General features: G+C 36.1%; 9 protein-coding genes and 2 long non-coding RNA genes across 15 annotated transcripts; 2 read left to right on the top strand and 9 right to left on the bottom strand.

Moving 5' to 3' along the window:
• Positions 1-6,683: 6,683 nt before the first annotated feature.
• LOC125205218 (epi-neemfruitin B 7-O-acetyltransferse L7AT-like) lies at positions 6,684-8,155 on the bottom strand. Its single transcript, XM_048104045.2, has one exon. It carries the CDS (start codon positions 8,122-8,124, stop codon positions 6,826-6,828), a length of 1,299 nt encoding a protein of 432 aa, XP_047960002.2. The 5' UTR covers positions 8,125-8,155; the 3' UTR covers positions 6,684-6,825.
• Positions 8,156-10,976: 2,821 nt separating this feature from the next.
• Positions 10,977-13,728, bottom strand: LOC148923017 (uncharacterized). Its single transcript, XR_016132555.1, has 3 exons — positions 13,348-13,728; positions 13,208-13,280; positions 10,977-11,577 (listed from the first exon to the last, which is right to left on the bottom strand). It is a non-coding gene; the product is annotated as an uncharacterized LOC148923017 (long non-coding RNA).
• LOC148923018 (uncharacterized) lies at positions 12,614-13,533 on the top strand. The gene is made up of 2 exons (XR_016132556.1): positions 12,614-12,949; positions 13,052-13,533. It is a non-coding gene; the product is annotated as an uncharacterized LOC148923018 (long non-coding RNA).
• Positions 13,729-19,001: 5,273 nt separating the features above from the next.
• LOC148923019 (putative phospholipid-transporting ATPase 4) lies at positions 19,002-25,320 on the bottom strand. Of its 3 annotated transcripts, none has more exons than XM_089061075.1 (11): positions 25,065-25,320; positions 22,057-24,063; positions 21,872-21,982; positions 21,447-21,723; positions 21,270-21,358; positions 21,058-21,145; positions 20,766-20,975; positions 20,506-20,631; positions 20,263-20,361; positions 19,977-20,168; positions 19,002-19,893 (listed from the first exon to the last, which is right to left on the bottom strand). In XM_089061075.1, exons 2-11 carry the CDS (start codon positions 23,859-23,861, stop codon positions 19,228-19,230), a joined length of 3,663 nt encoding a protein of 1,220 aa, XP_088917201.1. In that variant the 5' UTR covers positions 23,862-24,063; positions 25,065-25,320; the 3' UTR covers positions 19,002-19,227. The 3 variants fall into 3 exon arrangements, with proteins under 3 accessions (XP_088917201.1, XP_088917202.1, XP_088917203.1); XM_089061076.1 differs by having other exon boundaries at positions 25,011-25,320; XM_089061077.1 differs by having other exon boundaries at positions 19,587-19,893; positions 19,972-20,168.
• Positions 25,321-29,385: 4,065 nt separating this feature from the next.
• LOC148923020 (uncharacterized) lies at positions 29,386-32,118 on the bottom strand. Its single transcript, XM_089060417.1, has 3 exons — positions 31,781-32,118; positions 30,275-30,374; positions 29,386-29,764 (listed from the first exon to the last, which is right to left on the bottom strand). The coding sequence occupies exons 1-3, from the start codon at positions 32,061-32,063 to the stop codon at positions 29,692-29,694; spliced, it is 456 nt and encodes a 151-aa protein (XP_088916543.1). The 5' UTR covers positions 32,064-32,118; the 3' UTR covers positions 29,386-29,691.
• A 1,219-nt stretch (positions 32,119-33,337) lies between these two features.
• Positions 33,338-35,613, bottom strand: GLYR2 (glyoxylate reductase 2). Its single transcript, XM_089060464.1, has 12 exons — positions 35,330-35,613; positions 35,178-35,262; positions 34,972-35,037; positions 34,799-34,874; positions 34,675-34,730; positions 34,512-34,596; positions 34,357-34,417; positions 34,224-34,276; positions 34,077-34,147; positions 33,916-33,988; positions 33,664-33,768; positions 33,338-33,585 (listed from the first exon to the last, which is right to left on the bottom strand). The coding sequence occupies exons 1-12, from the start codon at positions 35,529-35,531 to the stop codon at positions 33,421-33,423; spliced, it is 1,098 nt and encodes a 365-aa protein (XP_088916590.1). The 5' UTR covers positions 35,532-35,613; the 3' UTR covers positions 33,338-33,420.
• A 1,592-nt stretch (positions 35,614-37,205) lies between these two features.
• Positions 37,206-39,895, bottom strand: LOC148923022 (uncharacterized). 3 transcript variants are annotated; one of them, XM_089059999.1, is made up of 7 exons: positions 39,752-39,895; positions 39,485-39,650; positions 39,340-39,380; positions 38,525-38,688; positions 38,343-38,451; positions 38,080-38,249; positions 37,206-38,001 (listed from the first exon to the last, which is right to left on the bottom strand). In XM_089059999.1, the coding sequence occupies exons 2-7, from the start codon at positions 39,637-39,639 to the stop codon at positions 37,480-37,482; spliced, it is 1,161 nt and encodes a 386-aa protein (XP_088916125.1). In that variant the 5' UTR covers positions 39,640-39,650; positions 39,752-39,895; the 3' UTR covers positions 37,206-37,479. The 3 variants fall into 3 exon arrangements, with proteins under 3 accessions (XP_088916125.1, XP_088916123.1, XP_088916124.1); XM_089059997.1 differs by having other exon boundaries at positions 39,485-39,654; XM_089059998.1 differs by having other exon boundaries at positions 39,485-39,680.
• A 1,702-nt stretch (positions 39,896-41,597) lies between these two features.
• On the top strand, positions 41,598-44,064 carry LOC148923023 (F-box protein SKIP23-like). The gene is made up of 2 exons (XM_089060202.1): positions 41,598-42,829; positions 43,683-44,064. Exon 1 carries the CDS (start codon positions 41,659-41,661, stop codon positions 42,823-42,825), a length of 1,167 nt encoding a protein of 388 aa, XP_088916328.1. The 5' UTR covers positions 41,598-41,658; the 3' UTR covers positions 42,826-42,829; positions 43,683-44,064.
• Positions 44,065-46,479: 2,415 nt separating this feature from the next.
• Positions 46,480-47,365, bottom strand: LOC148923024 (SEC14 cytosolic factor family protein / phosphoglyceride transfer family protein). Its single transcript, XM_089060253.1, has 2 exons — positions 47,185-47,365; positions 46,480-47,100 (listed from the first exon to the last, which is right to left on the bottom strand). Exons 1-2 carry the CDS (start codon positions 47,330-47,332, stop codon positions 46,628-46,630), a joined length of 621 nt encoding a protein of 206 aa, XP_088916379.1. The 5' UTR covers positions 47,333-47,365; the 3' UTR covers positions 46,480-46,627.
• Positions 47,366-62,677: 15,312 nt separating this feature from the next.
• On the bottom strand, positions 62,678-63,750 carry LOC125205211 (uncharacterized). The gene has a single exon (XM_048104033.2). The coding sequence runs from the start codon at positions 63,748-63,750 to the stop codon at positions 62,686-62,688; it is 1,065 nt and encodes a 354-aa protein (XP_047959990.1). The 3' UTR covers positions 62,678-62,685.
• Positions 63,751-66,001: 2,251 nt separating this feature from the next.
• Positions 66,002-66,511, bottom strand: LOC148923025 (uncharacterized). The gene has a single exon (XM_089060893.1). It carries the CDS (start codon positions 66,509-66,511, stop codon positions 66,002-66,004), a length of 510 nt encoding a protein of 169 aa, XP_088917019.1.
• Between the last annotated feature and the right edge of the window lie 4,135 nt (positions 66,512-70,646).

The following is a 70,646-nucleotide window of genomic DNA, read 5'->3' on the forward strand; positions in this document are numbered from 1 at the left end:
GTAGAAGTGATTGTGTACAGATTGTTTTCCATGATACCACGACAAATATAAGAACCATCTTTCTTAATAACGCAATTGTCATTAAAAGAAATCGAATATCCATCAAAAGACAATTTAGAAACTGAAATTAAATTTCTTCTAGGGTAGACTTCCTTCGCGAATTGACTTTTCTTCCCTTGTTTATGATCATCCCAGCTATCCTTCTTATCCATCTCGAGCCTTTTCTCTGGCATGCATCTTGGTCAGTATTGCACCCTTCTAGCGCTCTTTTCACATGCGTCGTCCAAACCGTCCCCTACTGACTTGGACCCCTTTATCCTGCACACTTAAGCAACTATTTTGCGGATAATACATGCAATTCACGACATACTGACCAGTAACCAAGGCTTAGAATACGACTTATCAGCGCCCTAAATGCACAAAATTTTAACCCAAAACCAATGCATGACACGGGCCTTATCAATACATTGGGCAACATCTCCCCTATAATCAACACATGCCCAGAATCCAACAATAAGAATCCAACAATAAGCAATATCAGTTCCAGAACATATTAACAGTCATCATTCCTTGATCCCTAATCCCTAAACATATTAACATTCATCATTTCTTGATTCCGTGGAATTTACCAGATTCATAATCACATATCATTTGTAAACTAATATGATAGAATACAAAATAGAATGCATATCACCAATTATTTCACACCCCAACAGTTGGATCTTCACCCATGACGTCAAATATTCAAACTATGTCAATAGAAGTGAATAACAATATGAATCTTCACTTATTTCATGAATATAGTCAGCAAATATTCAAGTTTTCAATACTTTATCATAACTTAACAAAACCGTGTAGCAAAATCCATTTTCATGCACAAGATATTAACCTATCATATTATAAAAGATATTTCATGTAAACTCATATGATGAGACACGTATTGTCACATATATCGTCATGCATAATAGATTGACACCATCGCAAATTTTCACGCATAGTCCTTTTATGTGCTTAGTGACATACTAGTGTACGCGGACATAATCAGAATCAGATGCAAATGCGGATTTCGTCCTCGAGAGGACTCCGCACAGACCACCAATTTAGGGTGCACATAATCAGACCACCCATGAGGGTGCATTTCAGACAGACGATCCTCGCTTCGGTTATCCAGAAGATGAGTGACCACAGATAATGCAGTGTTAGTGCCCCATGGTATGCCAATTATACTCACATAATGAGGCACTCTTTATTAGCACTAAATAATCCTGCAAGTATATTTGGTATATATATTATTACTAAAGGTCAGGACCGGATATCGAACACATGGAAAACAATCACAAATTGTCTACCTTCTACTAAACTTCTTTTACTATTTGGAAAAACAAAAGATTTTGGATTTTTGAAAATAAAAACTCGTGAAAGCTAAAGTAAACAACTTTTGCAAATATATCACAGAGGTAAAAACATATGAGATAAGGGAATTTCAGGGATGTACTTTCACAGTTATGGTTATACAAATTTCAACTGCAACATCTTAGCACAACTCATACTTTACTAGAACGAATCACATAAATATTGTCCATGCGACACAAATGTAGATTACATGCACTAGGGGTGTCAATCCTAGATTTGTAACTCCTAAAAGCTCCTAAGACTCTCAAGATGTCATCACTCTTAATTAATAGTGTTATTTTAAGGGAATCTAATTATAGTATCAACTAAGATCTTCTAACTTGCCAACCTCCTCTCACGATTATGTAGCAAGTCAATAGATCATCACAAAATGTAGCTAAGTCCAATTAGAATATAAAAATTTACATGTTCACTTATAGTATAATAATTTAAATTCATAAAATGAGACAATGCTTTCCTCCAATACATATAAGTACCGAAAAAATAAGATGATGGAAGTAGATATTTAGTCTCCAACTAATTCTTGAAAATAAAAGAATGATCCGAAAACCAAAAAGTATATTGATATGTCCAATTAATAAATTGCCATTTGTCACTTCTGTTCACCATATATTAACATAATTAGTGAGAAACACCTATAAATAGATGGAAATAGAATTCAATATAAATGTTATGAGTTAGATTTAGTTCCCTGTTTATTTAGCTCCATATTTCGAATTTGTTTCGAACGTTAGATTTTATTCCATATTTTTTCAGCTCCATATATCGAATACAAACAAATATTATGAGACTAAAAGATCCCGGTATATTTTGAAGAATTTAGGAGTAAAGCTCCTAGGGTGTGTTATTGCTAACTACTCCAACTAAATAATATGCATTAGATCATTAAATCAAGACATAAAATTATTTAGCTACGGATATCAATATAGTGTAAAAAAATATCAATTAAGGGTATTAATGTCAATTAACAAAAAGTTAGATATAACTAAATTTTTAAAAATATCCCAAAACTTTAAATGAGTATAACTATTTCAATTGAAATTATTTTTTTACACAACATACAACAAATTAAAGATAATTTAAGGATTCTAACGAGACCTCACTTGCATATGTTCCGATGTCAAAATTTAATTATTTTTTTTTGAATTTTCGTATTTTTCCCGTATCAGCTTAATGTAAATATAGGTATAAAAATATGTCAATATACTATATATACAATGTCAATACAAAATTGTGTTGACATATTCAAGGAATCACATTGATATTTTTTTATATACTATATTGACATTTTGATAAAACCTCTAATTTTGGCAGTTTTCTAATATTTTAAATTTAAATAATAATAAAATGAAATTACACATGACAATTTATAGATCACTAGATCTCTACATATCTTGTAGTTTTAAATTAGTTGTAGTTATCAATTAAAGGCTGAGTTAGCATGATCACTCCCCATAATTCCTATATGTATAAATTGCTATACCAATATATCTATAAATTGTCATAATCTTCGTAGCATGGCCAGTTTTCTTTTGTGTTTTATCAGAACTATTCAAAGTACTTATGTTAAAGGTAAATTTGATAAAACAATTTCTTATTTGTTTTTACGTGATTACTATGTGACCCATTGTCTTGATAAATTATGATTAATTATGTGATAAAAAAAACTCATGAAGTTAAATATGAGAATATGGTGAATGATTTGATAATGTGTTATGCCCTATTTGGTCAATTGAGGTAGTATATTCTACATTAAAGTCTTAATTCCTGAATTAAGTCTACGTGATTGCATATAGAATCTTATTTGCTAAATAGTGATAAATATGTGAATTTTGGATATGCTAAATAGTGATAAATATGTGAATTTTGGATATGCGATGGTATTCAAAGAATTGTAATTTATCTGTTTGATATGATATGGAGTAAAAGAAGTTGTTGATCTGTATGTTAGAGATTACTGGATATACGTATTGAGATGAAAATAAGTATACTTGACCATGTTTATGCCCCGTGCTTGAGTATGTTATGTGATACACTCTGATTTTGCACTGTTTTAAGGCCATTATTTGGTCCGTTTTGAGTGTCAAAGTTACATTACATGTCCATTATTTGCATATTTTATCTATTTTGGTATTTTGACGAGTTTTGTGAGAAATGTGCAAAACAGAGCTTGTGCAAAACAAAGCCTAAAATATAGCTAAAAGTCGAATTTGGAAATATGGAGCAATCCAGGAGTCTAGCATTCGCTGCAACACAGCCAGCGACCGCTGGCCGCCGACAACCACTGAACAGGTAGCGGTCCGCTTCAGAAAAGTTGAGCTGAAAAGAGGAACATGCCCAGTGACTACTCCCGGAGATCCAGAAGCTACGGGATGATTGCCAGCGACCGTTGAAACAAAGTCCAACAACCGCTAGTAAAGAGACAGAAGCTACCGATCACTCGCCAGTGACCGCTGAACAAAGTACAACAGCCCACTGGAAAAACGCGACGCACAGAATTGACCTACTTTCTCTCCAAAGATTTACCATATTGTGTTGCATATTTGCCATAGTTATGGGACATGAAAACATGGCTACAAATACCCCTCAAGCTTCATCAAAGAGATCTTCTTTTTTCTCCATATTCCAGAGAATAATATTTGAGAGTTTGACATTGTTCATCAAGTTCAAGGGTTTTGAAGAAAGATTCAATAGAAGATCAAGGCTACAAGGATTCAACCTTTGGGTTTTATTACATTAGTTATTACGTTTTCTTTGTTTTCGATAAAAACTATGTCTTTAGATTATTCAATCATGTGTAACTAAATTCATAGAACTCCAAGGATGTCTTAGTAATGACTTTGGTTATACAATTCCTTTTTATTTAATATCCATTTTGTTCATTACTTCGCTTCTATTCTAAGTGTTGGATAATTGTTTCACGTTTGAATGACACATTCTGTGATGATCTATTGACTTGCTACATAATCGTGAGAGGAGGTTGGCGAGTTAGAAGAGCTTAGTTGATACTACAATTAGCTTCCTTTAAAATGACACTATTAATTGAGAGTGATGACATCTTGAGAGTCTTAGGAGTTTTTAGGAGTTACAAATCTAGGATTGACACCCCCTAGTGTATGTAATCTACGTTTGTGCCGCATGGACAATATATATGTGATTCACTCTAGTGAAGTATGAACTGTGCTAAGATGTTGTAGTTGGAATTTGTATAATCATAAGTGAACAGATGTTGGAATTTGTATAACGATGGACAATATTTATGTGATTCGTTCTAGTTAAGTGTGAACTGTGCTAAGATATTGTAATTGGAGTTTGTATATGGTGAACAGATGTGACAAATGGCAATTTATTAATTTCACACATATTAATATGCTTTTTAGTTTCCGGATCATTCTTTTATTTTCTAAATTTAGTTGGAGACTAAATATCTAACTTCCATCAGCATATTTTTTCGGTACTTATATGTATTGGAGGAAAGCATTGTCTCATTTTAAGGACTAAAATTATTGAACATGTAAATTTTTATATTCTAATTGGGTTTAGAGTCGCTTGGGGAGAGAATTACCATCGAGTAGAGCTTGAGTCCATTTCTTCAGTTGATATGATTAGAAAGGGAGTTAATGCGCAACATACTCTGAGACACTTAATCCATGTGATACATCAGATGATGCAATTAGACTAGGAGTGTAACATCGAATACATACCAAGAGAAAAGAATCAGGTAGCTGACTGGTTTGCTAAAGATGGTCTTAGTTTACATGCAAATTTTCTTTTATTTCAATTTTCACCTAGAGAGGTAGTTAAAGATGTTATTGGTATTTCCACTAACTCATTCCACTCACATTTCATTTAAAACTAATATATATAAGTAAGATTCATATTCTATTAACTTTTTTCTACCCACTTTTCTTAACATTTTTTAAAGACCGTATCGCTAAGAAATGGAATTCCTAATTGCGGACAAAGAGAGTATTACCTGATAAGAATCAAAGTTAGCAACAAAGTCTTATATGATTTTTTAAAGATAATTATACGACAGTAAATATATAATTTATTATTAAATAGACTACTGCCATCCACTATTTATGACCATCACATTTAATATTATTAAAGTATATAATAAATTATTATGAGTCTAATTTCAGTGTTTGATGAAATTATTTTAATAAGAATGGAACTTTTAAAGCATCATCAAAATATATAAATAGTTTTATATCAAATAAATATTTAGAAGGAAAACATTAGGTATTTTAAAATAAATAAAATAAGTATAAATAAGAGTGAATGGCAAAAATAGACTCTTGACTGCCCCCGACAAATTTTATTACCATGAATAGACTTTGGACACAAGGGGTACGAGATCCTTTTGCAATTTTTAACATGTTTGCAAATTTTAAAGTTTTTACCAAAAGGGTATCTTTGTCTATTGCCTATATTCACTAATATGCACCATTTAGGCGTAAGCGAAATGATTTTCAATCATTCAATGGGTATCATTTTTTAATTTCAATTTCCGTAAATTTTCTATTTTTACTCTTAATTCTTTCTAATTACATCATTTTTCTTGTTATTCTTTCTTTTTATTTGGTTTTACGGTTGTAAATTATTGAATAAAAAATACTTCTTTTGTCCCACTCAAGATGTACACATTCTTGAGTGGCACGAGATTTTAAGAGGAGATATTAGGTGACATAAGTATAGAGAAAAACTAGTTGAATATTAAAAAGAGGGGAAGAAGAAAAATATTTATTTTTTAAATATAAAAGATGAACGTTTTGAGTGGGACAGTGTGGAGCATTAAATTAATAGCCACTAATATATTGAACTTATAGAATTTTTTACTTTTTCGTGCAAACTTCAAGAATAGATAATTGATAAACTTTTAGATTTTTTACTCCTATAATGTTTCTCATACGAGTTTTCTGGCCATTGATAAACTCTTAGTGTTGTTTTTTTGCTACATGAATCTAAATTGATATTGACGTGACATATATAATCTCAAGTAGCATTAAATAAAATTTTCTTTACATATTAGCTTGGTTCTACAATAAAAGTGGAGAAACTATTAGTCATCTTCAATTGTCAAGAAATTAGCTGCATTCAACGTAAAATGTTTGAATAATATACAAAGTATAACAAAAATATATCGGGGAAGATATTGATGATGCCGGCAATAATTGTTGCTTTAAATTATGTTGGCATGGTTTTATTTTATTTTATTTTGCTTTTATCTAACAAACAAAGAAAATAAAATTTGGATCAAGGAAAAATAATTTTTATCACAATCTCATATGTCAAATCAAGTAAGACTTATCAGTTCAAATCACACTTAGGGTTATAGTATACTATTATTTTTTCCTATTGAACTTACAATGTTACAACATAACTTATTCATGGTATGGTAAAAACGTTTCAAATAACACTAGGGTTAAAACGAGCATATTTTCGAAAATGATCATTTTTCTCAAACCCTGCGATATATTTTTCATTAAGAATCGACCAAGCCTCTATTCCTCCGCAATTGGAATCCAATAAGATGACAAAATTACCTCCAATCATAGTTTCAGATTCATAGTATTGCGGAATGTAGCCTGACATCCACACAGGTTTCCCCCACCCAAAATCAACCTCGGAAAGACCAATATTTGCCCAACTGGTGAAAGCAAGCCAAGTACCTTCTTGAGGCATCTCATTCCTAAGCGCCTCCAAAAGTTCATACACACCATCGCTCCCCAATCGGCTCACAAACTCACCATCTATTTTTTCTATCCCCTTTTTCACCTCCCTCACCAGTTCTGTCAACTCCTTTTCCTCAGGGTTTCTCAACACGCTCACTGTCGGCCACACTAAATTACCAAAACTATCATCTGGAAATGGGGGCGTCACCCTTCTCCGAAGGTTGACCCCTTGACTCATTACCACAGGTTTCACATCTTTCTCGGCAGCCACCGTCTCCAAGAAGCATTTTAACATCACAGCGGTCACCACATTCACTCGCGACACCGTGGAGCTAGGGCTAGAGCTATTTATTTGGGCCTTGAGAATGGATAAGGCAGAAGCATCGAAAACGTACCTTCTCCACATAAACTTCCCGGCGCTCAAGTATTTTCCTAGCAAGTTAATTGGTGTTAAGTTGTTTGGCAGTGAGGGCTTTTGTGGAAAGGAAGATTGAGCTACACAATTCAAGGGAGCAAACCCTAATCCCTGTGCATTGGCTGCCCAACGTTGGAGAAATGTCGAGGCTGAACCCATGTCTGCAATTATATGATTAAACTTGATACACAAGGCTATGCTACCGCAGTCGAAACAGTTCAACTGAATCAGCATTACACTATCACCTGGACCTGGTGGTTTCTCCTCTCTAGGAAAGAACTTTTTCGTCGATTCAACACTAGGGTTTTGTAGAAAATCGCTCAATCGGGCCTTCACTTTGGCGACGAAGAATGGAAGGCCTTGGTCGTTGCAGTCTGCAGAGAGAGCATCTCTGATAATTCCGGCAAAGGGATAGAAGGTGACCAGAGTTTGAGATAGTGACTCCTTTAGATGTTGTATTTTGTCACTCCTGTCGTTTCCCAAGTAGTATAAAGCTACGGGTACGTATGAAGCAACCGAAGCCTGATCTAGCAAAGAAATATTGTAAACTCTAAGGTGAGGAGGTGTTGGTGAAGAGGGTTTTATTTTCTCCACTGAAATAATATTGCTAATTTCCATTCTGATTTTCTTTTTTCTTGTACTATTTTTGGTTACCGATTAGCTTGATTTCTAATTTTCCTTTTATAATAAGTTTTGTTAGCTCTAGGAATAGGGAAATTAATTTTTTGGGATATCATAAATTGCTACTAAAGTTTAGTTAGGGCTACTTAATACTTTAATGGCTTGATTTTTATTTTTCCTTTTATAATAAGTTTTTGTAAGCTCTAGGAGTAGGGAAATTAATTTTTGGGCTATCATAAATTGCTACTGAAGATTAGTTAGGGCTACTTAATACCCGCTCTGTTCCATGTTAATAAAGTCATTTTTCTATTTTGGAAAATTCCAAGTTAATTGAGTCATTTCTATTCTTGGCAAAACGTAATTATCCCTTTTATTTTATTCTCTCTTCATCTCTCTTACTTTTTTCACCATCAATTTAAAACACTATTCTTAAACTCCATGCCCAAAAGAAATACCTCTATTAACAAGGAACGGATAGAGTACTTTATTGTCCTAGTATATGTTGTTCACTATTGCATACAAATATTTGCATAAAGAATAGAGCAATTAATCAACAATTTATTATTGCGTTTTACATGAGATATTGATGACAAGATAAGGATGCCCACGTTCATTATATCGGTTATCAGGTATAGAATTTGTGATAAAATTTTAATATAGATGGTGATTAAAATGATAAGGTTTAATTTTTGATATGTTTATTGTATAATTTTTTATATTGAATAGCAGAGTAGGACCATTAATGTAATTCATGTAAATCTTAAATTTAATAGAAATAGCAGAGTAGGACCAATAATGTAATTCATGTAAATCTTAAATTCAATAGAAATTTGATAAAGTATTAATATGGATGGTGATTAAAATAATACGGTTTAATTTTTAGCATGTTTATGGTATGATTTCTGATATTGAATAGCAGAGTAGGACCATTAATGTAATTCATGTAAAACTTAAATTCAAAAAAAAATTGAAAGCTATCTGAACTAACCATAAATAAAAATTAGTTATGATTAAATTGTAACAATATACTATAGTCAATAAGATTAAATCTGAATTTTCCCATAATTAAACAAACGAAACATCAATTTCCTACTGATGTACACATCCTTATTGATATAATTCCATTTTGAAATAACAAATGTCCATATTACTTATATAATAAAGTTTATATTTACTAAGTTAGGAGTGCGATCAATTGCTAACTCACTCCTTAATTACTAATTACAACTAATTTAAAATTATAGGATTTTAGAAATCTAGTGGTCTAACACTTGCAACGTATAATTTTCATTTTTATTAAATAAATTGAAAAAGATAAAAAAAACTACCAAATTAGAGTTTTGGATGAAAAATGTCAATAATAGTGATTTGAAAATATCAACACAATGCTTTGAGAATATCAACACATTGTTTAAGAATGATATTCTACATGTATTATATTGACATATTTTATATACTATATTGACATTTGTTGCTATACGAAAAAATTGAATTTTTTTTTTTTTTTTCAAATTTTGACATCGGAACATATGCAAGTGAGATCTCGTTAGAATCCTTATGAAATTATCTTTAATTTGATATATGTTGTGCGAAAAAATAATTTAAAAATCAAGAAAGTTATATGCGTTTTAAAGTTATGAGATATTTTTCAAAAATTAGTTACAACTAATTTGTTGTAAATTGACCTTAATACTCTTATCGACGTTTATTGAGTTTTCTTGTTGATATTACATATTCAAATTTGAAAAAAAATAAAAATGTTCTTGGATTGGAAGATAAAGAAAAAAATAGACAGAACCCGTTTTTTAGCGTTAGTCATGTCATTAAAAAAAACAATTCAAAAATATAAGAAAAAGTTTTCATTTTTTAAATAAGATTATTTTTTTTCAATGTCCCAAAATGGTAATGAGAATATTTTTTTTATGCATGAAGGGAGTTATTATATAACTAATAGTCATAGGGATGTCCATTTTATGAATAGGTAATTACAGTGTTTGGTATGTAACAAATTATAAGTCTGACTTTGAGATATTTTGAAATTTCAACTTCTTCTCATTTATTACATGACTCATATAGTCATAGTGATGTCCATTCTTTCGAATTGGTAATCATAGTGTTTGGTATATGACGTGAAGTATTAATGACAATGTAACACCTCCTACCTGACCATCCGTCGGCTGCATACGTGATATCATAAAAGAGGTGCCATCAAGTATGGTAATTCAAAATTTTATATTTCTAAACCATTCGACATCCAAATACTTAAATAATTATTTACAATCACAACAGAGATTATTCAAACTAAAATTTAGTGTTGACATGCCACTGTTAGGTTTGGTATACTGAAAAGCATGTTTCGAGCACGAATAGAATCTTGCTTGTATACGAAAAACTCTACAAACCACTTTTAACCCGATTTTATATTATTCAAGCAGTTTGCACGAATAGAATAAATATATTATTACATTGTGTTTACTTGTGCATTTATAAGATGTTTTACAAATATTTAAATGCATAAGAAGCAAACAAAGTCTAAGCCTTTGTTTTAGTAGACCGGTTGTGGGCGTTGTTCACTTTAAGGTAACACGGTCAGTTCTGAACAAAGAAAAAGAAGAATTTCACAACCCAGATAGGCTTAGACTACCTATCTTGAAAGGTTGCAATGTCAGTCCGCATTTTTCTATGCCTTACAGAAATAAGATGACATTGGTGTGGTATAGCCCTGCATTGATCTAACAACACAAGACATGTCTTTATGCTCATGCGATGCAAACGTTGGTTTCTAACATTAGGGTTGTCAATCTTAAATATGTAACTCCCAAAAGCTCCTAAGAACCTTGAAAAGTCTTCACTCTCAATTAACAGTGTCAGTTTAAGGGAAGCTAATTGTAGTGTCTACTAATTGGACCTAACTTGCTAGAATTCTTTCACAATTATGAATCAAGTTATATTAGATCAGCACAAAATGTGTCACTCAAATGTGAAGCGTCAAGATTAACTTAGGGAAGAAACAAAGTAAAAACAAAACGGATATTAAATACAAAAAGGAATTGTATAACCAAAGCCGTTACTAATTGTCACGCCCGCATTTTCTAAGGATAGAAAACACGGTTGATCACGACTAGGGGAGGATTAGAGAAGCGGGGAAGAAAGAGGGAAACACACACTTTTGACCAAAATATTTTAAATAATTGAAATAACTTAGAAAACAACATAGTATCATTTCAACGAAGTACCAACTTCTAAAGAAATAAAGACTAGAAAGTAAACAATTTTGAAAAGAGTTAGACTCTCAATGCTAAAAGAATTTTAAAGAAAAGACACATTGCGGAAGCGTTCAAGACACGGAAAATGCCGAGTATGAAGACACGACATATCCAACGATACTAAGCAAGTCATAAATAATCCATGAATTATGCTCAACATCCTCCACGCCCGTCGTCGCTCAATCTGCACATTAAGAAAACAAATATGCAGGGCTGAGTACTTGATGCACTCAGGGGACACATGCCAAATCAGTTTGTCAAGCCATAACGAGTGATCCTGGGGGTTTTAATTGAAAAGAACCCAAGTCACTAAAAGCATTTTCACATAAAATTCGGTTGCAACCATTTTCCATCCACATCACCATCACCATATCTGAACATACATGACAAGGAACGTGGCCACGAACCAAGTCACTAGACCGGCCAACTCCAAAGAGATAGCGCACGATCTACTGGGTGTACACTAGTCCGAGTAGGGTTTGCGGCCCTACTGGGACTCGAATTCAATTAAACATACATGGCATAACCACTTCAGATAGGTTCATTCAAACACAAAACATGGCAAGACAAACAATTTTCACCTCCTTTCACATAAAAATAGTATTTAGGACATAGTCCTTATTTAAAACGAAAGCCCATCTCACAAGCTTAGCTCCTCCACAAACTTCCTGTCTCAACCACAACAACGAGCACAATTTCACCTTTTTCGAAAAAAACATGATATGCAAAATTAGATTTTGCAAGATAAATTTAATTTAAATCAATGCATGCATCCTACTTGCGTGTGTGTTCAAAACATCCTCTAACTTTTCGTCGAAATAATATAAAGTCCTCATATTTTTTTCCGATTTAGCTAATCGCCAAGGAAACTGCCCAACACTATTTAATTAGACCCAAACTTATCCAATACTGAATCGGCCCAAATCAAATAATTAAGATAGCCCAACTAAAAGAAGTGGTCTAAATCATGATACTCACAAAAGAGAAGAAAAATAATTGTACTCCCAGTCACTACACCATACGTGTATATACATATTTTCCAACCCAAAATACACTTATATCAATCCCCACTTTAAAACTACTAATTAAAAGAATTTAAAATATATGCTCCCAACCCAATTCACGAATGTGTACAAAAAAAGAAAACAAAAATAAAAGTAAACAAAAATTAAATAAATGTAGATGCATACTCCCAGCAGTCATTATCTGTTTCTCTCTTTCATCATTCTCAAAAATGCCTCCTGTAAAACTCACTCTCTCACACTCTCCATTACTCTTCTAAACTTCACAGATCATCTCTCAATATTTGGTGTCTCAAATTAGGAACTACAAATTCCCCAAACTAGAAGCACAAAGCTGACATCTTTCTCCCTCTCGGTCTCTCCTCACCGACGGTAAAACTCGCCGCCGCAAAATCGGTTCGGCAGCTACTGTCAAAACACTACCGCCTCAGCATACCGTCGCCGATCAGCTGCCGCCGCTATCACGGCCTCTCCGTCGCCGCCGAGCTCCATTCACAACTGGAAGTCACGATGTCTCCATCTCTTCTTAGTCCAGTTACGTTTTCCCCTTTCCCCTTTAATTCTCTATTTTTTTTTCTTTTTATAAGATTTTAAATTTTCCTTCAAAAGGTTTAAGTTTATATAAATACTTCATAGGGCCAAATACTTCTACGGACATATTCAAGATCGGAACTTTAGCAACATTGCATCATTCGACAAATTTCAGCAATTTCCTACTAAAACCCAATTTTGGCAGTGAACTAAAGTGAATGCATGAAAGTATATTATTGAATTGGGGAAGAAAGTGTATACCTTGATAGCAATGGAGAAAAATTTGGATTTGCAGGGAGGAATTGGATTCGCAACTGCTCGGTTTTTCTCTAAACTGTGACAAGAAAATTGTGCTATGGATTTAATAATCCAGGGATGGTATTGAACTGAAAAGAAATTACCTTTACGGAAGAGAGGAAAAACTGCACTGAGATTGTGAAACGGCGTTGATAAAAATGCAGTTGTGGGGAGAGATATATAATGTAGAGATTTGATTCTGTTTGTTGGAGAGATTTTAGGGAGTGGAGGTTTTGGTGAAGAGGAAAACGTGTAGAATAGAATTAGAAGAAGGATTTATTTTTGACTGAGTATTTGACTGTAGGAATTAAATAGGGGTTTTGAATAAATGGCTATATTAAAAGTATCCCAATTGAATTAGGATAAATGGCATAGGAGAGAATAATAATAATAGACAAAAGTGATAAGGCCCAAAATATATAAGATTTTAGTATATTAATTAAACTGTGGTGTATCATTATTTTAGTACTTTGGTGTTATTCCAAGTACATAGACGGACGCACAATTTTACACCGGTGACTCTCACATCAAACTCATCGATTATTTTCACCACACAATTAATCAATGACCAAAACAAGCATCCACTATTTCCATTCGCAACTAATCAAAACAAAGACAGTACTTTAATCAAGGTCTATCACTCGCTCTTTCTCAAAATAAAACTCAACGTGAAAAGGTACTGAAAAGACGGGTGTTACACTAATACATCCCTAGAATCCTATGAATTTAGTTACATATGATGTAATAATTGTTAGGTTTGGTATACTGAAAAGCATGTTTCGAGCAGTTTCGCGCGAATAGAATCTTGCTTGTATACGGAAAACTCTACTATCCACTTTTAACCCGATTCAGTATTATTCGAACAGTTTCGCACGAATAGAATCAATATATTATTACATTGTGTTTGCTTGTACATTTATAAGATGTTTTATAAACATTTAAATGTATAAGAAGCAAACAAAGTCTAAGTCTTTTGCTTAGTAGACTGGTTGTGGGCGTCGTCCACTTTAAGGTAACACAGTCGGTTCTATGCAATGCTTTGCAAAAGAAAAAGAAGAATTTCACAACCCAGATAGGCTTAGACTACCTATCGTGAAAGGTTGCAATGTCAGTCCGATTATTTCTAAGCCTTTCTGAAATAAGATGACGTTGGTGTGGTATAGCACTGAATGGATCTAACAGCAAGACGTGTCTTTATGCTATCTACTGAAATACTAGGTCTTGATAAAATACTATTTCTTAATCAACATACGTTAGCATTGAGCATACGGTATTGATTATACTACTTTGACTTATCAAATGGTGCAGGTTTTTCGCAACCCAATAATCCTGATATATTGGGTAGTGGTGATTTGTTAGGTTTGGTATACTGAAAAGCATGTTTCGAGCAAGTTTCGCGAGAATAGAATCTTGCTTGTATACGTAAAACTCTACAATCCACTTTTAACCCGATTCAGTATTATTCGAGCAGTCTCGCACGAATAGAATCACTATTATTATTACATTGTGTTTGTTTGTGCATTTATAAGATGTTTTACAAACATTTAAATGCATAAGAAGTAAACAAAGTCTAAGTCTTTTGCTTAGTAGACCGGTTGTGGGCGTTGTCCACTTTAAGGTAACACGGTCAGATCTATGCAATGTTTTGCAAAAGAAAAAGAAGAATTTCACAACCGAGATAGGCTTTGGCTACCTATCGTGAAAGGTTGCAATGTCAGTCCGCATATTTCTAAGCCTTACTGAAATAAGATGACATTGGTGTGGTATAGAACTGAACGGATCTAACAGCAAGACGTGTCTTTATGCTATCCACTGAAAGACTATGTCTTGTTAAATACTATTTCTTAATCTACATATGTTAGCATTGAGCATACGGTATTGATTATGCACTACTTTGACTTATCAAATGGTGCGGGTTTTTCGCAACCCAATAATCCTGATACATTGGGTAGTGGTGATTAATATCTAGCGGTGCTAGGATTGCTATTATGTTGAAACGTGCGCGAGGTGAGTCTCGTTTGATAATGTCCTCAAGAGGAGCTCGAACAAGGTTTTATTATTCGGAAAACTGGCCAGTTGGAGTTTTATTACTCTATGAATAATAAATAAATGTTTCTTGCTAAGTCCACTCTTGGAATTAATAAGATGTTAATTGATTAAGTCCATAGCAGACATTAATTAATTAATGGATATTTATATCTTAAGCGCGAGAAATAAATAATAAACAAAGTGGAAACCCAGATTACTTGTAATTTCGGATTTGGATGGGGAGAGTTCAATATTACTTCTGTCGTGGCTGCTCGTAATATTCCAATATAAGCTTGTATTAAATTGTGGGTTCAATTTAATTAGTAAAAAGCTAATTGGGGGAGTCCATATCCAAAACCTTCCAAAGATCCCTGTCTGGGCCCAAAAGGAACTTAATATAAATAGGAGAATAAAGGAGACAAAATTAACACAATTTTTATTCTCAAATTTTTCAAAAATTTCGAACTCTCCAGCTGTGGAGGATTTCGAATTCTTCACCTATTCTCAAAAGGATTTCTTCTGTCTTTTTTATTTAAGTCCTAGTATTCTAGTAAGATCAGCCCACACTGATATTGGAGTACAGTTCGGGAACAAGAGAGAAGATCCGTGGTCTAGTATTGAAGATCATCACGTGGAGAAGGCGCGAGCAATCGACGATTCTTTGGAGAATCAATATCGGTAACTCTAAACCGTAGAATTCATGTTTTAGGATTTACTTTCTTTGAGCATGAATTATTTGCGTTCTAGCATGCAATTATCTGTTTAACATGTGAATTGATTAATCGCATAATCGGTCAAATAGATCATACGTCTGATTTATTTGTTTTGTACAAGTCTTCCGCTGTGCAAGGGGCTCCAAACCCCAACAATTGGTATCAGAGTCTATTTTTGGCTGTGATTATGTGGATTAATTTCATGTTATGTGAATTGCTTGAATGAATATTTTTCTTCGTTGCGTGGCTGTGAATTTTCGTATGGATGAACATAACGTATGGACGAAGAAAAGAAAGGCCGCGACTTCTGTGCTGCGTGATTTTAGGGATGTTTTATGCATGAATATGTGTTTAGATTAATCAATTCTTTGATAAGTAATCATTACACATATATGACAATTGTTTGTTTATTCCCAAAATTCATATGAGATTCAATTTATATCCCGTTGTCGCATTACGCACGGAACGAGATTTTAATTGACTTGGCGGCGGTGGCTTTTGGTGGCTATTCGAGAGCCTGCTAACTGCAGCAGCCCTTGACGTGATTCAGCGGCTGTGGTCCGAGAGGGAGCCTGCCGTCGGCGGCTTCCGGGACTCGTAGGCAACAGCACGAACAGCAGCGACAGTCCGTTTGTGACAGCGGCGGCGACCGGAGTTCAGGCTGCCCAAGCTGTCAGGCTGGGCTGTCTCGACGCGTCGCTGGCAGCAACGGTGATGACGCAGCAGCAGTTTCGTGTTGGGGCAGCAGCAGCTGCGTAGACGACGTCGCACAAGCGACGACGCAGCAGCAGCGCCGGAGACGTCACAGCAGCAATGATGACGCAGCAGCGCGACGCGGAAGAGCAGCGGGTCGCGATTCGAGTGGGAGCCCTTTGTGGGAAGTTCCCGGACTCGAGAGGCGAATGCGATCTGGCCAGAAACGTGGCAGCGGCCATGGATTCAGTGAGAGTCCAGCCGAGCCATGCAAGGTTCGGTCAAAGTTCGCTTTCCAAATTTGATTAGGATTTCAAATCCTTGGATTCAATTTTGGAAATAATTAAAAAAAAATTAATTTGAAAATAAGATTTGAATATATCTTTTGTGGATTTTATATATTATAAAAGATTTAATTTTGTAATAAATCATGGATTAATTGCGGATTTTATCCTTATTTTATGGATTTGTAGAGATTTAATTCCCAGATGAATCCTAGTTAAATTTGGATAATGACAATCTAATTTTATTTATATCCTATGGATTAATGTGGATTTATCCCTAAATATATCCTAGTTGGATTTAGATAATGAAAATATTATTTTATTCTTATCCTATGAGTTTATATGAATTTATTCATAGATAAATTCTAGATGGATTTGGATAGTGATAATATAATATTTTATTCTCATCTTATAGATTTATATAGATTTATTCCTAGATAAATCTTGGATAGATTTGAATAATAATAATATAATATTATCTTATTCTATGGATTTGTATGGATTTATTCCAAGATAAATCCTAGATGAATTAGGATAAACATTTATATTAATTTATTTTATCCTATAGATTTGAATAGATTTAATTCTATTAAGACAAATCTTAGATGGATTAAAATAAATATTAATCCAAGTTATCCTTATCTTTATGATGTATGTCCTAGATAGATTAGGATGTTAATGATATATAAGAAAATCCTTATTTAATTGACTTTAGATAAATTTATTTATCTAAGAAATCCTAAGTAATGTTTGATATATTCTGGATATCTATTCTATAATTTCATACACTTTTGTGGAACATGTTTATTCTATAATCAGTTATCTTGTATAAACAAATACCGACATTATATAGCAATTGTTCTGATTACCAAGTAATGGTAAAATAATATGTCGATATATATAAAAAGAAAGAGAGATTTTTTTTATTTAGGTATTTTTACCAAAATGTAACATCACTTATACGATTATTAATAATCGGTAAGGGGTGTTACAGTACGTATGTTGATATCAGAAAACCCACGAAAATTATCATATTAGAGCACACACATCAGTGCTCTTAGCTAAGTGCAAGCGTCGTGCCGTCGGCACGGCGGGTACCCTGCTCACCACCGCCCTACTCTTAACTAAGAGCACCGTCATGCCAACGGCAAGAGCACAAGCAGCGACGTGGCATGCTCTGATTGGCCGTTGGTTTATCATTTATTTTTATTTTTTTTAATTCGAATAAATATGAAAAATTCAGATTTCATAAAAAAATATTTTCCCACTTCCCAATAAAATATATCTATTTTTTCCACACTTTTAATTTATTTTTTCATTATTTTTATCCCAAAATTCACACTTTCATCTATAAATACCTCTATTTCAACACAAAAAATCACACTACACCAAACAACTCTCTCAACCTCAATTTTTAGGATTTTAATTATGTAATTTTTAATTTTTAGAATTTTAATTATGTAATTTTTAATTTTTAGGATTTTAATTATGTAATTTTTAAATTTTTAGTAATTTGTAATAGTATTTCGGGTATTTTTAAATGCATTTTAATATTGTGGAAATGTTTTTATTTAAATTGAATAATAGAATGGTGGAACCTTTGAGCATGCTCTTACGGAAGAGCATGGATGTGGGTGTTGTGATCTTGCCAAAGAGCAGAGAGTAAAAATGGGTCTGGGCCGACTTCCATGCTCTTGCAAGAGCATGGATGTGGATGCTTTTATGACAGAATGATGATTTCACCATTTTATTGACATTTTATCTACTCTATCCGTCCCATAAAAATATGTACACTTTCCATTTTTTTTTGTCCCACAAAAATATTTGCATTTCATTTTTAAAAAGTTATATCAATTTAATAATATAAATCCCACTATCCACTACCACTACTTTAACTACCATTCTCCTCCTCTCTATTACTTTCCTATTACGTATTCCTACTTCTTTTCCTCTGTCCCCTTAAAATCATAACACTAATTATAGAAATAGCTTCGACTCTTGTGTCTCTGCATAATTTTCAATAAACAAAAACAAACAAAATTGAAGAATGAAGTGCAAATATGCACCTATAATTAAAGTTTGTAGAGTACGTGATCTGACAAACTATTCCTACATACACACCTCACTTGAGCTCTCACTACTTCAACAAAGAATTAATACAAGATTTCGACCAAACCAAAACAACTAAAAGCATCTACTTCCAATATATAAAGAAAACAAAATAAACACTAAAAACATCAAGGAAAACAAAAATCTGTATGCAGAATCACGTTTGTTGTTGTACACCATTGTTGATCGAATACTTCTTGTTGAGTCTCCCTTTCAACACCCTGATCGTCGCGTCCACTCTTGCCGTGAAGCCAATCTTAGTCGAGTGCCGGGCCTTGCTCCGCTCAGCCTTCCACATCCGGTGATCCCGGATGTGCTTCTTGTAGTACTTGATCTCCTGGATGACGTGGTGGTCGAGCGGGTTCACCAGCCGCTGGAAGGAGATGTGGGCGAGGTAAGGCAGGTTGCACACGACGGTCACCAGCAAGGTGGCGCTCCAGTAGATTGGGGCCGGGCCGAGAACTTCCGTGAGGATTCTGAAGGCGTTCACATCAAGGGCGTAGCTCAGCTCTCCGTAGATGAAGAGAAAGATGTACCAGAAGGCGACACTGCCCCACACAAATAGGTGTTGGATCCATGTGAAGTGGCTCATTGTTAGAGCAACTTGGCAGTTCACGGCCCATATGACGCCAGTGAACATAGCAGTCCCGAGGGCAGTCATGTCCGCCGTCTGGCCCGAAGCCCGGAAGGCCTGGTCGTAGTAGATGATGATGTTGAGGAAAAACACGATGAGGGATGTGTATAGCCCATTTGCCATCCACCCGAATATTCTGTACCAGTCGAAGAACAGGTTTTTCGGGCCTTGTTGGTATAGAGCTGGAAACTGCAGTTGCATCAACCTTTTTCATGAATACAAATATACAAAATACAAGCAGAGAGAGAGAGAGAGAGAGAGGACAACCTAACCTGTAAGCATACTTCAGAATCAACATCCTGTTCGAACACCCCGAGCGAAATGACAGGCAAGGATGTAAGAACAACATTGAACAGGATCATGTACCAGTCAACATACACCGATTGGCCGGAAAAGCCAGCAAACGCCTCAAAGTAGAAGATTGTGAGGCCAAAAGCAATGTTTTTATAGAAGAAATAACAAATCTGCATAGATATTGAATTTCCCGGAGTCAAATTTAAAGCACAGAATTTCAGATTTTGCATTATGGTGATACGAATTCAGGCCACAAGGAATTACCATCTGAGCAATCCTTTTGTAACACCAATGACCGTGTACGACCAGAAGCTTCTCCAGAAACCTGAACTGTGCAATAGCGAAGTCGCTAGCCATCACTGCCTGCAGATAGCAGAAGAGTAAGCCAGTTACATATGCTAAATTAACGCTACAATAGTGCATCAATGCAAGAAACACCATAGTTCTGAGACAACAAAAGTTCGCATGTGTATAGAGTTGTATACGCTACAGAGATTTTTGACCAACCTGCATTCCTTCACATCCACTAATGCCGACACCGATATCTGCTTCTTGAATCATGCCAACATCATTAGCACCATCACCAATTGCTAATGTCGTTTTCCCGGTTCCTTCTTTCACTAATCTTGTTACCTAATGATGGAGCATAACAAACTATGAGAATTTGAGCCAGGAAAAAAGCCCCACCAAGAAAAATTACATATCCAACAAAATTGGCAAAGCGACAGATTATGAGAGTCTTGAGAGGACAAGAATATATATCCTACCAGAGCTTTCTGCTTAGGTGAGACACGGCAGCATATGACAGAAGCACAACAAATTGCTAAATTCAAGAATGGAATCTTCATGTCGTCCTCCAAGGCATAAGTTAGAGTTTTTCCGTCAATGATCAGAGCAAAAGCCGCATGGGGATCCTTTTCCAGCTTAAGCATTTGGGTGGCATTGGTAATTTGCATTAAGATATGCTCTTTTAAAGCCTACAGAGCAGAAGACGCAACTAAGGCTTCCATAGATGGATACATTTTCCCCATATCCCACATTCTTGACAAAAGAAGCTACCTGTTTGGGATCTTGGACTAATGCATCCGTGTTCATTGATGTTATACATATCTGCTTCATTCCCTGTCGAAGCAAACTACAAGAGAATCTGCACAACGACGAGGTTTCGGTTAGCATTTGCAAAGCCTCAATCATTGAGTTGCCATATGACAGCCTCAATCATTGAGTTGCCATATGACAAGTTAGATATACTAAATAGTTAGGAGTCCGACCCTATATTAATTGCAGTTTCCATCTTATCACCTGTCAGAACCCAGATCTTTAAACCAGCTTGTGCTAGTTTGTCTATACACTGAGGCACCTACACAGAAGTAACAAGGAGAAAATAAGACGGGAGAGAGAGAGAGAAAATTGATAGGGTCAAAGCATTGATAAGATATAAGTCGTACTCCATTCTGTAATTTGTCCTCTACAGCAGTTGCACCGACAAGTATGAAGTCCTTTTCCATCATATCGGCAACCCGTTCGAGCATTGCTTCCCTATCACCACTTATTGCAGTTTTTGCTCTGATAAACTCTTCGTTCCAAGCAGCATATTTGTCTTCCTCAAGTTTCTTGTAGGCAAGGGCTAGTGTTCTCAAACCAACCTCGCCATATTCATTCAAATGCTTTGTGGTTAGTTCCTCATACATTCTACCATTCCTTGCTAGCCTATCAAAGACGATGCTGCAAAACAAAGTTTGCATAATAGCAGGTGGAGTCAAATAAATGCAGTAGAAATTATCAACACAGACAAAAAGCCCTTCACGTAAACAAGGAATTACAAATAAAACAAATAATATTATTTTCCGTTACTTAGATTTTTCGATTTTACCTGTCAGCTCCTTTGCAAAAGACAAAGATCTGTCCATCCCCATCCCTAACAATGACAGACATTCTCTTCCTTTTGCTAGTGAAATCCAACAGGTTGAGAACTTTGTACTCCCTGCACATTACAAAAATATATGTCAAGACATCAATCACAAGACCAGAACTGCAAAGATCAATTAATGGTCTCACCGTTCCACAGGTTCTTCAGAGGGACAATATCTCTCACGAACAAATATGCTTGACTGTGTCCGTCTGCAGAACTCAAAACCAAATTCTCTAGCAGCAACAAGAAATGCAGCTTCATCAGGTGATTCTGCTTCATAGGTGAAGGCTCCGGTCTCTTCATTGTGTTCTGGAATGGCAGTGTGGCAAATCGACAGTATCCTTAAAAATAATAGGATAACATCTGCATTGGGTTCTTTACACCAATTCCCATTCATGAGGCGACTATCCTCAAAGCTGAACCCCTTTATGGGATGCCTCAGATCCATTTCATTTTTTGAAGAAACAACAGACTCTAATTCAATTTCCGGTTCTCCGAAACTGCACCCGCTTTTTCGCCAAGAATGAGGCGTACTAGCTTGGCTGTGGCCGTCCAAGTCCATGGAGATCTGTTTGGCAGCAGCAAGTTCCACATCACTAGCACACATGCCATATGCAGTACCAGCAATCGAGCATTTCAGGAAGTCCATTTGGTTGCAAGTCAGGGTGCCGGTTTTATCTGAAAGGATTGTATCAACTTGTCCCAGTTCCTCATTCAAGTTTGACGTTCGGGCTTGAGCTGGAGTTCCAGTCTCGACATCAAACATCTCAACATCCCGGTTTATGAATAATGCTTGGAGGACTTTCACAACCTCAATAGACACATAGAGGGATATTGGTATCAAGTATCCATATAATATCAGAGCAGTGATTAGATGATAGAACCCAGACCTCAGAGGGTTCCCTGGATCGTATAGGTTTTCTCTATCTGGAACCTGTAAGTACCACTTCTTTGGCAAATCGTATTTAGTCTTCACAATAAAACCGATGGAGCTGATGATGGAGATGAACACGAGGAAGCTGAAAAGTATGTATATTATTTTGTCCATTTGTTTCTCAATCCTACTCCTTTTAGAAGGAGATCTCGTGGAATTCTGCATAACTTTGCTATCAGGACCAGTGAATATCACCACTCCGTATATGTAGGCAGTATTTCGAAGCTTCGAGTCTCTGAGGAGAATTTGACTGGGATCAAGAGGATAGATCTGTCGATCATACTCGAAATTACCAACAAAAGTGTAAAGGCTAGGATTGGGATCCTCACATTTTATGGTTGCCTTGAACTCATTGAAAGTTTGATCATCATCTAGGGGGAGTGTTACCTCTAAAGATCGTTTCACCTTCAAATTAGTCTCCCCGTCCAAGTTCATCGTTTCAACATAACAAATTCCATCTTCATAACTGGAAGACAACAGAAGCAAATCTGCAGGGAAGAATTTATCCTTCTCTACCTTCACTATATCTCCAACCCTAAGCTTCATCCACGGTTTAAGACCAAATAAACCATCCTTTTTATGTACACGAGCTTTTCGCAAATTGACCTTCATATCCTGTATAAACCGACGCCAATCTTCCAGAGCTTCTTTAGCCATACTCAGTCCGACCACAAAAGCCAAAGGTGCAATCATACTCAGAGCGGAGAATGGTGATATAGGTGTCAGCGACAAGATCGCAGCAAGAAGAAAGTAAAGGTTGGCAACACGTCTGAATTGTTCAAATATGGCTTTTGGCAGAAATGTAACAACATTGTACTTAGTGGTGGATATGTAGTTCGAGCAATATTTGAGAGGTTTTTTCTCGTGCATACGAGGCTCGTTGCAGTGAACCACTCGTGAGTAACCAGGTCCATGGAAGTCATGTGGGCCATCTTCTTCATAAGTTTGTGGCCTAAAGCAACCAAATGTATAAAGCTGGCTCCTTCGGATCCTTTCTCTTATCCTACCCCGAGCCATCCACAACTACAGTCAATCTCAGAGTCACTTTGCTACCTCAGATTCATAAACATAAACACCCAAAACTTGCCTCCACAGTGCAAGCAAAGGGCCTGCTCAGATAACCACTAAACCCCACTGCTAAAATGACGTGCCCACATTAAGCCTATCGGCCTAATCTTAAAACCTCTGTATGAGCAAACGCAGCTGTCTAACACCTTCCCTGCACACAAATAATAGCAACCAGATTCAATGCTCTATTCATTGTATAAAACTCATGTTCATAAAGCTAGTAGCACTAACTCTCGTGTTCATTCAGTAGCTATTATGTAACTCATACTCACTTTCCTTGTATACAACTGATGTTCATAAAACTAACCACACCAACTTTCATGTTCATTTGAGAATTATAACAAAGGTCGGAGTCACTTTGCTACCTAAGAATCACAATCATAACATAAACACCCAAAAATTGCCTAGAGAGCAGACAAAGGACTTGCTCACATTACTATATTCAATTATTCATTTGTAATGCAGTATACAAATCACATTCGTAAAACTAAACACCAACACTCATGTTCGTTCGACAACTACTAAGGGTCTCAGAGTCACTCAGAATCAAAAGCATAAACACCCAAAAGTTGCCTCCATAGATCAGGCAAAGGGCTTGCTTACACAACCACAAAACCCCATGGCTAAAATTAGGTGCTCACATACACCCGACTCTAAAACCCCCGTATGATAAAATGCAGCTGTTTAACAACTGGAAAATATTATAACAGCCAGATTAATTACTATCTTCACTTCAATACAACTCATGTTGATAAAACTAATCCCACTAACTCACACGATGCAACTACCAATCTACATGATCATTAAGAAAAAGATTTCGAGATCCCTAACACCTTCGAGTCAACTACAGCTAAGAAAGACCTAACGGATAAAAAAATCAAATTACAAGGCGAAAATAAACCCAGAAATTCATTTTCAAAAAAAAAAATTGAAAATTTGAAATCAACAATCAAAATATTCGGCTACAAGGCATAATTCACAACAAAACGAATCCATCACTTCTTACAGAAACATTCATACTTGAAAACAACACAGAATTGACAGTAAAAAACAGCACAGTAAATTCATCAGGAAAATGGCAGCTAAAATTCTACTAACCAGCTCAATAGTTTCGAAGAAAAAAAAGTGTTCTTGAACCTTCAGTCCACTCACCGTGTGAAGCACAACCCACATTGACCAAACAAGATTCACGCAGATGGAAGTGAAAAAGATGGTTGCTTTACTTTTTACCCAGTAAAATCTTGATCAGGAGTAGAATTTGGCGGAAGCCCGGATGGAAATTTCAACTGGGAGATCGCAATAGATGAGGTAGAATGCAATAAACGAGAGAGATGGAGAGGAAAGAGTGAGGTGCCAGGGTGGTAGAAGAGAGGGAGATTTATTTGATTCGGTTCTGAGTTTTCTCTCTCCAACAACGCCAGTGTTTGTCTGTTAAATAAATAGGCTGAAAATAATACATTAATCGTGAATTCAGACTTAATTATGAATATTCAATGTAGTGAAATATTACATATGTACTTTTAGTATAATCAATTTCTTACAGTCAAGTATATTTACTCTTCCAATTCCAAATGGAATTCTATGTGGTATGTCTTACTAGTATAATCAATTTCTTACAAGTATAATTCCAAAAATAAATTCTACATGTGGTATGTCTATTTGCGAATGTAATTGATGTAGAGATGGCAACCAAAATTATGACAAGTGAATTCATCAAAACAATATTATCATGGTAATTAAAAATAGAGACTCTTTTTATTATTCTATGTCCCTTACAAATAATTCCCAGGAAAATGAATCCCGGGAATATGATTCCTAGTAACTTTACTTTCCTGTGTTTGGACAATATCAAGATTTTAAATTTATATTTAATTTAAACACCAAACTAAAAATATACTTATTATTTTGATTTATAAAAAAAGAATGATATTATAAAACTTTTAATAAATTTTTAATTATAAATAATAATAATTATATTATTATATTTATTATTACGATGGATAGTTTAAATATGGATTTTCCATCATAATATATGCTAATATAATTATAATTATACTTACATGGAGTATTTATACTCATTTATTATAATAATAAATATAATCATTATTATACTATAATTATAATATTTACAAATATAATAATGAATAAATTTTATAAATTAAAATAGCACTATGACATTATTGATTAATTATTAACTTATGAAATATAATAATTATTATTTATTATATAATTTATATTATATAATTATATTTTAATTATTAATAAATTATTAATTACTATTATGAATTATTATAAAATATAGTTATAATTATGATAATTTTAATTATAGTTATTTATTATAGTGAAATTAAGTATGATTTATAATTTTAAATTATTTTTAAAACATTGTAAATAATAATAATAATAATAATAATAATAATAATAATAATAATAAAACTATACTATATTGCTTAAATATGTAAGAATCCTAAAACTGGGAAAAGAATACCTAAGAATAGTTAGGATTCAGAATCCTGGAAAGTTGTATTAACTTTCCTTGTTCTCAGATTCTAATTACTTTCCCAGTTTGATTAAAAAACTGAAACAAACACAGGAATTTAAAATTTAAGGAATCAGATTACTTTCCCAGATAGAATCCTGGCAACCAAACATGGTCTTAATTCATTGTTATTTTTAAAACTTATTTCTCTCGAAAAAGTGGGACATTCTCCATTAACATATTCAATAAGTTTTATTTCTATCTCTCTCATATTTTATCATTATGCACTAAAATGTATCCATTTCAAATGTCTCTATTTTTTTGGGTACAGTACTAATTTTATATTAGAATGTGAATATAATAAAGTAAGAGAGAGAATAACGTTGAGAAGAGTCTTCTTAACATTATTCTCGCTCTTACTTTACCATTTTTCCACTTTAACTATTTATTATCATTTTTACAAAACGAGTGTGCAAAAGTGACCGGGACTCCTAATGGCAGACGGAGGGAGTAGTTGAGTATGAGGTCTATTTACCTAAAATGAAAAAGTGAATGTGAACAATATTTTGTGTACAGCCCAAAATGGAAATGTGGACCATATTTTACAAAGCGATACCATTTTTGTTTAGTTAGAGATTCCGACGTGCCATTTCAGATCGATGAAGTGTCATTCTGAACATTCCGGAATGCCATCTTCAATTCAATTTGGACAAAAATCAATTTTATGGAAAATTGGCTACTCACTAAAAATTCATTATTATTTACCACATTTAAAATTTGGTAAAAGACATGAATTGATCTAGTTTGTGTATTTTCCAACTATTAACTCGATACAAAAAATACTCTATAATCAAACTATACTTCTAGAACTTACTTACTTCATTTTCCTTTGTCGTTTATGATAAATTGTGCAGAAATAGTTTTATGATAAATTGTGCATAAATAAGTTTTTCATGTTGCAATAATTGGAAGAAAATCTGAAATATTTAAACTTTGATATCTTGATCATAATTAAATTACTTGGTTTGGATCATAATTGTCCTACTTTTTGAGGTGTCTATAAATTAGCACAGTAAATAATCAATAGGTAAAAGGCATGGGTGGATCTAGCGTGTAGTGATAAGGGGCAATTGCCCCACCCCAACGTTCCATTTATAGCTATATATATATCTAATATTACTATATTATGTTTTTTTTGTATTAAATTGTCCCCCTATTATTTTTAATAGAAAACCCTTGTTGCCCATTTGGAAAAAATAAAAGGTCAGACATGTAGTACTTAATTAATCAAACTAGTTATTTTTACAAAAGAAAACCAAAAGAAGAAGAAAGTTATACCAAAAAAAACAAATCGGTGGAAACTTGGGACTATTGGAAGAAAATATACAAAATCCTTGCAAGGTATGTACTCCCACCCTCACTTAAATTTTATCATACTTTGACCGGATACAGATTTTAAGAAATATAATAAAAATGAGTTGAAAATGTTAGTAGATAGTGTGTCCTATTATTATGTATTAATTTTATAATAATAAAATGTGAGTTAGAATGAATTAATAGAATATGAGGTCCACTACAAAAAAAAATTGTAAAAAGTGAAATATAACAAATTTTGTGGAACGGACAGAAAAAGAAATATGACAAATTTCAGGGACAGAGCCTCTGTATAATTAATAAAATTCTCTTTATATTTTTGCCCCACAATTTTCTAGATCCACCCCCGGTAAAAGGCAATCCATGTTTTAGAGTTTTAGCTTGACGGAATGTCGTAAACCTTAAATTGCGATTTAACATCTAGTTAAATTGTTTAGTAGTAGTAATTGAATCTGATAGACGTAAAACACTATTTTAATTTTATATTTTTATTATAGTGAATTAGTAATTGATAGTGTAATTGTAATTCAAGCATCGACTTTATGTAATTTTCTGATAGATTGTGGTTATTTATATTAATTCAAATATTGCTCACATCATCCGATTATGATCATTAACTAGTATACAAACTGCATATATATTATTTTACAAACTCCAAACTTTTTAATACAGTGTCATCAGTTGACATTTTCTAACGATCCAGATTATAGTTTAGAGTTTATACAATATTTAGAGTTTGCATTTAAGCATCTCCCACATATTATATATAACAGCAAATCTTAAGTATTACATTTTCTAACACAATATTGACTTTCCAACTTTGATATGAAAACACTTAATCAATATAACATTTTTTTTTGGATTTTATTCACATTTTAATCGTGTCGAAATAAGAGTTGTAGGAATCAATCTACCAAAGTAAAACGGATAAAAACAAAAAAAAAATTGTGATACACAAATCTTTTTCCCGAATGGCATTAGGCACAGTGGCACTGGAAAAAAGTCACTGAACCGGATGGAAGCGAACGGGTTGCATGCAGGAGATGCATTAGGTCGGGATTCGCGGCGGCACTGCTTGCTTGGCCTACAATGAGAATCTGCACGGACAAAGTTATGACAGACGCACCCATCCCCCGCATACTCATTTGGCTGATTTTTTTTAGGGGTAACTGCTTTTAAAGTCACCAACTTTCCATGAATTCCGGTTTTTCCCACGAACTTTAAAAAGTTCGTGTAATGTCACGAACTTTATTGTCGGTTGTCATTTTCCCATGTCAAGTTTTCCGGTCTGATTCAAATTGTTTGTTTCCTATTAAGACAATGTCCAAATTCTTTTATCTTACTATCGTTATCTTCGTCTTTGAACTAACTTCACGTGGGTACCTTGTACGCCTCAATCGAAACTCGGATGAAGAAATTATGGCTATCGTTTCTAGTCTGATTCAAACTGTTCATTTCCTATCGTTTCCTATTACACGAACTTTTTAAAGTTCGTGGAAAAAAACCGGAATTCATGAAAAGTTGGTAAGTTGGTGACTTTAAAAGCAGTTACCCCTTTTTTTTCATTGCTATCGTCTAATTTTCTACTCCTGTGCTTGCATGTGTGTTTAGAGAGAGAAAGACACTAAGTCCACCAAAACATATTTCTTGGATCAAGTTAAACAAATCACTAGTTCTTTGCTAAGAAAAGATTGAACTAACATAATTATTGCTCATCTCAAAATCACCAGTTCTTTGCTAAGAAAAGATTGAACTAACATAATTATTGCTCATCTCAAAGCAAAATGAAACTCCATTACATATTAAAGTAAGAGATGAAAAGCAACAATTTTAAGGCATCACAATTGCCAAGCCCCAATCAGGTTTTTGCAATCAAAATGTCTGTGCTCTTTGATCAGATCATCCAGAAACTTGCCAGAAGTTTGATCATGCTGTGATTCTATACCGACCCTTTGCAACTCGTCGGGAAATGACTCTCCGGCCACCCTTGGTGGATTTCCTGTTCAGGAATAAGGAAAATGTATCAGTCTAGAAGCAAGCTTTGGCTAGGGTAACCACAGATGTCGAACATGATTGGTGCAGTTATCACAGAGTATATCAGAAGGTCATTTCTGCACAAGGCACCACTTTTGTGTGTGATTTGAGGGGAGGGGAGGATCATGTACATGACAAAGCAAGCATGTAGATAAAATAGTGGCGGAGCTAGAGTTTCAAAGAAGAGGATGAGATTGTTTCTATAACTACGACTATAATAGTTTGAATGAATATCATAAGACAAAGTAGTGCAACAAACACACCATTAAGAAGTTCATAATCCTAGAATTCTGAAATTTTAGAATAAAGGAGAAAATCTCTTAATTAATGTCAAATATATGGAAGGGATCATAGAATTATTACATATACAAATTTTATGAACATCTTGAAGCGATGCTCCACATACTCCAAATGTTAATAGTTGAAGCATGCACATGGTGCATTTGTGTTGGAGACAGGGGGGGCATGTTTTTACCTGGCGAAGAATCCATGAACCCTTTTGCGTCTGATGTTACTTGGTTGGTACGTCCTCTTTGTATGACAAATCATAGGCTCACTTGATGCAGATTCGTCTCCTGTAAGGAGCCGAAAAGAATATAACATACAATAGAAGTCGAAAGGAGTAACTCAGAAAAAGTTGTAAAACAAATGGTAACTTTAACTTTGTTAAAGCGAATAGATGACATATACCATATACCACTCGCAAGCAACTGTCATCAAAGATAGAGAAGCACGACTAACGTATGATAGCAGACTACAAGCTAATGTATATAACTAGCCGCTGCTAACAGTTTGCAACCAACAACACAAAATCATGTATTTATGACGCAGAGTCACAGCACAGTCATATTCTGGTCAGACTATAAGGTCACGCCGTATACAGCTAGATAAAACCGGCTTATTGATCCCACAACCATGTAGGAGAGCTTTTTGGCCAATACCATTGTTCCTTTGATATAGGACATGTCAGACCAATTATTTGATACAGCTGCCGCCGTCATTTTTTAGTGCTGCAGCTGCTGCCCCACCTTACTATTTGAAACCCCTAGCCATATTAATAAGGACTAAGGAGGCATGTATTTCTGGTCTTTTAATAACATGTGGTTACTGGTGGCATTTATAGTCGGGACAACTCTCAGATTGCACAAAACAGTCATTTCTAAACTGTGGTGAGATGTTGGGGCCATGTCAGAAGACAACAGGGTTGTCTTATCTTAAACTGTGGTCGTGGTAGTGGCAGAGGGTCGGACTACAACAGAAATGTTGGACCCAAGTCTGAAGAAAGCAAGGCTGCAAAACTTGCAGGGCCTGATGATGCCTTGTGAATTGAAATCTTGCCGGGGCAAAGGCGGGGCAGGAATGTTGGCACAGAAAGTCGTGCATCAAGGCGCCACATGCGCTCAAGGATATCTTGCATCGACTGGAGGAATGCACACCCATTGCAGACAGAACCTCAGACGCTAACCTTCTCCGATCCAACAGTTTTTGTCTTTGGGCATTCCACGCTCACCGCACCATATGACACGGAGCAAGAGGCAGACGCTTGGGAGGAAGTTGCCAAGATACCAGTATACGAACACATGGTACCTTCTATCCAATTCGACACTGCTCCACGTTCTCATAGACTCATACTCAAAGAACTAACTAAATATGCATAACTTCCTGCTCCACATTTTCCTACTGTTGCTATCACCATGACTATCACAAGATCTACATTATCTTAGTCACGAAATCAACATTCTTCATTGCTAACCACTTATAATATAGAAAAAGGAAGAAAATAACAAAATTGAAAATAAAAATTCTAGTTCGAATCTAATTGAGCTTCAAAAATTACACTTGGGGCTAAATGCAGTTTAAATTGCAATCACATTCCAGTTCTATAAAGGATAACACCATAATATACAACTAGAAGCTAGCTTTCCCGAAGCAAAAAATACAAAACAGAATTAAAAAAAAAAATCAATGAAATGGAATTTACCTTCGGGCAGCAAGAAGGGGAGAGAAGGGAGGCCACAAGGGTAGAGGAATCCCTCGGAGCAGAGCTTTCTGAGAGAGTCGACATCGTTGTGAGGCTGCGGTGGGGAGTAGAACGGCGCCATTTTCTGAGATTGGGGAATAAACAGAGAGGGGAGCAATTTGGCGGCCCCGATCAATTCGTGCTTCTGAGAAAGAAAGGGGTTCGGGCTTGTGTGGAAAGCCCGACTGAGGAACCGAGTCGCCATTGAAGCTCCAGCACGAATTAGGGATTTCGAGGAAGCCATTTTTGGATGGTTGGATCAGTTAAACCCTATCGAGCAATTCAACTGTATAATATTGGGTCTGATTGTGTGGTTTATCATTCATTTTTAATTAAAGCATAAACATTTGATTTCGTAATTAAATATAGGGACGTTATTAAATAGAAACTCTATTGGAAACTCCAAAGTATATGCATGTAAGCATACCGGTTGGAATCCTTATGAAATTATCATTAATTTGATATATGTTGTATGAATTTAAAATTTTGGGATTTCTTTTAATACCCCTATTGATATTTTTTGACGTTTTTCGTTGATCGTATTGACATTTAGAGATTAATGATCTAAGCTCTTAATTTGAATATCTAATGGCTATTATTTAGTTGTAGTTAGCAATTAAGTTATGAGTTAGCAATATAACACTCCTCTTATTATAATAAGGTTAACTTTTCTTAAATTACTAACTTGTTAACTTATTAACATGTGTATTAAAAATGTCAGCACGATGACATTGAAGTGTCAACACACACGATCCCATTAAAATGTCAACATATTGTATTAAAATAGTAATATCAAATAAGTTTATGTTGATATTATAAATACACTGCATTGATGAGTGAGGCAGAATTAACAACTTATGAAAGTTAGCAACGAATCACACCTCTATATCATTTTTAACTAACTCGTTTACACTTATATTCTATTATAAATCTAATTATATATAAAAATATAATTCATATTCCACTAACTTTTTCAATTCATTTTTCTTTATATCAAGATATGCCACATTTTATAGGACGGGGAAGTATTAACAGATCTAACACAAAAATCCACCCTTAAAAAATTCACTTATCAGTTTTAGTTTTAGTCCTAGAGTTTTTTTTAACTCTTTCTACTTATTATTCCAAGTTAAAGACATCAGAAATTTAGGTTATTTCTGAATTAATTTGTCAAGATCAAACTAAGTAGTTTTTCAATCTCTTCTTAAAAAATTTCAACTCCTTCCTAGCTAATGTGTATCGAACAATATGATTTCAGTCATGAATTCTTAATCAATAATTTCGGCTAATGATCTTTTAGTGATGTAGCCACGGAAGAGTTGGGCCATTTCACAATCAAATCTTAAGTTATAGTAGAACAAATGTTAACACACACAATTATACCAACTCTTCTTCCATGGGGAGAGAATTCAAGTTGATACATAACATATTTGCTCTCCCACTACTAATGTGGAAGCATTCTAGTATTTTCACAAAATTTGATCTTTATAACCAAATTAGAATAGTAAAAGATAAACATAATTCAAAATCATAGTAATATTGAAGCACAATCTGATATAGTTACAAGTTGCAACAAAATTGATCTTGAACCCGAAAGAATATTAAGATTTCTGTTGGAGCTTGGCTTTCAAAGCCTCAATGACAGCTGAGAAATCATCATCACTTAGCCCTTTAGATTTGGCCACTTTGTAGAGCTCGTTCGCAGCTGCTGCAACCGGAGTTGGCTGAGAAACAGACTCGGCCAACCCTAGAGCGAGTCTTAGATCCTGTACACGGCCATTATTACAAAACGAACAGCAACTTCCGTTCCCAGAGAGAGACAGTGATAGAAGAAGACATCATACCTTCTGCTGATGCTTCAATGGAAACGCAGTCGGGTAGAGCGACTTCACCATTGAAGGACCTTTCATGGAGTACATTGGTGCACTGATGGCACCCTGGGAGATTACCTGCAGACGACGTGGTTCAGAAAATGTTGGAATGAGTAAATCCGAGATCAAGGAATCAAGCAATGATCGTGAAGGAAATCAAATCAAGAAATAAACACCCTATAAAAACAGATCAAGATCCTTGAATTCTATCATAGAAAGACATACCTCAACAAGAATGCTAGGATCGAGACCTACTTTCTCACTGAGGAGCAGTCCTTCGGAGAATGATGCCATCATACTGCAAATCAAGCTAAAACAATCAGGATGCTGTGAACGAGACAGAGGCGTGTGAACCCAAAAAGCGATGAGTTATAGCAGTTGCGAACCTTCCCATAATCATGTTGACGACGAGCTTCATTGCAGCTCCATTGCCAACTTCACCAAGGTAAAATCTTGACTAGAACAATTCGTGAAAACATGTCAGAACATTAGAGACTGCCGCGATTCTGATGAAGAGAAAATTGCGGAATCACCTTTCCCATGAGGTCTAAATACGGAGCAGCCCTTTCATAGAGAGATTTGTCGCCTGAAAGATCGAGTTTCCCTTTATGCAAGATCTCTATAAAACAATATTCTTGAAGAAAATTGAAAAATGTGCTTGATTACCAGCAGTGAGAAAAATCAGCTTCCCATCTTCAGCTGGCTTTTTCGAGCCTGACACCGGAGCCTGTCGAGACAAAGGAGAATACACGGTTCTCTTTAACACTATATGATTATAACTCTCTTCCTTGGTATTTAGATAAATAGTTCTAGCAATTAACCTCCAAAAACAGAGCTCCAGAAGATTGTATACGTGCACTGATCAAGCTGGAAGTCGGGCCATCAACTGTAGAGACGTCTACATAACTGCAGAAATGCTTAATGAGAAGTTTGAAGTTGCATACAATTTCTTTTAAACAAGAAAGTTGGAAAAAAAAAACTCACCCTTTCCCGGGACTCATACCACTTGCCGCCCCTTGCTTCCCACATGCTACATCAACCTGAAAAAAGAACGGAGCTCAACGAGCTAACACTGATAGGGAAAAATAGTTATTTTTCGACGACTCACTGCACTTTCGGGATCAGCAAGCATGGCAAATGTGATGTCACAAGAGGCAGCTACTTCCTCAGGTGAGGGCTTGTATCTGCATCAATTAAAGCCTTCCTTTTTAAGCAAACCGGAAATATTATTCGAACAAAAGGACTTGCAGTGAGTAACAACACAGCATATCAACAACTTACTTTGCACCCAACGAGATAAGGGGATCACATTTGCTTTTTGTGCGGTTCCAAACAGTTACATCACATCTGCATCACATATCCATTACAATTTACAAACAATTTGTTGAAGAGGAACAATGTATACTACTATAACTTTCAAGTTTACTATGCAATAGACAATCATAACAAATAATCTGAATTGAACTATTAAAATACATGAATCATACCCTGCTTTTATCAGATTTTGTGCCATTGGAGAACCCATAATCCCGAGCCCCAAAAAACCAACGCGAGCAGGGAGCTCATCTGTTTCTGTTTGAGCAATACAATGATCAAAATTTGTTGAGTAACTATACAAAAATACAAAAAAAAAAAGTACCTTTGGATTGTTGAGAAGAGAATGCCTGAACTTGAACACAGAATTGGGGTTTAATGGGAGAGCAAGAAAGGGGCTTAGCCCCAAACTGGACTGGATAAAAGCTAGGGCACATAGACATGGCTTTTTGTGGAGAGAGAGGTGCAGCATAAGAGAGATAAAGGTTAGTATTGCAGCTGGCCCTCATCATCAAAATCTTGGCCATGCCCTTTTCGAAATTTAGAACCTTTTGTCAGTTACTACTCATGAATTGAAAGTTTATGGGCATGATGATATCGTTACTCGTTGTGCGAAAAGCGCAATTAACGATTAACTGACATTCATGGATGGATTAGACTCGCACTCTGGATAAGGTCACAGCATTCTATACGACATCGTATTGATTCAAACCAGACCAGTTGTACTAGACTTAAATGAGGTCCACATTTTGTGTTTAGCTATTAGAGAATTCTGTTCTTTTATTTGTTAATTAACCAAATGTAACAAAATTTTACTCATTTTTCCTTCATTGTAATAGTTTATAGGGTTTTATATTATGGTCCGTTTATTTTAATTGGTTTCTCAACTACTTCTCCAAACTTTTGTAGGGACATATAATTTCCAATTTAAGTCGTTTAGGGTTCGTTCGGTGTTCATTAATTGACCCAAATTGGGGTCATATCAGTGCAATAAAGCTGGTTTGGTGTTATATAAATGAAACGGCATGGCCCTCGATACACTCCACGGCCCGCACTGTACAGCTTGACTTTGGCATGAAATGATGTACGCCACCGACTTAATATTAGAATTCTTGTCCGCTACAGTGAATAAGAAATGGTGGCGAGTTTACCAAAGTGACCTTGACTTTTTTGGTTTCCCCCCAAGTCCGCCTTCCGTATTCATATGGAGTTTGTGCATTTTCTTTTACTTTCTCTCTCGCACTCCACGGTTTGCTCTTCAACAAACGGCGAGGACCAGATGCGATAACTGAGGCGCTCACGAGCGGCGCCTGCTCCACCAGATCCGCTCCTGCAGCAGCTTCAACGTCGTTGCACCACCTGCATCCTCCGCCTCCATTCGCATGCCTTCTGCCCTACATGCTTCCTGGTCTACCCCCCCAACCCTCCCTAAGACGTCGTTCGTCGCCCCAATTTTCAATTTAAAGTCCGTCGAGGAGGAAAGAAGTAGGGCTTCGTGACGTGGCTGGGTGAGGGATACGGTGGAATTGCCACCAATGGTGGTGGTTATATTCCTCCTGTTAAATTTGAGGCTGAGATTAGTGTAAATCATGGTGTTAGGAATCGCAATGGTGTCGTGTCTAGTATTTCGCAGCCGTTTGTAGTTGTGGAGGAGAAAATGAGTAGTAATGTAGTAGTGAATGTGGATAGAGATAACTCTAATCAGCTGTAGTTGGAGGGGTGAGGGGTAGTTGGAGGAATTATGTAAGAGTGAAGGGGACATTTTCGTCTGACAGAACACAACTTGCATTTCGTCTCTCCAAATATGAAACAACACCCAACAACGACGCAGGGGTGTGTGAGACCGCCCATATTTATTAAAGTCAAGAGATGAATCTTGCATTTCCATATAGGCGTAACTGAACGAGCCCTTCGTATTTTATATCCCAAAATTCACAACAATATCTAAGAAGCCAGGTGAGCTAAGAGTTTGATACGAGGAAAGGATTGGGATTTGTCGAAATTGAAAGAGTTGGGATTATTTGTATTCACACCCTTGCTAGCTAATATTGCTGGATTGTTTGAACTCATTGCCATTAAATTTGTTGTGTGATGAAATGGTAGATTTGGAAGGAAATGAATGACTGGGATGCCATGAGAGATTATAGAAGAAAAGGTATTTATCAAAAGGGAGTTTAAAATAAATTGTCGTTGGAAAACGATAACAAGAAATAGACCATGTCATCTCTTCCATACTCAAAATCATGCGAGGTTTTTTTGACAAAATAGTTGCCCTTTTCAACACATTTTCTTGCGTATGCATACATAATTCTATATCTCAATCACTATATGACAACAATTTATACAATGTAAATACTCTCTACTCAACCATAACCCTTTAAACACAGTTGAAACAACAAAATATTTGAGCATTTCTAGTTAGAACCAACTGCAGAATATCAAATATCCATTCAAGAAATCAAGCTGCATTTAGTCTCACTTCCGGTAGGGATGAAACCTCCCATTTTTTCCATCACCGTTGCCGTACCCTCTACCACTGCCATATTCACTGCCGGAAACATTTGCACCATTCACTCCATCGCTGCCATTGCTTTCAAAGCCTTCTTCATCTCCACCAGCAGCAGCACCACCACCACTGTATCCATTATGCATTCCATAACCGGCAGATCGGTTATAACCAACAGAAACTCCAAATCCACCGCCACCATATGCACCACCACTGTAGAACGGAGCACCGGATCCATAACCGTAACCATACCCACCGTACCCAGGATAAAACCCTAAAGCTCCACCAGCGTAATTCCCGGCCATATTTCCATAACTACCATAGCCACCGTACGCTGCACCCATCTTACCACCATAGCCACCTGCATAACCCCCCTCTGAAACATCAATAGAGTTAACGGGAGGATTTGAACTACTGCCACCATGGCGAGGCCGGCTTTGACTCGAACCATCAAAACCAGATCTTTTTGGCTCAGCCCTCTTTATCTCAACCTGCAAATATCCAAAATTGATGTTTAGTCACACTATTATGTTGCAAGAGCATAATTTACAATAATGTCATCTACTCACTTGCTTTCCTCCAAGTTCATGCATTCGACCATTTGAGAGTACCCTTTCAACACCATCTTCATTATCAAAAGTAACAAACCCAAAGCCACGAGATCTGCCAGTCTCTCGATCCAGCATAATTTGGTGCCCAACAACATTACCGTAAGAAGAAAAGTACTCTCTCAAATCATCTGCAAAATCCAATGTTGAATGTTATGAAGTAGTTGCTCGAATATAAATGCTGTATTTGTCGAATAAAGATCATGGGTGTTTATAGGTAATACCTTCAGTCAGCGTCACTGGAAGACCGCCCACAAAAATTTTCTTTGTCCCTGAGCCTCCTCCACCACGAACTTGCGCATTCTCTCTGGGAACAGTTCTCTTTACCTCTACCTAACATTCAATGGAACTCTAACCATTAACCACAAAATCTTGACACTGCTGAATTGTGGAGAATTATTCTTACCGCTCTTCCATCAATGACATGGTTTTCCTCTAAAACCTTTTCGGCAACCTCCGGATCCGCAAATGTCACAAATCCAAAACCACGTGGTCTCCCAGAGATTTTATCGTACATTATGACACAATTTGTAATTTCTCCATATCTACTGAAGTACAAGCTCAGTGATTCTGAAGAAGAGAAGAGCAAGAACAGTAAACACAAATAAGCCACACCAGTTATCCCTTCAGACAGTACATACCACTCAAAATTGATGGCCAGCATTCAGTTTGAGGGGAAAGAAATTTTACTTCAAAGGTAAAAGACACTCTCTGTAGTCTGTAGGCGACATTGAAAATAAAGTGCTCCGACAAATAAAATTTATAATTGTGAGTGAACAGGTCAAGAGTGAACATTCAGAAGCCAGTTTATCGTAGTACTGTAGAAGAGAGAGAGAATAAACAAACACAAAAAAATAGATCGTCAAGGTAACTGAAGAATAGACACCAAATGCAAATGAAATAATTAAAATACCAGTTTCACAACTAAATAAAATGGCTTACAACCTACAATACACAAATGAAAGTCGCCAATATTACATAACACATACACATTATAACTTCAATCCATCCATATAATGGAATGGACATCCTAAAAGCGATAACACCCACGATAAGCCAACGATACATGGCTTAAGTTACTGAACTCGAGAAGAAAACAAAAGAAGAGGAACCAAAACACTCCAAGTAAAATAAAGCCATGGATACAACAGAATTCATATACACAATGAATTTCAATTCATTCAGCTGGAATATTCTTTTATAATGAAATGAAAGGATTACCTTTCGGCGTCTCCCAAGCAATGCCTCCAACGAAAAGCTTTCTGTAAAAACACAGAAAAAAAACAAACCAATAAATCCCTAAATTAACAAATAATTTCAATCTAATAACAGACCTAAAAGAAATTCTAAATTAACACAAACTAACCCATCAGACGAAGAAGAATCATGCTTTAATCTTGTACTAACATCTATATTATCATTCGCACCGTAGTTTCCCCCTTCTGGTTCGTAAAATCCTCCATAATGCGGCAGCTCTTCGTCATAACCGGCACCGTTCCGTGGAGCGCCGCTGTAATCCATTGCTGATGGTTCTACCTATCACGACAAGAAAAGAGAAACGCCTGCTAAAATAGAAATCATCGCATCGTTCTTAGGCAAAATTAAACCCTGAAATTTGATGACGAAAAATCACCTAAACTATTAGGTAGCCACAGTTTGCGGTAAGGTGCCGCTTCACAGGCTGAGCTGCCGAATTGAATTTGTTGAGAAATGTGAAACCCTAGCTTTTGGCACCTTCGTGATTACAGAATTTGCTTGTCTGAGGATGGAACTTTCTTCTAAGCACTTTTTAAAATACCATACATACGACGGCGTATAGCTGTTCGGGCTAGAAATTAACATTGGGCCCATTCACTCTTTCTTACTCCACGTACCACAAAACCAAAAAGATGTTACACTTTCCTTTTTAGTTCGTCCCATAAATAATGTCACATTTCCATTTTTAAAAAAGTTCTCTCTCATATGAATATAAAAATAATATTTTCTCTCTCCATTTAACACACAAAATAAAACCTCATAAAATCACGTCATGTTCCACAAGTGTGACATCTTTTGTGGGACAGAAGGAGTATGTAAAATATTATACTCCATCCGTCCCTCTATAAGTGGGGCGCTTCAAGACGTTATTTTGCAAAAATGATAGTAATAAATAGTTAGAGTAGAGATAAAGTAAACTAACTAAGATAATAATGTATATACGACCTTCTTCTATATTATTCTTTCTCTTACTTTACTTTCTCTCAACTTTAACTATTTATTACTCCCTTCGTCCCACAAAAGATGTTACACTTGTGGGACGGCACGGAATTTTAGGAGGTTTTGTTTTGTGTGTTAAATGGAGAGAGAAAATATAATTTTTATATTTATGTGAGAGAGAACTTTTTCCAAAAAGAAAAATGTGACATCTTTTGTGAGAGAAACTAAAAGGAAAGTGTAACATCTTTTGTGGGACGTAGGGAGTATAATTTTCACAAAACAACGGCAAAAAAGAAACGCATCACTTGTCATGGGACAAGAAGAGTACTACTTGCGAGCCAATATAATACTCCATTTGTCCATGACTAAATATCTCATATTTGATCAATTCATATTTTAAAAAATTATTTAACTTTATAAAAAAAATAATAATAAAAGTTAATATATTGTGTGTCTTACTTTAATATACTAGTAGTATTAGTTTTATAATAAAATGTAGGTGGAATATGAGTTTTATAAAAATGGTAAAATTAAAACGAGACATTTATTGGTGGACGGACGTCAAAGGAAAAATTGAATATTTAATGACGAACGAAGAGAGAAAAAATAGGGGGTGACCAAATCGTACGGATTAGATCGTTATCGGTCAACCTGATGACGATCCAATCTAATAAGGCATAACCCGACTTGTTAATGAAACTATCAATCTAAACACGAACCCGGCCTACAACCCTCAAACCCGAACACAATCAGGATCCGATACGAATTCGTCAACGACACGATATAATATAGGTTGGCAAGACACGATAACGACCCAAATTAATTTTGGTTTCAATAAATTTTCACTTTACTTTTTCAATCTTTTTATTTTTATAGATTTTCTTATTCTTTTGTATTTCAAAATATGAATTTGAAATCGATAGTGACTAAATTGAAATGCTATAAGATTTTGTTATTATTGTTTTTATATATTCATGAATGTAAAATCATAGATAAATTAGTGATACTAAACTATTTGATTTGTACCAAAAATATCTTAAACTTTTAATATATCAATAAAATACTCAAAAGATAATTATATACTAACATATAGTAGAAATAATATTACTTACTATAAATGTATAATAAAAAAAAATAAAATGACATGATAGTTTTTTTCAGTTCTATTGTTCGATTTTAACAAGAAACTGAACTTATTGAAAAACATAGTAAAATGTAGTAGCAGGATTTTTTTTATATGGCAAACGGTGAAAAAAAGAAAATAAATACCTCAATTAATTAAAAAAAAAAGAAAAAAAATACGAAAAGATTGTTTCTCCAAATCCCTCAATTTCCAACTACCAAATGGCCGTCGACTCCACCACCGTTGACTGGTCGAGCCTACCGCCGGAGCTCCTCCAAACCGTCGCCAAAAACCTCCCCGCCCTCGCTGACTACATCCGCTTCCGCGGCGTCTGCCAAAGCTGGCATCGCGCTGCCCCAATTTCCCAGCCCTATCTCCCGCGCGAATTCCCATGGCTCATGCTTCCCTTGGACCGCTCCTCCAATCGCCGCGCCTTCTCCAACCCTCTCACCAGAAATCACCAATCTCTGACCCTCCCTGAAGCCTCCCACAGCCGCCGCCTCGCCGGATCGTCGCACGGCTGGCTGGTTCTCGTCGACGATTCGCCCCCAATTTTCCTCATCAATCCCCTCACACGCAACAGAATCTCTCTCCCGCCCCTTTCATCCTTCCCAAACGTCACCAATTTCGACTTCTACAGCATAGGAAGGGAATACACCGTCCGATCGCCGCAAAATGAGATCAATTTCTTCAGCCTGAAGGAAATGCGCGATTCCTTCATCAGAAAGGTGATTCTCTCACACAGTCCGTACGGTAACCCCAATTTCTTCGTGTTCGCCATTCTTAATCAGCATGAAAATCTAGCTTACTGCAAAAATGGACACGACGAGTCGTGGAAAATTATAGATGGAGTAGAGTCGCACGGGGAGGATGTGATTTATTTCAGTGGCGCATTCTACGCGGTTGATAAATTCGGATCGATTGCTGTTTGTGATTTGAATGGGGATTCGCCTGTGGTGAAGTTCATCAATGTGGTACAACAAATTGATGGTGATATGAAGTATTTAGTGGATGCAATGGGTGATCTGTTGTTGGTTGCTAGGTATTTGGAGTTCCACATTGATATGCAATACTACATGGAAGTGTGCAAGACGGTGAAATTTCGCGTGTTTAGGTTCGATTGGAATGGTCATGAATGGGAGGAATTGGCGAATCTGCATGACAAAGTATTGGTTTTGGGGGATAATTCGTCGTTGGCGCTGCTGGCGAGTGATTACAGAGGGTGTAGAGGGAATATGATATATTTTACTGATGATCATTCTGGATCGAATCGTGATAGTATCGGTGGGGTTCATGATGTTGGTGTTTATAACTTGGGGGATGGGAGTATTCATGAGCTTCCGTGTTATCCATGTTGGCCGAGTTGGATCACTCCGAGTTTATGCTAAATATGTAAGCTCTAGATTTTGCTTCCTCTTCAAATCATGAATGCCTTTGCTTCTGATTATATAATGCTTCTGTTATGTGAGATTTTGTATAGTGAGATATGTCAAGTGTGTGTGTTTTGGCATTGCTTTTGTACTATGTTTCATGTGATTTCTTTCATAAACCCTTAAAACAACTGGAAGTTTGAAGAGGGTGTAAGAGAAATCGATAAGCCACCTCTGTTTTTTCCGGAGCAGATTAGAGTGGAGAGTAGCGTGATTAGTCAGGTGTATCTTTTCTAAAATTATCTGTCATCTCGTATGGTGACCATGATTATGATTTTAAATCTGTCACGAACCATCTAGCTTCCTTTTGACCTATATCTTTGCCTAAATTAATTGACTTTCTTGTTTGTTTCCGTAGCAGCTTAAGGTTTCAATTGTATCTCAGGGTTATCAAGTGGAGATGAAATTTATGTATAGCCGGCTTAGTTTCTTTCCTTTTATAAGCATACAAAACTCATGCAAAATGCAATCATCTCCAAGACCAAAGTGTCATGTGATGCTTGATGTCGTTAGTTCGATCTGTATTCATAGGTGCTCGTTCGGTTGCCATGAATCATTATCATATGATTATCTCTAGGATTAAGTTGTGGGATAATTTTAGTTGGAGGGGGTTGGCTATGACTTATTATAGGATTATACATCTTGGATTAAGTTGTGAGATTCAATCTCATGAACCAAACATAATAAGTATGTATATAATCATGAGATATGATCTTTCGAACCGAACATGCCCATAGAGTTTCAAGGGAATATGATTCATTTTACTGATGATCATTTTGGGGGTGATCATGATGTTGGTATTTATAAATTGGCAGGTTGGATCACTCGAAGTTTATGCTAAACCTGTAAGAGCATCCACAACGGGCTCATAATGCCCTGGACATGCCACTCTGCCTGACGTGGTGGGCAGTGCACCCTGTTGTGGATGTGCGATGGTCACTTTCTTTTTCTTTTGTGCAATCATCTCCGAGAACAAAATATCTTGTGATGCATGTATTGTTAGAATTTACCTATGTTGGGCTGGGCCAGGAAGGTCTCTCAGCCCTCTTCTTTTTTCTTCTCATCATCGTTATTGCACAGTGATTTTTCCCTTGTCGTTGGCAAATGGCTAACAAGGAAAACTTAGGCGACCTTATGACTGATAAACACTTGTTCGTCCTGTGAAATGTTTAGATTATTTATCTTCTATCACCAAAATTACAAGAGCAGCTTATTTGTCTAACGAATGGATTGATGGAAGTGAGTTGAAAATATTAAATCAAGTATCTATATATGATTGTGTACTAGAATAAGCTGCGTATTTAGGAGAAGAGTTTTGATATGATGCATTTGGACATTGTAAGTATGATTTATTACCAAATGAGTATTGGGTCTGTTGAGTTGTGCTATACGAAAAGATCTGTGAGTTAACGTCAATTTTCTGATACCATCTGGCAAAGCAGATTTGATGTTGAGCAGTTAAGGCTGCGTCTTTGGTAGGGTGGTGCTCGCGGATATTATTACTCATAATTTAGCTTTAGATAATGTAGACATAAAATTATTGTAGGCATGGCCTACCACTCCTTATCTAGTTTTGATTTTTGTCGACAAATTCATTCCTGCGGCAATTTCATTATGATACTCCTACCAGATAAGAAATTTAATTTTGTAATAATCCCTCGGTCTTTAAAAATTGTCATTTATTTTTATTCATTTCCAGAAATTTATCGATCTTTCATTTCTATTATTTTAAATAATGAATGTCACAGTCTATTAATTCATTTTCACGTATTAGAAATGAAAATTTTGACTTTCAGCACAAATTCGTAATGTTATTTTATATTCCTTCCATCTCATAATAATGTTGTTTTAACACTCCTTATGTTCGATAATAGGAGTCCTATTAATGAAATACTCTCCCCGTCCCATATAATTTTACCCAGTATTCCATTTTAGGCCGTCCCACATAATTTTACCAATTTCACTTTTACCATTTTTGGTAATGGACCTCATATTCCACTAATTCATTCATACTCACATTTTATTATAAAACTAATACTTTAAAAGTAGGACCTACATCTCACCAACTCTTTCAACTCATTTTCTATTAGATTTCTTAAAGCCCTTGTCGGATCAAAGTATCCCAAATTATGTAGTATCCCAAATTATGTAGGGACGAAGGGAGTAAGACTTTTGATGTGGAACAGACAAAAATAATAAAACATGATTCTTAGAGATAGAGGGAGTAAATTGACAAAAACATAAGAGCATCCGCAATGGTCGGCTAGCGATCGGCTAGCCGAACCATTGCAGCCGGCGAGAGCGAAATCGGCGAACGGATCGGCGTGGGCTGGCCGATCGCTTGTCGCTGGCCGAAGCGCTGGCCGATCGGCTAGCCGCCATTGTGGCGGCCCGATCGGCCAGCGCCGATTTTTGAATTTTTTTTTTTTTTAAAACCTATATAAACGCGATTTTCGTTTCATTTTCATTTGCACCACTTGTTTTAACGAGTTTTCTCTCTCTCTAACTTTCTGTACAAGAGCATCATCGAGCGATGAGTAACGCGGGTGGTAGCGGTGGTGGTAGTGGTGGTAGTGGTGGGGATCCTGAGGAGTACGAACAGAGGATGGACGAGGCTATGGATGCCTACATGAACCGCGGGATGGAGCGGTACAACGTCCTGAACTCGTCTCCCCTCTTCAACAAGAAGTGCCAGGGCGTCGGTCCAGCCGTCTCATTTGTGGCCAACGACAACCGGCATGATATGGGCTACTACTTGGCGGATGGGATATACCCTCGGTGGCCGGTCTTTGTGAAGACGATCCGACAAACAAGTGATGAAAAGAAGGCCTACTTTGCGCAACGACAGGAGTCGGCACGCAAGGACGTGGAGCGCGCATTTGGTGCGCTCCAGTACCGATGGGCGGCAATTAAGGGTCCAACGCGTTTGTGGGATGTCGGATGCGTTTCCCAGATAATGTACGCCTGCATTATCCTTCACAACATGATCGTCGAAGACGAAGGCGTACAACTGACTAGTTGGGTCAGTGACGATGAAGCTGGTCCAAGCCACGGAACGGCCACCCCTAGTGTACGACGTGGGGTACCTCTCGATGAAGCCGGCCGCCTTCAGGAATTTGCCAACATGCGCCAAGTTGATGCTCATATTCAATTCCAAAAGGATATAATTGAAGAGTTGTGGGCACGGAGGATTGCACAACGATAGTTTTTTTTCTTTATTATGCATGTAATTTTTTTTTATCTATGTAACTTTTTTAAATGCAATTAATGAATTTTCCCGTATATGTGTCGTAAATTTAATTTCGTATTTTAATCGTAATTTTAATTCCGTAAATGTAGTATATTTTGAATTATTTTTATTGCGGCTGGCCTATGACTGGCCTAAATCTGATGTGGCATGTGGATTTTTTAGTGTTGCTGACGTGGCAGAGGAGAGAATGGCTGGCCTAAGCACCATTGCGGATGCTCTTAATAAAAGAATAAAACTTTTATCTTAGAAAATATTTAATTTTTTATAAAACAATTAAAAAAATAGATTCTTTTTAATAGGACAGGAAAATAGTAGTATATGGAGTATTAAAATAAAACTCGCATCCTACTTGACATTATACATAATCAGAAAAGCCGTTTAATTAACAAACAGTAGCCAACAAACTTGTCGTTGCCTTTCCTTTCCATTTTTACATCATCTGCTGGAGGTCTATTCTACTACGAATCTAACAACCTCACCAACAGAACAAAGTATAGCAAACCAGTCTCTCTAAGCAATACACCTCATAGAATAGGTAGAAACCGTGGAATCAAAGGGAGTATTCACCACCGCAGGATGATCGCTCTCGATCCCGTAATCAACGGTGGTGGGGCGCCACTCCATCTCCTCATCAAACTCGTGCACGAACTCCGGCATCTCCGCCCCCTTCCGCCGCACGTGCTCCCACAGAAACTCCAGCCGGCTCACGTACCTCACCTTCCCGTACCCCGCGCCCCCGAAGATCAACCGCCCGAACGTCGCCAGGAAGAGCCGCGCCTGGATCCCCGGGTGGAGGAAATACACGGCCTCGAGGCTCTCCGGAACGGCGTCGTATATGCACTTCAGCGCCGAGATCCCGGGGAAGTTGTCGCCCCTGCTCACCTCCGTGTGGACGTACACGGCCGAGAAGGGGCGCCCCTCCAGATACGGGAAGATCTCGTCTTCTAGAAACTTCTTCGCTGCCTCCGCGCTCACGAGCCTCGCTGCTCGTTTCAATCAAATCAATTCATTGTGGTTGGTGAAATTGAAAAAAATTGAATTGAAGGAGAGATGTGGAAATTGCTTACCAGGGAAGAATTTTCCGATGATGCGGAGGAGGGGGCGGCCGCGCCTGTCGCAGCCTTGGAGTTTGAAGATTTGGAGCTCTTTGATGAGCTGAAGCTGCTGGGAGAGTGGGAGAGGGGAGGAATCGGGTGGTGGTGATGATGGATTCATTGCTGTGGATTTTGATTGTGTGTTTACTTCGCAACACTCTGATTCGTTGTTTTTAAAAGGGGATTTTAGGGGGTGGGGTGGGATGGTATGGTGGGGGGGGGTGGGGTTTTGGATAATGTTAAATACTTTTATTATTATATGATAATGCACCATCAAAATTAGAGTAGATGAAAAAATAACATCATTGAAAACAAAAGAAAGTGAAAAGTCAGATATATTCTTCATTATCGGATTATTTTTAAACAAATTTGTGTATAATCTCATCGATGGTATGTGCGACTGGATCTTGTGGATTTAAAATTTATTGCCTCTATGTTTGTTTTATTCTTAACACGTTATTAATTCATTCTTATCCTCATCCTTCTGTAATAGTAGTAGTTTGTTTGGTAATTATGTAAATTTTGAAGTATGTAGAATTATTTTTTAATTATGAGTTTGGAATAATTTTAAATTAATTTAATATGAAACAATTTCAGTATGTATTAATAGTAAACAACTGAATGCATCGTCTAAGATGAGTGTATAATGCATCAAAAAAATCAATGCTAGTAATTAAACTTACTATAATACTGTATTAACTTTTCTTAGTAGTACGAGGTTTCTTATATTCAAATGTTGACATTTGTTCAGAGAATATACCCCGAAAATGTAAATCATAAATTAGAATGAAATTCAAAATTAATTAAGGTGTATCATTAAGGTAAAAACTTGTTCCATTTAGAATTGATTTTAATGAGTTTAAAATTATTTCCAATTGGGGAAGAAGAGGATATTCCATAGAATCTTCCATTTGAAAATGGACAAAAGTGAAGGGATTAGAGGCACAGTAGCACGCAATCAATGCCACGTTACGAGCGTCTCCCACTTTTCGTCCTACTCGGCAGACACCAAATCTTGTACTGCTAATATCTTTACTTTTCTATTTTCGCAATCAATTCTTTGAAAATGGAATGTGAGTTTTCTTTTACTCTTTTCCGTCTCAGATGATCATCTTTCTCTTTTCATTTATCTCAATTTTCATTTATCTCAATTAAGATAATTGATGATTATTTTTCAATTTTAAAAATAATCTCCTCTTTCCTCTCTTATTATTAATATATTCAATTATTATTTTTTCTCTACTTTTAAATGGAACATAGAGAGTATATATGAATACTAATATTATAATATTAATGTAAAAGGAAAATGATTTGCAGAATATGAGATCTATTACTTTTTATAGAATATTTTAATTGAGATTTTTTAAATGGGACAATCTAAAAGCAGGAATCCTAAAATGAGATGGAGATAATACTACATCCGTCCCATTAGAAATGAAACGTTTTTCTTTTTGAGTTGTCCCATTGAAAATGAAACGTTTCTTAAAATAGAAATAATTTTATCTCTACTTTTCCCTCTCTCTTACTTTACTCTCTATACTTTAACTCATAGAACAACACTACATAAAATCTTGTGCCGAAAAGCAAATGTTTCATATTTATTGGGATGGAGGGAGTATATAATAGTAGTAATAAATAGTAGTACTATTTGTGAATTGAATCTACAGTAAATAGTGTTTAATTATTCAAATGTTTACTAAACTAGAATTACATAGTTTTAAGAGATAAAAAGCAAAATGTAAATACTTACTATTTTTAAAAGATAGATGCAGATTTATTATTGAAAATTATAATTCATGGAATTATGATTCCAGAGAAATATAACTTCTGATATATAGTGACTAGGCCTGTCAAAATAGATATCGGGTACCGAAAAAGTCGGATAATTGAATACCCGATTTTTCGGATATCGGATCGGGATCGGTTAGTGAGAATTTTGGATTATCGGGTATCGGGTTACCCGATATCCGATCGGGTATACCCGAATTATCCGATTTATTTTCTAAAATTAATAAATTACTTTTTATTATAATTAAATGTAATTTAATTTCTTAACTACAATTTAATTAATACTACTTAATAGTTAGTGTATAAGATTTGTAATTTAATTTTTTAATTATATTTTAATTTCTTTGACTTGTGATATTTGAATTTTTTATGATATTATTGTTAGATCTTGATTCGTATGAATTATTAAATTGTGAATTTATAAAGGATGAATGTTTGAACTTATGAATTTTGATGGTTAATGACTTATTGTGGATGGATAAAAGATGTTAATATGTATAACTTATGAATTTTGTATTTTTCAAAGTTTTTAGTTATTTTCTTTTAAATTCGAACTATTACAAGAATTTTGTATTCCTATAAATTTGTAGTTATTTTCTCTTAAATTCAAGCTACTATCAAAATTTAGTATTTTTAAAAGTTTGTAGTTATTTTTACTTGATTACTAGTACTTCAACTTTGTATTGAATTTGAATTAAATAATATTAAATAAATTCTAAAAGTTTGTAGTTAATTTTCAAAAAAAAAAAAAAACAAAACAAAATTACAATTGGGACTGGATACTCGATTTTTCGGAACTGGATACCCGAGTCGGGTATCCGGGTACCCGAAATCAAATTCGGGTCAGGTATCGGGTATTGGATTTTGGGAATTTCGGAATCGGATACCCGAAAATTTCGGATCGACTATTCGCGGGTACCCAATTTGACAGGCATAACAATGACTATTCATAATTTCTCTAACTCTTTCTATTATTTTCAACTAAAAAATGACATTTAAATTATTGAAGTACTTCCTTCTCTGTCAAATCAGAAAAAATTCTGTTGCACAAATATCTTCAAAAACATGGACACCACATATTTCTCATATAAGATTATCTATATATCTTTTAAAACAAAGATAAAAACATGGATATATGCATATTGATGATGTGCGTACCTCCTCCACCCTTCTTCTTCCTATCTGCCGCCTCAACTGTTGCCTCCTCCACCCTGCCTGTCACTTTTTTTATTTTTATTTTTTATTTTGATGATGATAATTTTCTATGTAGTAAAAAATGAAACATAATAACCGTTTGATTCTTGTTTTTTTACCAAATCGTTAATTAACTCATTTTATACGAAAAAAGCGTCTTATTTTTTCATTCTATCATTTTGTGATATTAATAAATTAAAATCTTATCTACTACTACAATCACATTTAATTACTCCCTCCATCCCGCTTTAGCAGTCCTATTGACTTTTCTGCACTCGTTTTGTAAAAATGATAATAAATAATTAAAGTGGAGAAATAATAAAGTAATAAAGAGAATAATATAGAGAATAGTCTTATCAACATTATTCTCTTTTTTACTTTATTATTTTTCTACTTTAACTATTTATTATCATTTTTACAAAACGAGTGCAGAAAAGTCAATGGGACTGCTAAAGCGGGACGGAGGGAGTACTATAAAAGAACTTTAGAAAAGTCAGACTCGAATTCCATTAGAGCATCTGGCAACGGTGTTATCCACGGCGAGATGGCTCGTCCGGGGGACAAGACGCTGGCGAGACCCGTTGCAGATGATTATGCACTGAGGAACGCCCGCTGCTATTTTGGGAAGTTGAAGCATTTTACTTTTCTATTGTGATAAAGTCTTCTATGTCAACTTTATCTATCTTATTTATAATAGATAATTTTTTGCCCAATATAGGATTTTATCGTTTAAATGACAGTTATGTAAATAATGTTAAAATTTGGATCTTTATTTTTTATGTCACTGCATGGTCCATTTGGAATATCTATAACAAGATCGTGTTCCAAAACTTCTAACTCAATTGGGAGTGTCAGAAAAGTTGACTGTTTGGCTCCTTGGCACGTGGATTAGAGGATGGTGCCCACACTTCCCCTTCTCACTGAGACAAATACTGAAGGATTGGAATGTCATTAGAGCGTGGGAGGGTCGACATTAGGTTTGAAGGCTTGAGAAACACACGCAATAGGCGGGCGCTGCCTCTTGCTCCCTACTCGTTGTCTGATATTCTCTCAGGTAGCCCTTGAGTCTTACTTTGCTCATGTTGTTTGTCTTCTCTTTGTTAGTTTGTGGTTTGCCGTGCTTTCGACTACTGCTTTTTTCTTTCTAGCTCTGTTGGTTTTGTACTTGTTGTGCTATTAGCTTTGTTGAGTTTTTTGCTTTCGTTTTTTTAGTCTATGTACTTTTGATGAGGTTGTACTCTACCTCATCACTTTTGGATGGTTCGATATTTTTGAATTAGAAAAAAAAATCTCATTATAATGGTATATATAGATTAATTTTATATGAATAATAATATATAAGTAAAAATAAGTTAACATATCTATACATATATAAAAGACGAGTTTTGGCCATAGTTTAGAATATTTATGAATTTTTGGGTGTAAAATTGAAATGTTCACAAGTTTTGGACTAATTTAAGTATTTGCTTAGTACGGCGGTTAGTTACCTCATGAATTAAGCAATAAACTAATTCATATTACCGTTCACTACACCAATATGATACATAGATGACGATATGGAACTATGGAAATTTTCAAAATAATAAATGATTTTAATACGGCAGTTACCTTTCATTGCATAAGTTTTTTACGATTAGAATTCCATCATAGCAATTTGATATAATAACTTTAATGCAATTGCAATCACTAATAATAATGGTCAGTCAAACTTTGCGCATTAAACTTGCGGTTACAAAAAGTCAAATGAATTTCTAGCCCTTTCTACTTCCCACACATTCATCTCATTAATTTTCTATATTGCTTGCAACATTTTCTTCTCTATAAGTATCGTTCAATCATCATACATTCTCAAACCATTCTGCTCTTATAAATTAAATATCGATAGAAAAACAATACGACTTTCTCAACTAAGTGATCGTTGTGTTAGCGTACTCCATCAAACTCGAGCCTCGCAGCGCATATCATAGAGGCGATGAAAATTTTGGCGAAGATTTAATTTATGATTTAAGGCTACCTTGCTTGAATCGGTGAGATTTAAAAGGACGGTCGTTGGTACCCTAAAAGACCATCCAATTCTTATCTTGTGTCGGCGTGCCATTGTGGAATGCCAGTGGAAGCGTCATTCCATGATTTAGGTTGGGAGGTGGTGTTGCAATGGGGATATAGGGAAACCCTTAATGTTTCAACTTTGTTAAATATTTGTAATTGATTAGTAAAAGATTTGTGATTGATTAATTTTCATGCTAATGAAATTCTTCTGAATTCTGTTCTTATTTGATTTGATTTTCCAGAATAATCGCCTGGCCACATGTTATGTTCTATATACTGACTACTGAGGCTATTTATATTTAGCAACAATTGAATTTATGAATTAATTATTCTCCATTAGTAAATTCTGTTTGTTTAAAATTTAAAAAGGTAGTTGTATTTTATTTTCTGAAAAAGTTTGTTTTTAAAACTATACTTTAATTGTTAATTTTATTAAATTAATTTTGAGCCTATTTTGAACTTATTTAGTTGTTTTTAAAATAACAAAAAAAATTAGGGTGGATAATATATTATTCTGAAATCATTATGTAGTAATATAAGTTATTTTTTTATCGCTATATTTGTGTTATGTTTTTATTTAAATAATGAAAGGCTATCGGTGGTTTCTTGATTTGTTCATTTATTTGTATTTGTAAATTGCTATGTTTTCACGCATGTAAGTATTAAAGTTAACAAATACGTTTGTACTTTTTTTTTATTAAAATGTGAAAAGTACTAAAAATCAACCTATGTTGAAATTATATTTTACGTTTTAAGCGCCAACTTTTATATAATAATGTTCACTTTTTCTTAACAAAAAATTTTAATATTTTAAAACTCATAATATAGTGAACCGTATTTTATTTATTAAACATTAAAGTGATCATTATATATGGTTTTGTCGTTGATCATTATTTGGTTGAGATCGAAAGTTTTCTCAATGATGTGTGTTTTGTGTACAGTTTTAGTTTCACAACATATATGATTATATACGTTTTTATTTATATAATAATTACTCTATTGTTATCAATTATACATTTCTGAGTTTATAAATTGATACAATGATACTCCATATTTATTATTCTCATTTCATAAATGTGAGCTCAAGACTCAAATTAGTTAAACAGAAAGTTAACATGTCGTGCATCGCACGGGTGTGACACTAGTAGTCTAATAAAATAAAACTCTTGATGTACTACAAGATAAAAAGGAACTCTTATGTAACGAAGGAGCAGTATATTGTTAGAGTTTGTATACTAGAAATCACGTTTCGAGTGATTGAATGCTGTAAAACTCTTATTTTATTTTCCAAGGAATAAAACAGATTATTTTTGTCATAATGTTGTTATGTTTCACATTTAATGGATGTTAATTGCATGTTTAAATGTATAAGTTAACTTAACAAGGTCTAAGTCTTTGTTTTAGTAGACCGGTTGTGGGCGGCGTCCACTTTAAGGTAACACGGTCAGTCCTAAACAAAGAAAAAGAAGAATTTCACAACCTAGATGGAATTAGACTATCCATCGAGAAACGTTGCAATGTCAGTCCGCATATTTCTAATCCTTACTGAAATAAGATGACATTGGTGTGGTATAGCACTGAATTAAGCTTATATTAAATTGTTGGTTCAATTTAATTAGTAAAAAGTAAAATTGGATGAGCCCATATCCAAAACCTTCCATAGATCCCTGTCTGGGCCCAAAAGGAACTTAATATAAATAGGAGAATAAAGGAGATAGAAATCATAGTTATAATACTCCAAATTTTCGTCCCCCCCATATAGAGAAGGGTTCGAATTTTTATCCTATTCAAAAAGGGATTTCTTCTGTCTTCTTTATTTAAGTCCTAGTATTCTGGTGAAATCAGCCCACACTGATATCAGAGTAAAGTTCGGGAACTAGAGAGAATATCTGTGGTCTAGTATTCAAAGCGTCACGTGGAGAAGCTGCTAGCCATCTTCAATTCTTTGGAGAATTAATTAGGTATTATTTCTGCTCCGTAGAAAAGCATGTTTTAGGTTTCAATATTCTTAAAGCATGATTAATTCAAGTTATGAGCATGATACATGTGAGAATTACGCGAATAGATTTTGTCTAAATAATCTGCTAAATAGATCTGATTATTATGTGATTTATTTGTGCGATCAATAATTGTTAAATTATGTTAATCCGTCGCACCGCTTCCGCTGCCAGTTCCTGCATATATAACTATATACCATTATGATTAGTACGAGCATCCACAATGGCTTTAGGCCAACCACAGGCTAGACACTCTCTCTCATTGCCACGTCATCAGCACTAAAATTCCACCTGCCACATTATCATTTTAAGCAAATAGGCTAGCCTAAGGCTAGTCACAGGCTAGCCGCAATAAAAATAATTCAAAACAACTACATTTACGGAATTAAATTTATGATAAATTATGGAATTAAATTTACGAGACATCTACAGAATTTAAAAAAAAGTACATAATAAAAAAAAACTGGGCTTCCACATACGAGCCCTGCCTCTCTCTACTCCTCATCGCCGTCGCCGTCGTCCTCGCCGCCGTTGCCGCTGCCACCCGGGACCTCCACATCGGTGGCATCTGAGCCCGCGTCTGAGCCCCTCATCTGTGCCCTTGCGGCATCCAAATCGACCCGCATGCTCTCGAGCATCGAGTGAAGAAACCTCTTCTCCGTGGGGTCAGTTGCGGCCCTCCAATCTTGGAAGACCTTGTACATCTGTTCCCGCGTTTTTTGACGCGAGAATAAGGTGTATGCGGGTGGGGAGGGGGGCCCGACTGGACCTCCAGGGGCGATAGGGGGGATGATCCCCTCGCTGCCTGTTGCGCCCGCTTTTGGCCAACCGGGCGAGTGCGGCGAGCAAACGATGGACGGGACGGAAACTCCTCAGCATCCGGAAGGAGGTTGTGGGAACCGACGCTGCTTCCGCTGTAATCGCCGGAATAGTTCAGCTTCTGCTTCTTCGGCCACCCAGCGTTTACCCCCGTCCGAAACTTCTCGGAGTCCTTCAGCACCAGATAACAGTTCCAGTAGGTGAACTCCTTATATTTCCCGATACGGGGAACAGACTCTCCGCTATCCTCCGATAGTCCTCCTCAGTCTGCCCACTACTCCTCATGCGGAGGGCGTTGGCATATAACCCCGAAAATTGGCCGACCGCAGCCCTGATGCGTTCCCACCCCTTCCGACATTCCTCCCAGGTGTAGTCCTTTTCGTGCGGACAGTTCCTCTTGTAGGCTGCTCTAATCTTAGCCCACATGTTGACGATCCACTGGTTGTTTGCAACCAGCGGATCGTCGCAAACCCGACAACCACGCCTTGGCCAGGGCGATGTACTCCTCTTCCGTCCACTTCCTCCGTGTGATGGTGTCATCAACAGCCGGCTGCGACGACTTGCCGACCACCTTGCTCTTCTTCTTCTTCGGCGCGACTCGACCCCCCTACCCCCCCCGCAGGAACGGCAGTGTCCGCCTCCCCGATATCGATCCCCAGCTCATGTAATGACAAACGGTCATCCCTAGTGAACTGCATCTCCACTGGGGTTGATGTGTGAGACGAAGCCGTCAAAAAGTCAAGTGCGGGACGATAGACCGTGTCCCCCCCCCCCGGTGACCCCTGCACCCCGGGCTGCATCCTCCCCCTGCCATACCGGCATCATCCCCATCATCTGTTGTATCATCTGCGTCATACCTCCCCATCCCGGCATTGCCTGCCCGCCGCTGGCCTGCCCCCCACCCGGCATCGCCTGCCCGCCGGCCATCAATCCCATTAACTGTTGCCAAGGGTACATGTTGTACCCCCCACCCATCTGGCCACCGCCCAACTGCCCCCATCAAAACCCAACGGGTACCGTGGGAGTCTGAGACCCGCTTGTCGCCGGACTGGACTCGTTGTTGTTGTCCATCACTCGATGTTGCTCTTGTACAGAAAGTAAGAGAGAGAAAAAACTCGTTAAAACAAGTGGTGCAAATGAAAATGAAACTAAAATTGCGTATATATAGTATTTCAAAAAATAAAATAAAAAATAACGCTGGCCGATCGCTGGCCGATCGCTAGCCTGCAATGGCAGCCAGTGCATCGGGCAGCGCCGATAAATCGGCTAGCGCTCGCCGGTTTTTCACCGAAAAGCCGCTGGCCGATTACAATGATTTGGCTAGTCAACCGGTTAGCGACATGAATCGACTAGCCGATGCGCTAGCCGCCATTGTGGATGCTCTAATAAGTCAATGCCCCAACTTCCACGTTCCATATTATATTGATTTGATTGCTATAGATCATGTCACTACTAGTTTTATTATTTTAGAGAATTTTCAAAATTTAGTTCAGTCTAAATATTGAAAATTGTCAATAAATAATGATTATATACATTATTTATAATATAGTTTCTAAAATAAATTAACACTCCTTCCACTATTCTTTTTCTTTTCTTTCTTACTTTTTTTTTAATTTTTAATTTCGATCTTATTTTATTAATTGTACATTAAAACTCGTGTCATTTACAAAATTGTCTATTTTTTAAGGTCGGCTGGAGTAAAACCACGGCGGACTTTATAGATTTCGTATGAGCTACGATAGCATCATTTTTTATTGTTATATATCATCGCAATTTTTTTGCAGAAACAAATTTGGTAAAAACTTCAAATGTAATACTATACTAAATGATAATTACAAGAAGTATGTCAATAATATCATTTTCAGTAGATATTGTATAATTCATGAAAGTTAAAAGTTTTTACACTTGGTAGTTTCGCAGACAGCCATGTTAGGAATTTAATAACACGTGGGTTCACGAACGTGTCGATAATGCCATTGGACCACGATGCCATTTGATTTAATAAGAGATAAGATGGGCCCAACAATAATTAATTAAAGAAAACTTAAATCCCAATTGTTAATGGTGTATTCAAGAGTGAAAAAAGTGATGATAATTTATTGTTTATTGTACTATGACAAAGGGTGGTTTGCAATGGGCTGCAGATAAACCGTTCGCTTGTATTTGAATTATAGTACTAATATCTTACTAATTTTAATTTAAATTGCATATCATACCCCATTCCGACGAGTTAATGTTTAAGTAATAGACCACCAAAGGTGAAGTCATTATTTTAAGGGTGAACAAAATGTACCTGATTTTTTATTTTCGTATATAAATAGTACATGATTTTTATTTTATATCATTTTTAGTATCTATTAATCACATTTTTGGTATCTGATGCAATTTTCATCCTAAAATGCCCTCTAGACAAATTCATTTTTCCGTGTCAATGAGATTGTTATGGGCATACACAAAACTAAATACCAAAAATAATATTATAAATATTATAATATCTTCTCTCATTCTTCTCACTCTTTATATTATTATTATTAATCAATATTAATATTAGTTTGATATTATAAATTAATAATTAATTTATTTTTTAATATCATTCAAATATACTTAATTATAATTATAGTTATAATTATATTTAATTATTGTAATAATATATTGTTATAATACTAAATCCTAGTTGTAATTAATAAATAATTATAGTATAATTATTTAAATTATGAATCACATAAAATTATAATAAAATAATAATTATTTATATTAAATTAATAACTACTCAATCTAGTTGATAAGGCTCGTTTCATGCATTGGTTTGGGGTTAAAATTCTGTGCATTTGGGGCGCTAATATGGATTTATGAGCTCAGGTGCGTAGTAAATATGCCGGACCCAGGAGTTGCTGTTACCTGACCTGGCAGATGCAAAAGAGATGGAATTGAAGTAAAAATCAGAAGTCGTCGTTCGGATCAGGGAGAATAAAAAATTGGCGACAGGAGCAAAATGGAGCGAGAGCAGATTATTTTAAAGAGTCTTACTTAAGGGCAAGAGCGTCAAATCACCAGAGGGATACCCTAGGGATCAGAGCCTTACATATATAAAGAGCTCAACCTTGAAGAACAAAGAGAGCCGCTTCTACACTTTCCTAGCTCAAGCTTTCGTTCCATGCCTTAGTTCCACACTTCAAACTTCTCATTTCGTTTCACTGCGCACTTGGAGATGGAGGATTCTGGCCACCGTGGTTCTCATCATCGTTGTTATTTTGCTGTGTAACACCGCCTTGTGAAGGCGAAGAAACAATCTTTACTTGCTTTTGTTAGAACTTGTTGGTTTTAAGTTTGATAACTCTAGTTCTTGCTTTGATCTACTGGATTCAGACCTATTTCTAGTTATTATGGAAGTTTATGTTTGCTTTTGTTGGATCACGCTGAGTTGATCTTTATTTATGCTTTTACTTTCGCTCTTGTTTATTGTTGGATGTTTGGAGCTGAGATCTGTTGGTTTGTTGATGGAGGTTGGGAATTTGCGTATGGAGATGTCTGGAGTTGTTGAATCGTGGTGTATTTGAGTTGGAGTTTCGCGTATTTGGTGTTTGCTGTTTACGTTGTGCATGATTATGGCTATTTACTTTCTGTTTCTGCATCCTTTAGGTCCAGTAGCGTAGATCTGTTAGTTTAGGCTTTAATTTCTTGTTTTAAGTTTAGATCTGAAGTTTGCTCTGTTTTCATGGTGTTTAATACTCTATTTTATCTGCTATTCTCGTTTGATTCCCGAAGAAGATGAAGTTGTTGGTAGTTAAAAACCAGATCTGCTTTATGTCAGTACTTTTTCTGCATGTACTTTACTTTTCCTGCATGTCCTCCAGGCCCTGTCAGTACGATCTGCCTTGTCTCTTTTACTTTTCTGCATGCTTTTCCAGACGCTGGTAGTTTAAGGAAACTTGTCTCTATTTTTCGCTTTATGCTTGTCTGTCCAAATTAGGAAAGTCCGTTTAGTTAAGTTTACCCCAATTGTCTTAGAACTTTAAAATATCTCAGTTTCTCCAAGTCATGTATGTTCCGTACGTTCTCAGTTCTTAGACCCAGTAGGTAGAGTTAAGTTTTTCTATCTCTCAAACCCAATAGTTTTAAGTTCTCGACCCACAAAATTGCGTGGTAGCAACCAAACCCCTTTTCCCAAAACATCCTCAAATGCAGTTTCGTAACACCTTCGTCCTCGTGGGATCGATCCTTTACTTCCCTGTGCTAAGTTGTAGTATAGTGGGTTGAGGTTTTTGAAGGAATAGAGTGCACCCAACGACCCCTTTCTGATAGTTTCATGATCTTCTAGCCTCTGAAGTCTAGTCGAATCCTCTGAACCTGTTAGATCGAGTGACATACACCGCACCGCACGTCTACTCTAGTCCTGTCACTAGTCTTAATAAAATTTTCAAATTATGAATTGTATTCATAATGATATTAAGAGTTGAATATTTTTAGTTAGGTGTTTCAACCTTAAAATGAGTATCAAATAATTCAATAAAAAATATTTAATTAATTTAATTATTTTAAATTATTAATTTAATTAGATGTTTTGTTCTTGATTTATATTATGAATGCAATTAGATGTATGTACAAAACACTAAAAAGAAAGAAGAAAAAGAAGAGAAAAGAAAAAAAGGAAACTTAAACTAAGGAGAAAAAGAAAGAAAAAAGGAAGATAAAATACTAAAAAGAAAGAAGAAAATGAAGAAAAAAGAAATAAGAAGAAAAAAAATAATCACATGTTTGATACTCCTTCCGTCTCTTCATAGTTGAGTCATTTTTCCATTTCGGGAAGTTTCTTCATAGTTGAGTCATTTCTATATACGGTAACCTTTTTCTCTCTCTTACTTTTCTCTCTCTTACTTTATTCTCTCTACTTTATTCACTTTATACTTTATTCTCTCTACCTTTTCCTCTCTCTTACTTTTTTATCTATTTATTTAACACACCCAATATTAATTTCTAAAACTCCGTGCCGAAAAGTTTCGTCTCAACTATGGCGAAACAAAGGGAGTACTATTTAATGGAAATTTCCAAAAATATCCTCCATAACAAAAAAATCACATGTTTGATACCTAGGGTTATTTTTGTCACTGGGTACCAAAAACGATATAAAATAAAGATCAGGTACCATTTGCGTGTGAAAGTGAAAGATCAGGTACCATTTATGTAGTTCACTCTTATTTTAAATATATACTTCCTCTGATCACTAAATATGGAAACTCTTTTCTTTCTTGTCCTCCCCTAAAAATAGAAATTTTCTATTTAAGGAAATTTCATCCTCATTAATGAGATGTGACCCATTTTCTATTAACACTTTTTTTTTTGTATCTCTCTCTTGTTTTATCAGTTTTACACTAAAACTCGTGTTGCTTTAAAAGTTTCTATTTAAAAAAACAGAGGGAGTACTATATGGACTAAACCAGACCATTATTTGAAATCCATCTAATTTTTGGTTATCTAAATATTAAGAGCAAAAGAAATGCATCCAAAGTATAATCCAAAACACGGTACTAATGTGGACTCTAAGCACAAAACTATCAGCCCACAAAATAAAGGAAAAAATCAGCAATTATAACCCAAACGAAGTAAAACTTGACCCAATCAAAGGCCCATTCTTGCATCCCATAGCACAATTGCAATGTTTAGGCCTGCTTAACTGGTTCTCCGGTTCTCAGGTACTCGGAATCGGAACCAGAATCGATTGGGTAATCGAAGAACCGGAACCGAAGAATCCGATTCTGGTTCCGGTACCGGTTCTAACGTTTTCATAAATTCCGGTTCCGGTTCTACCCGAAACCGACCGGTTCTTACCCGGAACCAAGTAATATATATTAAATTAATTTTTTTTTTACTAAAAGTGAAATATAGTAATTAACGGTAATTCATTTATTATTATCAAGGTTGGTTTTGATTCATTAGTATTACTGAATGTATTCCTTTGCTACTTTGAAATTGCTTAAAATAAATGCTACTCTTGGTTTGACAATATAATTTTCCAATTTATGTGTTTGGATCATTATTTACCATTATACTTTGAGTGCTTTAAACAAAAATAATTTTAACAGATCATGAAAGCTTTTAGAGGAGTCAAGGTGGAGGTTACTAATTGAGGAAACATGCGAAAGAATATACCGTAATTCTGGTTTGACATCACAGACAACTCGTGGGCTAACGTGAGAATCAAATTTCTTGATACTAAGTGGAGATAATGTAATTTTTGTTATATACTCCCTCTGTCCCACTTTAGGAGTCCCGAACACTTTTACACACCCGTTTTGTAAAAAAATATAATAAATAGTTAAAGTAGAGAAATAATAAAGTAAAAGAGAGAATAATGTAGATAAGAGTCTTCTTTATATTATTCTTTTTCTTACTTTATAATTTCGTCACTTTAACTATTTCTTATGAATTTTACAAAACGGGTGTGCAAAAGTGACCGGGACTCCTAAAGTGGGACGGAGGGAGTATAAGTTAAATCTAGTTTGGTGTCAGATTAAAATTAGGTAAATAATAAACAACTTTTCGTTAATTAGTATACTTAAATTAAAATTAAAACTACAAATCGGTTCCGGTTCGAAACCGATACCGGCCGGTTCTTACCCGGTCGGTTCCAAACCGGAACTGGATGGTTCCGGATCCGGTTCCGGTTCCGAGATTCATGAGATTTTGCAACCGGGTACCCGGTCAACCGGATCGGATAGAACCGGAACCGGCCGAAGAAGCAGGCCTAGCAATATTAGTAAGAATGCAATTTGCTATGAAACAATTTGCAATACGTTAGTAATAATGCAATTTGCAAAGACTATAACTAAGACTAAAAAGTTACAACAGCCATACTACCAAAATTACATGCTACAAAAATATAGTATGGGCTCAAGCCACTATTTACCGGGGATCCAGGATTTGTCATCTGGGGGTACGAGTCGTATGATAAATAATTACATAACACTAAAAAATAGAAAATAGCGGTAAAAGAATATTTGAAATATTATTAAATTTTGAACTCGTTTATTTTAAAATAAAATAAACCAAAACCTATACATAACATCTAATTTATTTTTCTACGAGTTTTCATTTCCTTAAAGCGATGAGCTATATATCATCATCAGAGACTTGTAGAAACATTTCTTTTTCAATGAAAGTCACCAAATAACCATTTAAAGGTTGATCACCAATTCTATTTCGCAACTTATTCTTCAAAAAATGTCATTCCAAAAAATACTCTCTCTACACTTGCCTAGCAATAGGAAGAATCAAAATCAACTTGATAAGCAAAAAGACAAAGGGGTAAGCCACATCCCTCTTTGTTTTAACAAGCTTCATTGAAAGAGAACTAAAATCTTGCAAATTCTGAATGTCATTATCTCTTCTCATATCCTCCATGAATATATCAAGTTGACAAAAGAAGAGAAGCCATCTCTAGGACTAAAGCAAGTCTATATTCTAATTTATTTCCTTAAATGATTCTTTCTTCAATATTTATATCTATCTTTTGGAAATTTTTGTAAAATACATTACTAATAAAATTATATATATAATAAAAGTAGTTAAAAAAAAAAATTTTTGGGGATACCACCGTTCCCCTTGTTTTGAATTCCCTCCGCCACTGCCACTATCTTCTTCTTGTGTTGGAAGCATGGCAACCACCTCTGAGATGGACAATTTGTGAATCAGATCTGAATCGAAACACTTGCATCGGAATCCTAAGATCGTAAGGTACTTCAACTTTACTAAAACTGCGATTTTGCATATTATAAAAACCACCTCCTTCCATACTTCTTATGAAAACCACATTGCTACTGCAAAACTCCACCGCCACCGGGTGTTGCAAATCCAAACCCAAACCTATATCTCTCATATTCACCACCGCCTTCTTTTTTCCATTGCTCCACACCTCCATCTCGCTACGATCTTCTTTTTCCTCAACTTGACACATAAACCCTAATTCCCCTTCATATTCCACCAACGCCGGCAACGTCCATCTACACATGGGAAGGCATCCTGGCAGCGCAGAGCATCGAAAACGCCTCTTCTCCACGTCCAACGTCAGCACGCTGTCGTTTAATGTGAGCCAGTGCACGAATCGGCCTGCGGTGGTGACAGAGGGAGAGCAATTGATGACAATCTCTCCGTAGAGAGGCGAATTATCGATCTTCTCCCATCTCCATCTCTCTGAATCGAAGATCTCGCAGTGGAGCTGGCTCCCTAAGGAGTACAATCGAACTATGACGTAGCGAAGGGGATGGGAACGGGCAACGACGACGGCGACGGATTTGGTTTGGTAGCGGAGTTTGGGATTTGGGAGAGGTTGCCATTGGGCGGTGGCGGGCTTGCAGGCGTAGAAGCGCTTGTTGCGGCATATTCCTCTCTCGCAGATGAGGATCCCTTGATCGCATGAGGCTAGGATTTCGACGCCCTCGTTGCGAGGCCACGTCGAATTGATGGCTCCGGGGGCCGTGGAGACGAAGGCGGAGTGGGATTTCGAAGATTTCAAGGTTTGGAAGAAATAGCCGTAGAGGGAATTGGTTCGTTGGGAATGGAGAGGGATAAAAGTGGGCTCGTAGATGATTTGTTTCCATTCCTTTGAAACGGATTTGCATTGTTCCAACGTTTCCAAACTTGTTCGGCTCAGAATCTCGAAGAACAATTCCGAAAGCAATTTTGCCTCAGACTCCATTTGTTCATTCGTTAGACAAGAAAATAGAAAGAGAATGATCGATCTAATAGTAATACTCGTAGTATGTTTGTTAAGAATGAATGGATAATGCATGTGGGTATATATAGGCACTTATTAGAATGCAACTCTTCTAGCTGAATTCGAATTGGAGTATATACAGAGTCAGGTTAGGATTAAATCTAATTATGTAAAGTTTTCCTTTTATAATACTTTATAGCCTTAATTTTAGGAGGTTAGCAGATATTTTATGGTACTACTATAAGTTAGAAGTTATCAAAACATGATTTTAATTCTCGGACGGACTCTTGGAGTTCAAGTCTTGAAGATACGTTTAGATTTTATGGTATTGGCAGATATTTATATGTTTTCCATATTAAACAAGAATATGAGAATGCTCAGGAATATTACCTAAACATGATTTAATTTATCGTAAGAATCCTTTTGAGTTCAAAATGTTATTTTTGATTACAGATTTTTGATAGGCAAACAAAAAGATAAGTAGAGGAAACAGTTAACGATGTTCACTCTTATTGCCTTAATTTTATAAGGTTAGCAGATATTTTATATATTTTCTTAATGAAACAAGAGTATAAAAATAAATATCGGAGAGAACTATAATTCTATTTTGACTCTAATTTAACTAGATAAACCATATCTCTAATAAGCCATAATCAAACAATCAAGCAACGGAAAGAAATACAGTATAGACGATCCATATTAGAAAAACTCTCCACAATGGCAGCGTATTCTACCTAAGTCTCATCATGCAAAATATAAAGGTATAAACAAGATTTAATTAACGTCCTATACACATGTGTTGATCTTGTTTATGTAGGTTTTGAAGAAAACTTTTTGTTAGTTAGGGTTTTTAAGTCCCATTATCTCGTGAATATTTTGATATGTAAAAAAAAGGAGAAAAGTTTAAGAGTCTATACAATTAACTTTTGATACTATTAGATTTCTATTTCATAATTGCTTTGGAGATCAAATTTTGATCTGTTTTACTTCACCTCTAGTTCATTGACTAATTGTTGGTCCCTCCTTGCTTACATTAACATACTAACCGGCTGCGATAAACTTGACAAACATATTTTGGCATTACACATTTGATAAACTAATAGTTATGGGTCTCACTATCCACTTATACTACTTTAACTACTCTCCTCCTCCTATTTCTTATTATATCAATTTTATTTTAATTCTCGTGTCATATCATAGACCCATTTTTTATGTGACGGAGTGAATACAATAATACTTAATAATTAATTAAAGTCGACGAACTACAAGACTAAGCATACTTTTATAAGTATTTGGGTCGTTGAGTTTACTCCTCGTCCGGAGTGCGATGAGTTCGTGTTGTTTTGGACGTGGTTCTTCTTCTTCCTCTCTCGGCCTGTGTTGCTCTTCTTCCTCTTCATGTAATCAGTCTTCAATACTCTTACCATTCATACTAAAATTTCTACATTGGTGTTATACATACTAGTGTCAACACCCGTGCTATGCACGGGACATGAGATTTTTAAATTAAGTGTAAATAAAGATAAAAGAGTATGAATTAGTTAGAATAAAAGATTAGTGGTAAAAATAAATACAGAATAGAAAAAGAAAGGAAATAAAACATGTGCAAATAAAGGCAAAAAAGTAACAACCGAATAAAAGGAACAAATTAAACATCTCACCAAAATATGATCTACAAAAACCAATAGTTCATAAATCATAAGTTTTGGAAAACCTCTTTGTAAACAACATTTATAGTCGAATCACCCCTACTGTCATCATCCTCATGTTTATAAACCAAAATCTTCAGACCTGCACGACTCGTAACTCTAGATATAGCAACATACAATTGTCCATGACTGAAGACTGGTTTTTGTAAGAATAACCCAACATGAGCCAAAGATTGACCTTGACTTTTGTTAATAGTCATTGCATAAGACACATTCAAAGAAAATTGTGGTCATTGAAATTTGAATGGCAACCTTGGATCAGAGGGAATCAAAGACATTCAAGGGATCAAAGCTTTATCCCCAACATTATGGCCAGCCAACACTTGTGCCTCCGAAACATAATCACATAATCGTGTAATCAGCAATATTGTGTCATTACATAATCCATTCGAGTGATCTATATTCCTTAGCAGCATCACAAGAATATCAACTTTCAGCAACAATTTATGATTAGGTGTACCTGAACACTTCAATTTATTCAAAAACTCAATAGAATGTAACTCAGCTAAACCACCCGATGTCGATTATGAGTTGGCAATACTATCAGAGCTCAAATAAAGACGACCTTCAGACTGATCCAACGACGTCATGAATTGGTTAAGCTCGTCAGCAATCTCCAACATAGGAGCAAGTTTAGCACGATCATGCAAGCAATCACTCAACTGTTCATGATTCATATAACATGGATATATCTTCGAAACAATTGTTTTCAAAGGATCACCAGAATTAGACAATATAATGTCAGAAGGAAGACTAATAGTCACTTCACCATCATTTAGACCACCAAGAACGCCATCTCCAATTGAAGCAACCCAAGAAGAAAATTCCTTCAAACGTTCTGCTTCATCACAAGATGCGGCACTCAACAGTCTCATAGTTTTTGTAAGCCTCAGAATCGTACAATTCTTCCAAAGGTAAGAAGAGTTAATAACAACATTCACAACATCTTGCCTACTATAGTTAGGAACAACATGCAAGATTTGTCTAAAGTCACCACCAAAAATGATAGTTTTTCCACCAAATGGTTTCTGCATGCTACCCTCATCACATACACATATGATATCTCTAAAAGTCCACAACTTCAGTGCAATGTTTATGAATCATCGGAGCTTCATCCCATATGATAAGCTTAGCTCTAACAATAAGTTCAGCAAGCACACTCCCAGGTTTTATGTTGCACCTGGAATCTTCATCAACATTGATGGGAATCTAAAAGCGAGAATGAGTTGTTCTACCTCCAAGAAACTGTTAGAGTTTGTATACTAGAAATCACGTTTCGAGTGATTGAATACTGTGAAAGTCTTATTTTATTTTCCAAGGAATAAAATAAATTATTTTTGTCATAATGTTGTTATGTTTTACATTCAATGGATGTTAATTGCATGTTTAAATGTATAAGTTAACTTAACAAAGTCTAAGTCTTTGTTTTAGTAGACCGGTTGTGGGCGGCGTCCACTTTAAGGTAACACGGTCAGTCCTAAACAAAGAAAAAGAAGAATTTCATGACCTAGATGGAATTAGATTATCCATCGTGAAAGGTTGCAATGTCAGTCTGCATATTTCTAAGCTTTACTGAAATAAGATGACATTGGTGTGGTAAAACACTGAACGGATCTAACAGCAAGACTTGTCTTTGTGCTATCTACTGAAAGACGAGGTCTTGATAAATATTTGTTTCTTAATCAATGTAGGTTAGCATTGAGCATGCGGTATTGATTATGCATTACTTTGACTTATCAAATGGTGCGGGTTTTTCGCAACCCAATAATCCTGATATATTGGGTAGTGGTGATTAATATCTAGCGGTGCTAGGATTGATATTATATTGAATCGTGCGCGAGGTGAGTCTCGTTTGAAAATGTCCTCAAGAGGAGCGCGAAACAAGGTTTTATTATTCAGAAGCTAGCTAGTTGGAGTTTGATCAGTCTATGAATAATAAATAAGCGTTTCATGCTAAGTCCACACTTGGAATTAATAAGAAATTAATTAATTAAGTCCATAGCAGACATTAATTAATTGATGGATATTTTTATCTTAAGCACGAGAAATGAAAGTTAAAACGAAAACCCGGATTACTTATAATTTCGGATTTGGATGGGGAGAGTTCAATATTACTTCTGTAGTGGCTACTTGTAATATTCCAATTAAAGCTTATATTAAATTGTGGGTTCAATTTAATTTAATTAGTAAAAAGTAAATTGGATGATCCCATATCCAAAACCTTTCATAGATCCCTGTTTGGGCCCAAAAGGAACTTAATATAAATAGGAGAATAAAGGAGACATAAATCATAATTAATATTTCATCAAATTTTCATCCCCCTCTCTTAGAAGGGATCGAAAGTTTTCTCCTCTTAGGAGTAGTATTTCTTCTGTCTTCTTTATTTAAGTCCTAGTATTTCGGTGAGATCAGCCCACACTGATATTGGAGTACAGTTCGGGAACCAGAGAGAAGATCCGTTGTCTAGTATTCAAAGCGTCACGTGAAGAAGTAGCTAGCCATCATCAATTCTTTGGAGAATTAATTAGGTATTATTTCTGCTCCGTAGAAAAGCATTGATAAGGCTAATTTCATGCATCGGTTATGTGGTGAAAGCACTATATTTTACTGGGTCTAACACATTTTTTAAGCCAGGTGTGTGACAGAATCGCTAGATGCAGGGGAAGATGGAGGAAACGGACTAGCGAAGGAAATGAAGGAAAGTGAGCAGAACTGAAGGGAAAAGAATGGCTAGAAGAAGGGAGTCAATAGCTGAGGGCAACAAAGACTATCTATACCTCGCTGGGCCCACTTCAAACGCCTATAAATAAAGGAGCATGCACCACACGCATATACACGAATTTTGCTCTTAGATCATACACAAAAACACACACTTGGGAAATGAGAGTTCTGGGGTAGTTTAGGGTTCTAAGGGTCTCATCTTCAGAGAAAGTCAGGCGTAACACCGTCCTTGCGAAGGGCGAAGAAACAATCTACTTACATTCTGTTTTTGCACTTTATTTCGTTCGAACTTCGTGTTTTGGAAGTCGATTTGGTTGTTGTTATTACCGATTATCTATGCATTCAGTTGTTTTTGTCATATTGGTGTTATCTTGTGTTGATCTACGTTGATTCTGTTTTGTTTGAAGTTTTATTTCGGCAGTTACATGTTATTCTCTGTTTTGGTCAATTCTGTTCTTGATCTGGGGAATACGGCGGTAGATCTGTGTTGTTGTTGTTGATCGGAAGTTGTTGGGCGATTCTGTAGCTATGGGTATGTTTTTGGCCGGAGTTTGTGTCGGATGCTTGGATCCGGAGTGGATTTAGCATCCAAGGTTGGATCTGAACAGGGGATTCAAGTTGTGCATGAATTTTGAGTTTTCTATTTCCTTTCTGTCTTACTTCGTCTAGTAGCCGTAGATCTGTTTAGTTTTTAATTGTTCTTCGCTAAATTGCTTAAATCCAGTCTGCATTGTTTTCCGATTACGTTTCATACCTGTTTCTACTGAGTTTTATGCAATTTGATTTGAAGAAGATGATGTCGCTGTTAGTTAGTACTTTAGTTAGTTGTTTTTCCAGCTTTTCGTCCGTACTATGCTTTTTCAGCCATGGTCCCCACCGTCAGTTTATTTCCCAGGTCTAGGTAATTTAGAATAGTTTCTTAGATCTAGCTGTTAGCATAGCAGTCTCCGATTCCAAATTTAGTTTAGTTTCCTCAATCCAAAAATGCGTGGCAGCAGCCAACCCAAAAATAGTTCCCAAATCCATGAGCATGTTCATTACGCATCCATCTCTGTGGGATCGATCCCTACTTCCCTGTGCTAAATTTTAGTATACGTGGTTGAGGGTTTTTGAAGTGGTATTCTGTGTGTCCGACGACCGAGATCTTCCAACGATCCGTGAGTTCCTAGACCTTGTGATCTAGTGGATTCACTGGACCTAGGAGACTTGTTATTCCCTACTGTGCACGCAGTCTAAACAAGAATAAGTAGCATCAAATGGCGCCGTTGCCGGGGATGGATGGCGTTTATTGTTATCGCGTTTGAGGATTTGGTGTAAATAGTTAATTTCTGTTATTTTGTTTTTCTTGACAGTTTATGAACACGGGCTTCCATTCTGGAAGTTGGGCTAGTTCATCTGGGTCAGGAGCGGCCGATACAAATGGTAAGTCAAAGAGTCTACGTCCACTATCACCACCAGGTCAGGTTTAAGGACGGTGGACCCATTTCCGTTCGAATCAGAAAGTGAGAAGGAGTGGAATTCGTCAGGAGAAGAAGACCCGAAGTCGTCAACAGAAACAGAGCATTCCGAGACTGAGGAGGAGGAAGACCCAAATATGGCTCATTTAGTAGATCCCGATCCGGAGATAGGGTCACTCACCGCACATCTCGACGGTGAACCCGCCCATGTAATAGTCTCAAACCCGCGCCGGAGGTCTATTGATATCAAGACAAATGTGCTCGGAGTTTTGCCCACATTCTCTGGACGAAGGAACGGATGTCCTTACGAATTCTTGAACGAGTTTAGTAAGCCGTGTAGCATTCAAAAGCGCCCCAACGAGGCGACTGAGGAGGACTACCGTTTACGTGCAGTTCCGTTTGCACTCAAGGGGGAGGCTAATACTTGGCTGCTGAGGCTCCCACCAGACTCGATTAACACATGGAAGGATTTCAAGCTGGAGTTTTTGGATTATTTTTTCCCGTCCAACAAGACGAATGCCTTGAAGAAGGAGATTCAGGAGTGCAACCAAGAATATGATGAGTCTCTGAGCTCTTATTGGTCCCGGTTTAAGGGACTGCTGGATGCTTGTCCGAATCATAGGATGATTGAAGCGGAGACTTACTATCTGTTTTACGAAGGTGCGAACCCTGAGTCAAAGGACTTGATGAATTCCTCAAGTGGGGGAAATTTTACCAAAAATAAAGCAAGTGAAGCCAGAGAAACTTTGGGAAGATTGATTGAGGCGAAGAAGGCCTATGATAACCCGCGGAGCATATTGAGAAGGAGGTCAGCCAACGCAGTAACGGAACAAGATGACAAGAAGGTGGAAGACAAGATAGATAAATTGGAGAAAGCACTGCTGAATGCAATTGAGAAGTACAACCCTCATGCTCCGGCAGAAAATAAAAAAACCCCTGGTCCAGGGGAAAGACAACTTCAGCCTTATTACGGTCAGCCCTGTGAAGGGGA

Source organism: Salvia hispanica, chromosome 6, assembly GCF_029641045.1.
Source record: "Salvia hispanica isolate PSC_SH4W2 chromosome 6, Shi_PSC_v1, whole genome shotgun sequence".
In the NCBI taxonomy this organism is placed as follows: Eukaryota; Viridiplantae; Streptophyta; class Magnoliopsida; order Lamiales; family Lamiaceae; genus Salvia; species Salvia hispanica.

Coding starts and splice junctions, on each gene's coding strand:
- LOC125205218 (XM_048104045.2), bottom strand. CDS start 8,124: ATGGAAATTAGCAATATTATTTCAGTGGAGAAAATAAAACCCTCTTCA.
- LOC148923019 (XM_089061075.1), bottom strand. CDS start 23,861: ATGGCTCGGGGTAGGATAAGAGAAAGGATCCGAAGGAGCCAGCTTTAT. Junction 20,362..20,505: donor GTGGATGTGAAGGAATGCAG/GTTGGTCAAAAA, acceptor TGCTATCTGCAG/GCAGTGATGGCTAGCGACTT. Junction 19,894..19,976: donor ATTCTGAAGTATGCTTACAG/GTTAGGTTGTCC, acceptor ATGCAACTGCAG/TTTCCAGCTCTATACCAACA.
- LOC148923020 (XM_089060417.1), bottom strand. CDS start 32,063: ATGGCTTCCTCGAAATCCCTAATTCGTGCTGGAGCTTCAATGGCGACT. Junction 30,375..31,780: donor CCCCTTCTTGCTGCCCGAAG/GTAAATTCCATT, acceptor GGCTCCTTACAG/GAGACGAATCTGCATCAAGT. Junction 29,765..30,274: donor GTTCATGGATTCTTCGCCAG/GTAAAAACATGC, acceptor ATTCCTGAACAG/GAAATCCACCAAGGGTGGCC.
- GLYR2 (XM_089060464.1), bottom strand. CDS start 35,531: ATGGCCAAGATTTTGATGATGAGGGCCAGCTGCAATACTAACCTTTAT. Junction 34,875..34,971: donor CTTATCTCGTTGGGTGCAAA/GTAAGTTGTTGA, acceptor TAATTGATGCAG/ATACAAGCCCTCACCTGAGG. Junction 34,148..34,223: donor ATTTAGACCTCATGGGAAAG/GTGATTCCGCAA, acceptor GAATTGTTCTAG/TCAAGATTTTACCTTGGTGA.
- LOC148923022 (XM_089059999.1), bottom strand. CDS start 39,639: ATGGATTACAGCGGCGCTCCACGGAACGGTGCCGGTTATGACGAAGAG. Junction 38,250..38,342: donor TCCAGTGACGCTGACTGAAG/GTATTACCTATA, acceptor TGGATTTTGCAG/ATGATTTGAGAGAGTACTTT. Junction 38,002..38,079: donor ATGAACTTGGAGGAAAGCAA/GTGAGTAGATGA, acceptor GGATATTTGCAG/GTTGAGATAAAGAGGGCTGA.
- LOC148923023 (XM_089060202.1), top strand. CDS start 41,659: ATGGCCGTCGACTCCACCACCGTTGACTGGTCGAGCCTACCGCCGGAG.
- LOC148923024 (XM_089060253.1), bottom strand. CDS start 47,332: ATGAATCCATCATCACCACCACCCGATTCCTCCCCTCTCCCACTCTCC. Junction 47,101..47,184: donor CATCGGAAAATTCTTCCCTG/GTAAGCAATTTC, acceptor TGAAACGAGCAG/CGAGGCTCGTGAGCGCGGAG.
- LOC125205211 (XM_048104033.2), bottom strand. CDS start 63,750: ATGGAGTCTGAGGCAAAATTGCTTTCGGAATTGTTCTTCGAGATTCTG.
- LOC148923025 (XM_089060893.1), bottom strand. CDS start 66,511: ATGCAGAAACCATTTGGTGGAAAAACTATCATTTTTGGTGGTGACTTT.